This window comes from Apteryx mantelli, chromosome 4, assembly GCF_036417845.1.
Source record: "Apteryx mantelli isolate bAptMan1 chromosome 4, bAptMan1.hap1, whole genome shotgun sequence".
Classification (NCBI taxonomy): Eukaryota; Metazoa; Chordata; class Aves; order Apterygiformes; family Apterygidae; genus Apteryx; species Apteryx mantelli.
In genome coordinates, this window is record NC_089981.1 from 63,304,646 (window position 1) to 63,375,432 (window position 70,787).

Genomic DNA, 70,787 nt, shown 5'->3' on the forward strand with positions numbered 1-70,787 from the left:
CAATTTTAGCTTCAAGTCTGTGATAAAATCCTCATTATTTAAAGGAAAAAATATACATTCTGCTAAGCTCTGCATCTGCTTAGCTCTCTAGTTTTCTGCTGTTACAGGAACAAAAAGTCCCATTATTTTGTTTGGTGCCATCATTTAAAGAGTGTCATCTTCCTTTTCCTCCACCTTCTGCAGGGGAGCAGGAGCAAGTCTGAAATGAGAGTTTATGTCCTCTCATGTTGTAGTATTGCTCAAGGCACAGTGCTAGAGCTAATATCTGGGCTATTTTTCTCTCAGTGCAGTGCATAAATATTTAGAATGAGAGGACATAATATGGAAATTCATATGCGAGGGTCACATTTTGATCTGAAGTAGACTGGCAGCATTGCTTGAAATCATAAGGTCTGCAGCAATTAATAGTCCCATTTGACCCTGTGGCCGCCAGTGGGGGTGGCTGTTGCTGCCTCTCCTTACAGCCTTCCTTCTATATCCACTTTCCTCCTGGACAAACACAACCTGGGCTTAGCAGCTGGGCTGCCGCACAGACAGTAACTGTGGTAACAACAAAAGGGATCTGCGAGTCATTCACTACCCTTTTAGCTGCTTGCATAGCATACCAAAAAGATGCAGAAAGTAATATTTTGACCACCTATCAACTTGTCATCTGTTTTCGCGAAAGAATTCAATGCAAATCCTTCTAAAGAGCAGTGCTAACAAAAAAACACTTGCTCCAGAATGAATAAAGATCGACAGTGCTACAAACCACTTATACACTACTTCATTAGCCATGTGTGACATGTCTACAGATTAGAATTGTTCTATAAAACCCTCCACATGCTTCAATTAGTATTTCAAGCTGTCCTGCAATACTGACATAGCTAGCAGAAGAAAAGTCACTCTTCCATGGCAGTGCTGTTAGGATATCTTAGGATAGGGTCTTGCAAGGCTCATATCAAATCAGAGTTCAAACTTGTCAGTGCTAATACAGAAAACAGTGAAGAGGGTACCAGTCACCAATATGCAGAAGAGCCAGCCAAAAAGCAGCTCATAGCTGAATCCTAGAAAGATGATCTCTTGTTTGGTACTGACTTAATTTAATGGGTTACTTCATACCAATTCAGTGTCGCACAACCTTTTTTTGGTCTCTGCCTAGCTTCAGTTTTTTCATACATGGCTATGTGCTCCTCTTAAATTTTTATTTACCAATACAGTTCCATGTGCTATTTGTCAACTATGAACTGTGGTCCTTGAGTAACTCTGTGAGTTACTGAGTTTCTCTCTCAAGGTTGAAGATGAATGAGGTCTAATCTAGAGGGAAGAGTATATGTTCAGGGACCTCAGAATGTATCCCCATGTCATTTCCACCCCATCTGAACAAATATTATGGTTCCAAGGTACCCTGATAGCATGTTTACACACATTTTGCAAGCGGCCGAGTAGCCCTGAGTGGTTTTCTGTTCCCAGCATTAAGGAAAAGAGGAGAGAATTACACAGCTGCCATGCCTGTGCTTCCTCAGATATGTGAGGAATAAGTTATACAGGACTTTCTAATAACTTATATAGGACTTTGGCCATTGCCTAGTCAGAGAAATATCCCCAGAATGAGCACAGCCTCAGTGCATTAGGCTGATGGCACACACATGACACATGCAGATATTTCTCTCTAGGAAAGCCCTACTGCTCCCTCCACATGCATTAGCTTCCAAACAAACTCTTACCCCACTTCATGGCAAGTGTGCCAGGAACCGGACACCTCCAGAAAGCCATGGAACAGGATGGAAAGACATATGGGATGGACAACCTGCAGGTGGTGGTGACAGCCTCCATTGTTTAAAGTATGCAGTGATTATTTTGCTTCATTCTTGCCAAAATCAATTTATGTACATCAATTTCATTGTTTATCTGTTAGTATCACAGTCCTTTCTTTGGACAAGAGCTTGCACTATTAGGCACAATCTGCTATTTTAAATAAGCTTTTACATTAAATTCAGAGCAGAGCAACAGCTTCATTAATTTTTCCATCTGTTCCGTTCAGCCTCATTGGCTTTCATGTAACATTTAACTTTTGTATGAACCCAAAATGCCAAAAGTTAAACTGAGCTCAGCTCTATTGCGTTTCACAACCTGACAAGGGATAATGAAATTGTCTTCCTCAGATTTTGTAGAAGAACAGGATAGGATCCTGGTCACTGTTTATTTACCATTATTTTTAACCGTAGAAAAGAGGAAATATTGGGACATATGATTTTCCAAACATGCTAATGTGTGTTGGAAGCACCCACGGGACCACTCACCAATGTCAGTCTCACAGACCAAGCCTTGAGGCTCTAGGAATCCATCTTGACAGTGTTTCTAATTCCACTCAAACACACATGCCTTTAAGCAATTTAACTTCAGCTTTTGGGTTGAGCTTGTTAAATCTGTGTCTGTTATCCCATCCAAGCAGGAGATGACAGTCTAAGGTTAACAATCCACTACCTTTTCCCCTTGTACAGCAAGGGGAAAACAAATCATTGACAGGTGGCATTAAAAGATAGGAAAGATCAAACACAGAGAGTAGCTAAAAAAACCCTCCAACTCTTCAAAAAACACTATGAGGCAGTGTAATGTAACATGGATTCAACTAGTGTAAAGTACTTCCAAAGGACCTTAATATACCAGCTGTGCCAGTCTCAGTCCTGCAAACTGGAGGGGAGAGGAGAGGCCAAGTCTAGGCATTTACCAGCAGCAACTCACAGAGAGCAAGAAACAAAGTGGCAGAGGCTTGCTGCCTGCCTGACCCAGGAAAGAGCAGAGCATCATCAGGACCTGTTCCTGCCTTTTTTCCAGGATCCTTAGATGGTGGGCAAGGAGTCTGGTCCTCATGATCAGTCAGAAACACCTCAAGCTTTGAGGCTTTTATGCATAGGCCTTCAAATGCCTTCAATTAAAGACCTTTCATGGAGTTCAAGGACTGGCTACAGCACCCAACAGATATATGCTCTCCCTTTGCTCGTGAGGTGGCCCCTACATGCTGCCGGGTTTTACCAACCTTTGTCTTTTCCCCTGGTTAGGGGTGGGTATTCCCCATAGCAATCTCTTAACCACTCACCACTCACAGGACAGATATTTTCAGTTCCCCTCTCTTGTGACTGCCTACCTCCTACAGCTTGCAAACCAAAACAGTATGGTTGAGTGAGCCACCTTTGCATCAAGACAACAGCATTTCCCTGCTCACTGGCCCCAGGCAGCCTTTGGCTTGGCCTCTCCATACAGAACTCCCAAGCTGATTAGATGCTTTGAATCTTTTTCTGCCTAGCATCGGTTAGGAGTGTGTCTTTGCCTTCCTCCTTCTAACACAGGAGAAGAGATGATTTGACAAGAGGACGATGCGGTCTATATTTGGAATAATGCAGGGGTCTTTAAAAAAAAAAAAAAAAAAAAGAATTACTCTCCTGTGTCCTATGCAGAAAGGATGCATACTACACGGTAATGTTCCCAGCACTTGTTCTTTCTGAAACCATTGGTGTGACCACATTTTCAGCATGCACCATATCCTACACTATAATGACAGAAATAAAAAAAAACCATTTCTGTCATTGTTGATTAAAAGAAATTTTACTTTCAATTTCTGAAGCATTTTAGACAAAACTTTCCTTCTATTTTCAAGTCAGAGACTACCCTTTAACTACAGAAAAGCTACAAGTAGCAAGTAGAAGGAGACAGTTTTTCCCATCTTGGATGTACTTTAGTGCTTTTAAAGGATCAGTTAGGCAATATTTGGGGTCTCGTAGGGTTTTTTTTCTAAAAGGCAACATTGACACTGAAATTCCTTGTACAGTCCTGTTCATTATAAAGAATAAAGATACCATTCTGTTTTCTTGATAATAGCAGGAATCAGAGAGAAGGTAAATTCTTTGCTCAGTTCCAAGCTTCTTGTATTGCATTTCTGGGTCACAGTAAATACTGGACCAACATTGTTCATTCCAAAAAGCTTTCTCTTCTCTGTTTTTCTTGGATTACATTTCCAAGTTCAGGCAGTTTCTTGCTCTCTGCTTGGCCTTCTGACAATTTTGTTTTGCCTATTCCTTTCCACTTCAAGCCAGTACCCAGAAAGAACACTTTGCCAATACAGCTGTTTCTGCCCAGTCCTTTAAATGGCCCATGTTTTAGGTGATGGCTCCTAATGCTCTAAATGGCTTACTCCAAATAGAGCTTAAATCCTATTACTTTTCCTGAATGAAGGGCAGCTCTCAGAAACTTTTACCTAATCTTCAACATACTAGTAGTAAGAGACCAACTATGCCTTTGAGGACATAATCCAATAAAGAGGCTTAAAAACAAATACATATGTAAATATAGAGAGGGAACTTAGATTACACATATTTTCACTATGCTTTAAAAAAAAAAAGACTTATGAAAAATAACTTGTTTTTAACGGCAAAAAAAGCAGAAATCCTGTACAGTTAAAAAAGTATATTTCCTATTAGCACCTATGAGAAAGGTAGCCATGCAAAGGTACAACCACCCAACAGTAACCCAACAATAACTGCACTGTAGCAGGAAGGAAAATGAAAAAGAGGTCACGGATGATGGCATTAGGGGACAGCATATGAGTGCAGAAGGACTGTGCCAAAGCAATGCTTGTCATGGCTCCCTAGGTGACCCTACAAGAAGCTTTTGCACCCAAGATAGGCTTTATTCATTTGCCCATGCTGCAGAAAGTGAGGAAAGCCATCAGGACCACTGCAGGACAGTTACAACCGAGTCTACCAGGAATGTACGACTAGACAAACATCAGGCACCATTTTATAACTCAGGATGATCCAAACTATACCACCCCAAAGCTTTGGGATTTTCTTCCTGTTCACATAAGAAGAGCTGACATAGTGATAGCAGCTCTGTGTTGCAGGCTGGTCCAAATATATGGAGAGCTTGTGGAGATATTAAATAGACTGTAAGAATGGGACTTAAGTCAATCGGTAGAGAAGAAAAATTCAGGTGCTTGAGCAGCACATATGGCCTGAAAAGTTGTCCTGTCTTCTTGAGATAAAGGCAGCAGGCTAGAAGTGTGTGCTTCATAGATCAGACACTGTGCAAGGACTGCCAATCCCACTGTGCTTTTCTATAGGATGTAGTGACAGAAATAAAGTTTCCCCATTGAATATGAATGGCTGTTACATTGCTGTGAGCCTCAGTCTGATGTCATGAGCCTGGCAAAAACATTAGTTTCAGATTCACCCCTGTTGCCCTCTGAGACAAATATACTCCCCAGACAGCAATGCTTCAGGCACACATGTCCAGCGAGGAGGTTTATATCACAAACAGATTTTGTACTGTTCTAAAAATCACAGCCTGCCTAACAAAGCAGAGAAGAGAGCACCTGGTTCCTCGCTCCCCTGCCTCTCATTGCCCACTGATAGTTTTCAGTCTTCAACTTTCCTGTCCTTAACAGAGCAGCCAGTCAGCAAACCAGTTCTATCTCTTTTCCTGCAGAAGGCTACTTCTTAGTCCAAGGCAGAGGGTTAAAAATCTCTAGGTTTTTTTCACAAGGAGATTTGACCAACTTTCCCTCTGATTTCCAATCTGTGTCCAACCAAAACCAAACATTTAAAGAAATCATTGCAAGGCTTCCAATCATAGTTAAATAGGTCAACCCTTATGATAAGACAGCAGTGTCATGGATATTGCATCTTAGTAATACCTCTTCACCAAGAAACCTAGGTAACACAGATGCTAGCAAGGACAACAAACAGCCAGCAATTTATCATTTTTAAACCATTTTCTCCTGTAGCACAAACCTAGAACATACTATTGATTTAAATATCAACAATTCTCAATCATAATAAACAGCCTACTTCCCAAGAAACTGGAAAAGACATTTTAAGTTCCTGTGGAAAATGCAATCAATTGCACCAAATCTGGACAACCTCTAAACAAGAAATTTTCACTGTGAAATCCAACACAAGTGTTGTAGAGAGAGTGCAAATATTTAAAAAAGCAAGATAATCTATTTAGGCCATTCATGGTTCTGCCCATCAGTCCCAGCATCAATTTTAGGATGCATCTGTCTTAATTGTCTGCCATGAAACTTCAGCAATCATATATAAGATCTATTGTAAATAAGACATCCTCATGTTTAATTTACCCATTACTGTTTTTTAAATTTCATGCACAAGAGTTCAGCAGTATTTACAACATCACACTGAGCTGTAGAAGAAAATCACAGTTCACATCAATGTTGCCAAAACTGTATTTGAAACAAAATACATCATTTTTCCTTAGTGCTATAGCAAAACTCTTTTAGTCCTGATTGCAACAAACATAACAGGACTCTCTCATCCAGCAAACAACTGGGGGTTGCCATCATGTCCTACAGACATGAGCCCTGAAATAGCTGCATCTCCTATACATTCTCATCAAATGTTAAAAGGAAATTAAGGGAGCTAAAACTGAAAAGTACCTTACATAAGATGTTCAACCTAATAGTCAAAAAATCTTTAAACATGATCAGAAGAAGGAAAGCTGCTAGGGAATCAGTGGGACTGCTTGATGGCAAAAGAATAAAAGGGGCACTCAGGAATGATGAAGCCACAGAGAAGTTCAGTGAAGTCCTTACTACTGAAGGCATGGGGGAGGTTACCACTTCCAATGCACTCTTTGCAGCAGATAGGTCAGATGAGCTATATCAATTATATGTAAATGTACAAGCAGTATTAAACCAAACAGATAAATGAGATATTAGTAAGTCACCAGGACTGGATGGCATTCATCCAAGAGTTCTGGAGGAACTAAAACATGGAAAAGCAGAATTGCTAGCTGAGGGGTGTAACTATCATTACACAACACATGCTCACTGCTGCCAATGTCCCTCTCCTGCACAAAAGGGGCTGCTGGGGGAATCCTGCAAATGACAGTCTGCTGAGTCTGATCTCCATCCCTGGTTAGATGGCAGAGTCTATAATAAAGAACAAGACTTCTGAGCTCACAGATAGTCATGGGCTTTTGCGAAAGAGTCAGCATGCTTTCTGTGAAGAGAAATCCTGCCTCACTAACTAGCCAGTGCCCTTGGAAGGGGTCAATAAGCAGGAAGATAAAGGTAATACATATTTGGATTTTCAAAAAGCCTTTGACAATGTTAAACACCTAAAATTCCAGAGAATGAAAAAGCTAAATTTGCCAAAGGACTGGATGAAAGAACCCATTACAGACTGAAAGTTGGTTAAAGGGTAGGAAGGAAAGCATAGGATTTAATGGACAAATTATAAATGCCAAAAAAAAAAAAAAATCCATTAACATGATTTGGTGACAAGAGACTGATTCATTAGTCAAACTGATTCATTAGTCAAAAGGTATTTAACTGCCAAGCAGATCAGACATATTTAGTGTTATGAGAATTTTTTTTTTAAAAGCTGTTTATTAGCTAAAATGAAACAAAGGCAAGAGGGTTCTGAATTTTTATTTCCTAAATTGCCATTAATGTAAGCAGTGCAGTATCTCTCTGGAAGTTAAACAAGTTTGATGCCAATCACTACATGAATAAAAGATGTGAAGTTATTCTGAATTATATCATTACCAGCTTTATTTCCACATTTCATTTCAAGCACTGACAGAAAATCAGCACAATAAATACAAAAAATGAGAGAAAAACATATATTTTATTTGTATTGAGGCAAATGGAGTTCAATCTCATTTAGATAAAAGAAACGGAGAGCTATTGATTTAATCAAGTTTCCCAGAATTTATAGACAAACAGAGAAAAAAAAAACCCTCATGCTTATCACATCAATATATGATTGAATTTCCTATGTCCAAACATTCTCTCCCTTCCTCGCTTCAGGCTTGGCACAATTTTGTATTATCCGATACCACATTTCACATCTTTACTTGTCAAAATGTCATATTACCTATGTAAACATCTGTTGCACGTGTAAACTTCAAAAAGTAAATGGGAAAGCCTATTAATTTACCCCAAAAAATCAGGTATGAACTAAGTATCAAATTAATTACAGCATATTCTATATAATACTGTTTCAATAAGAACGGCAGCCTGTTGAATTCATAACAAAAAGGAAGCAGAAACAAAAAGTGTATGTGTAGTGTCATGCATTAGTGTAATGACATTGTAAGGCATTATCAAAAAAGGTAAATATATTTTTTTAAAAGTATACTCATAGACAAAAATCAAAAGCTGTACTTCTAGTCAGTTCATTTTGGTAGTGTATGGTTTCTCTTAGCTCAAGCTAAAAATATTAATTTTTGAACATATTCATCTGTTACTGTTTTTCTGATAATAGATGCTTCTGTCAAAAATACAGCATATGGATTCTGAACTTTGCACAATAACAGGGTTTTTTTTACTTTTTTCTATTCAAATTCTTTACATAGAGAGTAAGAAAAACTCTGCTCCCAAAGAATCAAGTAGGGTGAAAGGGAAGAGGAAATACTTGAAATTAAATAGTCCTAAAACAACCAGCACATGAACAATAACGGATCATTGCAGAAAAAAAATTCTGGCAGACTAAGTCAGAGGAGAGAGTTAATATTACAGTTATATGTTTTTTGTTGCTTCTTTGTCCACTTCTTGCTCAAACTGAGTAAACAAAAGTAGTCATATGGCAGTCTGGAAAACCTGGTGTCACCAAAGATTTTCTTTATTGTTCAATGTGCCTCTGTAGTGCAAAGCAGAATCAGCCTCAACCATTTAAAAAGGAAGGAGAAATCACATTTCAAAGTTGTTATAAAAGTTTTCAATGTAATTATAGTATTATGGTAACCAAAATGACTGTTCTTTTTCCTCTAATTTTAATCTAATTTAATCTACTACCTGTCTTTTTTACACACTGCAGTTTACATTAAGACATTTGCTGATAACAAAAGCTTTTCTTTGAAAACAACACTGTTTTACATTTAGTCAGGCAGCTTGTGCATATCAGAGCATTCTGTCAAGAGAGACATGGAAAAGGGTGAAGGAGAAAAAGATGAAATATGGCTCCAGCTTATCCGTGCCTTTAATTCACAGCAGAATCTCAGGCAGCACTAGAGACAGCAAGTTTCTTCAGATGATCCATAAATACTTGCAAGCTGACATCATCTGTAAGAATGGGTGCTCCAGACTCCTACAGAAGTAAAGGAAACAAGGAGAATGTATTATACTTACTGTGAAGAAAAAGCATTTTTAATGTGCAGTATATTCCATTAAATCAACACTCTATAAGTTTAAAAAGATCTTAGAAACACATCATTGCTGACATCCTCTGACAAAAAACAGGCTATTGTAAATTTACACACATTTTCACATACTTACATAAATTCAAGCATAAACCACAACCACATTCTTTCCCGTTATTGCATGTCGCAACAAGTCCCAGTGTGGTGAGATAATCATACAAACCCAGAGCTTTTGATAGTTGCCAAATGCTGACTTAAAAAGTGAATAAAACTTCCATGCAACGACTCCCATATCATCCCTATCACAGTGGAGCAAGACAAAGATGAGAGAAACAGAAATATGCAAGTGATACAACCAGTAAATCCTTATCTATCACTGAAGCCCAGACTTATCAAAATGGCAAATGGAAGAAAAATCCATTGCGAGTCTGATCTGACACTGAGTGAAGGTCAATTTGTTTTTTCAAGGGAAGCTGGGCCAGTCTTTTCCTACAGCTCTGTGCCACCTCAGAGAACCACAAAAACAACTCCTGAAGGTCATACACTGCAAAATCAGATCATAAAAGATGAAAACCCTTTTTGGAGAGATTTTTGCAATTTACTTTTTGACCTCAGAAGGTTCTTTTTTACTATTATTTTTAAGCAAACTCCCAGCCTAAATAAAACAGTGGAGTTGGTGATTCTGCAAATGTTAGATAGTGAATCTCTCAAGACCTCTGAAGTAAATGTGCAATTACTTCCATTTACAGATATATGAGGAATTCTTATAAATCTCAACAAATCAATCATTTCAAAGGTACTAAGCACCCACAATTCCAAATGAATTCAGAGCTGTCTGAGCCTTTACAAAACCTTTCAAAATGGAGACAGGAAATTCTTAATGAGGAGGCTCTAAACTGGTGCTCCTTTTTGAGAGCCAGCGAAAACCAGATAGTGATCAAGGAACAAACCCAGGAGCTCTCAGAGTTCTTGCTTCACTGCACTACACTTGACACACTACACAGCCTATGTCAGGGAAGACCCATAAAACTGGGTCTGTCTATCAGCTGTTGGTGGCAGGGTGAGAATAAAGCACCTTCTCCTTCCAAGCCTGCCAAATGCCAAGTCTGAACTCTCCTTACTTAAGAAGCTGCAAGGGAATTACAAGTAGTTTAGTTTTGGCGCCGGATATAACTCACCACCTTGTGTCTTACACATGGAAGGGGAGCACATCATCCTCTAGTTAATACATCGCCATTGCGGCTGTTAAACCTCTAGGAAAGGAGTCCCCTCACATTTACCGTTAGCATGGTACCCCAGGGTATCTAAAGCCAATACATAAGCTCTGCCCTCGAGGCTGAACACCACCTTCACACAGGCAGCTGCTGTCACCAACAGCAGTAGGTTTACTCTGAAGATTGGGAACGCCTCATTACAGTAGGCAAGACAGCAGAGTTATTTTATTTGCTGGGGAATAAAGTGAAAAACCAGCAGGGTCTTGCTGCACAATGTACAATTGCACAGACCTCCTAAAGTTTTATTTTCTGTTCAAAAATAGCTTACTATAATATCTCAAAATCTTGAGCTAAGACATACAGTTAAGATTTAAATTTAATTAACAGTGGTTCAGTGATAGCTAGTTGGGCACCTGATAAGATTTGTGCCATTGACCTTCTCTTTCATTTTAAATTGCAAATTTCCCATAGTCCCCAAGACAAAAAGAAAAAAAATAAAGGCTGAAAATAATGGCATGCTCAAATAAATATCTTCAAAGACTCCCAATACACACTTCCAAAGTAAACAGAATGAAACTGTATGAGAAAAGGTTACCACTATTTTCTGAAAACATTTTAAATACAATATAAGGCACTTACCTGCTGAAATTTAGAAAAAATTTTACTTATAATATTAAAAAAAAACTAGTCAGCTCATCACCTCCTGAAACATCGTTTCAGTGGTGTGCCAGTGCCCTCTTCTGGTCAGTGTGGACTAACAATATTTTCTGGAAACTCAGCTTACACAAAAGTCACACAAAGTGACATGAAACAATCCAGGAAGCTCATGAGAAAAACCATGAGCAAAACCAGTTCAGTTTAAAATTTTCTCCCAACAGTCATACTCCTGATTTCATAATTTTTACTTGGTTCAACTTTATTCACACAAAATGAATGCTATTATGTTGAGAACAAACATAGCAATGCCACTGGGAAGGTTAACACAGCTTTTCCTACAACTGAATTCTTTACGACAGTAAAAGGAGAGCTGTCTTTTCCTAGGTACATCAGAAAAAAAAAACTCACTTTAACTTATTCAGCATGAACAGTTTTCTTTCAGATCAGTTCAAAGACTTTTTTGTATTTGCATTTACATTTGGAATACTATTTCATCTGCTTACTAATTAAGTAAGCAGGAAACACACCATGAGAAATTTCAAAACTTCAAAAATTTCTGTGTAATGCTTGGATAAAAACAAGATCTTTCAAACTATGGGGTTTATTTGTGTGTGTGTTGTGAACTTAACAGGACAAAGACAGAGAGACCAACAGACCACTGGTTAGGATATTGACTTTGGAGGAAGGAGAGCCAGGTTCAAATCCTGCTGACCTGACTCAGTATAAGGTGATCAAGTACTTCCACTCTGGAACTCAGCACTCTTTCCTGATGAAAGTTTCACTGCATCCGATACTTCTCTACAAAAATGTACCCTGATAAATCTTATCTGACAAAAATTACTGTCATAAAATTCCTGCAAAGCTCTATTTATTAATGACTTGAATACTGTAGGCCCTTTAGCAAAATACTTGAAAAGTACAGTTGACGCATAGGTCCCAGCAACTGCTGCATTTGTGTGTCAGATGCAATCACACTTCCACGACAACTTCCACACTTGCACTAGCGTTCACCCACAGCAGTGCTTCTCTTTCCACTATAAAAGCTGAACTTGGAAGCAGAGCATGGAACCGAGATGCAATAGTCAAAAACGTAAGCTGCTGCAGAGTTTATTTTTTGAACTCATATATAACTTTCCTACTAGAGATAACATTTGAAAAGCTGAATCCTCACCACGAGGAACAAAAAAAATTCCAGGAAACACCAGTATATCAGTACTGGTGTACTCTTCAGTTCTTGCTTAAAGTTAATCTCAACATTTATTTGCTGTAGTCAAAAAAGCTGCACTGGTCTTTATTTGTGGTAAGTACCCTCATTCCAAAGAATTTGAAGGTATCTGACTAAGACAGATGGCTAGACATGAAAGTAGACTACGCCAGAGGGCTGTGCTGCCATTCAAAGAGACTTGGACAGGCTGGAGAGGTGGGCGGAGAGGAACCTCATGAAATTCAACAAAGGGAAGTGCAGGGTCCTGCACCTGGGGAGGAATAACCCCATGCAGCAGGACAGGTTGGGGGTTGACCTGCTGGAAAGCAGCTCTGCTGAGAAGGACCTGGGAGTGCTGGTGGACACCAAGTTAAGTATGAGGCAGCAATGTGCCCTTGTGGCCAAGAAGGCCAATGGTATCCTGGGGTGCATCAGGAAGAGTGTTGCCAGCAGGTCGAGGGAGGTGATTCTCCCCCTCTACTCAGCCCTGGTGAGGCCACATCTGGAGTACTGCGTCCAGTTCTGGGCTCCCCAGTACAAGAGGGATGTGGCACTACTGGAGCAAGTCCAGCGAAGGGCCACAAAGATGATTAGGGGACTGGAGCATCTCTCTTATGAGGAAAGGCTGAGAGAGCTTGGCCTGTTTAGTTTGGAGAAGAGAAGGCTGAGAGGAGATCTTATCAATGTGTACAAGTATCTGAAGGGAGGGTGTCGAGAGGATGGGGCCAGACTCTTTTCAGTGGTGCCGAGCGACAGGACGCGAGGCAATGGGCACAAACTGAAACACAGACACTTCCATCTTAACATGAGGAAAAACTTCTTCACTGTGAGGGTGACAGAGCACTGGAACAGGTTGCCCCGTGAGGTGGTGGAGTCTCCTTCTCTGGAGATATTCAAAATGCGCCTGGATGCAATCCTGTGCAATGTGCTCTAGGCGACCCTGCTTGAGCAGGGGGGTTGGACTAGATGATCTCCAGAGGTCCCTTCCAACCTCAGTGATTCTGTGATTCTGTGATTCTGAAGCTTAAAGCAGTAAACTATATCAATTTTTTTTGAAGAAAAAATGAAACCCATTCTTTTAACCTTAGTAATTCTGATGGCATCAGGCCAATACTGCATTTCTTTTCCAGTTTCAACATTTGACATTATTACTTATATGTACACAATGTCTCACTTGATTTCTGAAATAGAGAAATGGAAAACAAAAGTATTTCATGCATACAAGCTTCATCAGCAGAATCATACTTACCTGTCCCCATGCATACATATTGTTATGAGTCTGTGAAGGATTTACTTTGGAAAGCAGGAAACGAGCCTAAAAAATTAATAAATAAATAAATAAATAAGGCAATAAATTAATCTTCTAAAATAATAGTTCTTTTATGCTCAGAAAAAAATACCTGTGTACGCAAAATATAATATACTATTTCTACTATTTTCAGATAAAAATGTGCACAGTTGCCTATTTAGAAGAGCAAGCAGAGTAGCCTCTCCAGAACAGTAACTTCCTGGATTCTACAGCTCTAATGCATAAATGCTAACAATTTTGAAAAGTAACAGGAAGTAAGCTTTTCCTTTTTTTTAAGCACCAGCAAAACAAATGTATGTGAGTATCAATAAAATATTAGTAAAAAAGGTTTTGAAAAAATAACATGAAAAGTAATTCTACTGTTGAGCCAGAGACTCTGACAAGGCTTACCTTTTTCTTCTGCACACTACATACAAGGAATCTGAGAGTCCAAGTCAGTATAATTAAATTAGTAATAAACAACAGGATTCGTGAATTAGGTAAAAAGGTACTGTTAAATATCTGGCTCTGTCAAAGCTTTAAACTTCCAGATGTTAACTTGCAATTTACATATATTTTAGCAGGGAAATGCAAGTTTAGTATATAAAGTCTCTTGGTATTACTAAATATCGCTTCCTAGATTATATAATACATATTTTACCATACCTGGCTTCCTCCATGTTCTGTGTCAATGTATCTGGGCATTGGGAATCTGGAATGGAGAATTTCTTGGGCATCATCTATCGGAGCTTGTAGCAAGTGATGAAAGTTCTCATATTCTGGCATGTCTTGGTAACCTGATTTACGCCACTGAGCTATGGTCTGGGGATTGAAAGAGGAAGGAAGTACAGAACCGATTCATCAGTCATTCTTAGTGAATAAAAAGGCTTTTCAGAGAAGAATGTGCCATTGCTGACCTCTTCTCTACCTTTCATTCCTTTCTACCCTATAGTATGTAGGTTAACTTTTTAAAAGCCTCTGTAATTATAGGCTCTAACAGGATATGAAAATAACAAACCACTAGATTTTTTTAAAACAATGTTTTACATAAATATTTCCTTTTTTTGTCACCCTTTGTATGATAAACATTTAATCCACGAGGTCTGACCATGAGGTCAGAGGGTATTATTTACAGTTCTCTAATGTGCACTTTTATGACACATCAGAAATAAATATGAATTGCAATGTAGCTGTCAGGGCCTGCAGCACAGCCTCCCGCCACCTTCTAGGAGTGAAGCTGGCTGCTCAAGACCAGTTCACTGATACGAGCTGTTGGGAGGAAAGACCTGGAGGGAGCCTCAGCAGGGGTTCCCCGTTTCGCTTGTGAGCTGCTCTTAAGCTGCGGCTCACATGCTCGGCCCCTGCCTGAGCTACTCTGCAGCAGCATTGCAGCCACACCTGCGCCTGGCCATGTACCCCACTGATCTGGACCCTGGCCTGCAGACTTGACTTCTGAGTCTGAACTCAGACCTGCCTCATCACTACGGGCCAGCCTGGCTATCACTGGGCTGTGGCCAACCCTGGTGGCTCCCTCCACACCTGATCCTGACCTTGACTTGTTGACTTGAGTCCCTGGCTTGACCTCAATCCTGCCTCATCAGCATGGACTTGTCTGATGATCTGTACTGGTGGCTGCACTATCTTCCTCAGGCCTGCCCTGCTCACCTCGCTCAGGCCAGCGCTGCGGGGCAGGCCCTCACTGCAGGGGCCATTGCCTCTGCCTGCCTCGTTATCGTGCTCAGCTCCCAGCTCCTCTTACCTTGGGGAGCAGCCTGCCCCTGCTGCTTCCTGACAGCATCTTACAAAAATACAGAGAACATTTTAAAAAGTGCTAAAGGTTGGTAACTATTTAAAAAAGTGCAGCTAGGAGGACATGATCCAGAACAATATTTCTCAGACTCTTAGCTGGGAACCCTTTGTGGCTGTAAAGCAGTAAAAAGGAACAGCTCAGTTCCTCCAGGGCAGCAGAGCAAGAGCAAGTCATAAGCATTTATATTACTGGGGAATGTCAATCTACTCAACTGCCAGAAGCAGCTTAGTTCCTTTAGGATGGTGCAGATGAAGGGTGACTGTAATACATGGCGTTCTCACTCTCCTATCCCCAAAGAACTAATCTGCTGCCAATTCAGAGGCCTAAAATAAGTGCATGAAAAAGGCAACGTGAGGGGGGAGAGTCGTAAAAGAGCAAATAACGCTTTTAAAAAGTTGGAAAAATACTGGTCTAAAACAAATAATTTCATACTGAAGCTAATTCATCTTAAATTTATAAAAAACAGAACCAAAATAGCAAGTAATGCCAGGTGCCTGTGTATGGCGCATGTTAGACTACAAATGTGAATTAGGAATCCTTTCAAGTTGAATGGTACCAGCTATGCAGATGAGGTCAAGCACTGGAGTGCTTTTTAAGACCAGGGCTTTACTTTCATAATGAAATATTATTACAGAAAATGGAACATTTATATAAGAAATAATTTAATCTTACCTCTCCATGATAAATAAGGATCTGGAAAAAGGTGTCCATAAGAAGAATGCGATCTGGTAAAATGCTGCTGCTATCCAGAAGAACAGGCTAAAATAAAAAAAAATACACAAATAAAAAGAGAACAACATACCAACTGATGCAGAACTGATACAGCCTCTTCTCAATCAGTCACTGACTCTTAGGAACTTTTAAAATCACTTACTAAAGCTCCATATTTGTTCGTTTTCAAGTTATACATCTGCAACCCACAAAATCTCGTTCTGAAGTTATCCAGCTTGATTCTGAATAATAATTTCATGAAAGTGATAAAAATGGGATCCATGAGCTGAGAGCTATTTCATTATTATGCACTTTTCCAGTCTTTCAAGTACTTCCATTTTTACCCATACAAAGATATTAGCTTAATGATACTTCAATGTCTAAAGATTCAGTACTTATTCAAACATGGGATTTGGGTGTTTGGGTTTTTTTCAGTCTTGTTCTTGCAGCTATTATTACTCTGTATATATACACGTATATATGTATATATATGCACAGACAACACACACACACACATATATACATGTGTGTATATATATATATACACACACACACAGACACACACATATAAATATATATAGTAATACTTATGATTTATGAGTTCTAACGTAGTATTTAAATCTTCAGTGTTGTAGTTCATCTTTTCATGGGTGCTGACATTACGTTGGTGATTTAATTGGATCAGTACCATATGATTTATTTTGATCAATCATATTAGGGATACCAAAAATAATCATTCTTACAAGAACTGGGAAAACAAAACATTGAATTATTACTCATTCTATACTAAGGTATCAGCTCCCCCTTTGATCAGGTGGAGCTTGATCATGTTTCCATCACTCATGTAACTAATTGTTATTTATACATGGATGAATGCTCTCACACTTGTGAGTAGCTCTCCACAAACTACCTCATTACTTTAATTAAAATTCCACTTTAAAATCCCTTTCCTTCTGTCATGACATAGCCTAAAGATTTTTGTCAAAAAAACTTGACAAAAGTTAGGCTCCCAGTGCGCCAAGACCCTGCCTACTATGTTAATTTTCACTGTCTCACAGTTTCCTCATTCTCTTCTATCTATCAAATTAATTTTGCAGTCTCCTGTGTTACACTTCTATTATACACTTCTTAGGAGATGATCTTTTTATTCTGGGTTTGTACAGGATGTACCATGATAAGGTCAAATGCAAGGTTCTGTAACAAACCTATACATTATGGTAACCATGCCAAAATCAGAAGCAATCCTTTCTGGATAAGGTGGAGAGAGAGTTTTGTACATTTCCAAAAACATTTCTTTCAAAACCTACTGAAAAAGTACGTTTTGAAATAAAAACATTTTCTGTCGTGGTTTACATCCTGGTGCCACAAAAACAAAAGCAAAACTCCTATTGATTTCAACAAAGTAAATAAAAAACAGATTATTTTAACCTACAGTTATGTTACATAGAATAATACCTCTGGAGGTCCATTGAAGGAGTAGGCATAGAGAATTGGCTGAACCATGATAAGTGACTGGGTTAGATCTTGACGCATAAAATGATGACGATAGTATGAGCTCTCATCTGGACTGTTGTTAAAAACTTGTAAGAAAGGAGATCTTCTCAAGTGAAACATGAACTGCAAAAAAAAGGAAAACAGCTGATTTGAACTTTCACAGATAAAAAGGAGGATTGAACATGGAGAGAAAATGTTTTTCGCAAAAGCCAGATGAGACTAATGCCACTGCAAAACTGAATTTCAAGTCCTTTAACATTTCTAACTTGTATAGGCACCTTCCCCAGATACACAGATATAGAGAGAGAGAGAGAGAGAGAGAGAAGGAGACCTCAGAATGGCCAAAAGTTTAACAATTCTTTTTCTCCAGTACTAACTGATAAAGAGTACATCTGAATATTGCTAAAACCATACTGCAAGTTGTACAGTTCCTATGAGAGAGGCTGCTTCACTTGAACACAAAGAGTTATAGCAAAAAAAAAAAAAAAAATTAACCACAGCTGAACCAAAGCTGAACTTTGTAAGGCAAAATGGAAGAAGCAAATCCTTTCACTGATGAATCAACCTCTCCATAGCAGTTAACAACTGCAGGTAAGTAAGCAGGTAACCTCTACAGACATATGGAAGTCTACGAAGAGTCCAAAAGCAACATAGTTTATCCAAATGGAGGAGTTTATCAGAATGGATTATTAACAAAGAAACAATTTATTTAAAGTGTAATTTAGTCAAGCTGAAGTTCGTCATATATCATGTTCATCATTATAAACCATATAGGAAAGAAACTACAAAGCAAAAACGTATCTTTTCTCATGTTTTCTGAATTTCTTTATCAAAACTACTCAAAACACTTACAGTGTTACTATCTGAGTTACAAACTCAGTTAAGATGAGGAATCCATCATAATAGAACCAAACAGTATAGACAGTCAGAGAGAATCTAGCTGTAAGGACAGAAGGCAAGAGGGAAAACAGAAGCACAGACAACGGAGTGATCGTCTAATGTCACATGCCAGAGAGTAGCTAAAGTGGGGTCTTTTCACTCTGATATCCAGCGTAAAGCCTTATTTTACTTTATGCTACAATACCTCTTAATTCACTAAGCATTTATTCTTTCTGTTGTAGAACTTTTCTTCTACTCACCTGTGGATAAAGTGAAAATGTTTCTGAAAATCTGAAAGAACTTGGATCATCCTTATGATATTCTCCAAATTTCTGACACTGAAGCAAAAGAAAAATATGTCTGAATTAAGAAGTGGGTTGGTTGCACTGTTACTCTAAGTTTGTTTGGTTTTAACAATAAATATATGATATGCTTACACCTTTGTAATAAAACAGAAACCTAAGAAAAAAGACCTGAAATAAGTGCTTTTCTTAACAAGTAGCGATTTCCTCGCATATCAGGCTTTATTGGCTAGTTTTTCTTTAAAATCACCATGAAAAAGTTACATGATTAAACATCCCCAGACACATTTAAATCTAATTGTTAATAACTAGCTACTTACACATGAGAAATAAATATAATACAAAACTGACTTTTTAAAAATAAGGAAATTCCATATGATTTTTTATTTTGCTTAAAAGAGTAATTTACAGTATCATTATAGACAGCAGAAAGTAAAGAAAGGTTTAACTTCTACAAGCCTCATGCTAGATTTTTCTCTCAGAAGCTGGCAATGTCCAAATGATGAGAACTGAGACATTAATTAACAAAAACCACAGCTGCTCTTTCACCCTTTTAAACAGAAATTCTCAGGTCATTCTGCCTACCCGCTTGTGGAAATGAAGCATTCAATTACTCTACTTGTTTAGAAACAACCACTGAACACAAGTCATTCAAGAACGATATGTATGGAGACAAGAAACCAGTTCAACTCTTAATATAGCCGTGTTTACCAGTCGTATAAGTTGTCTGTCCAACCACCTAAGCACATCAGGTCCTTCTTCTGTTTCTGCCCTATACACTGCCAATCTAGCCATCAGAATTGCAGCAGCTTCCTGGTCAAAAGATGCAGCAATGTTCTGGATCTGGGTCTGCGCATCTGCCCAGCTGCAAAAGAAAAATACTAGTATTTGCATCATAGTGAAAGGAAAGGTGTCCAACTTAAAAATATCCCTCAAGAAGAAGGCAGAGAAAACAACATTCACAGTTTAACAGACAAACCCATGCTGGAATTTCAAAAAATGTGCTGGGAATAGATCAGCAGCCTCTCAGTTACCATTCTTTTGTATGATGTCCCTTATTCTTGAGATGTCCCTTATTTGTACACAGATGCCATGAAACCAGTGAAATAAAATATAATGCCACTTACAAAAAAATTATTACATAAAAAATTGATAAATTATGAAAGCAAGTTACAGAAAACACTGTCCAGGAAGCTAATCACACAGTACGCCTTCCAGACTAACAGTCTTCTTGTGCACCTGTTTTGGGATCTAATTGCTTGTTCTTTTCATGTGTAAGGTGACTATTACTCTATCCTTTCATCAGTCATCAAGAAGATTTTACTAATATAATGAATGCAAGTTAACAAGATACTCATATCAACAGTAAGGGCAATATGCTTTAGATAAATGGAATTTTCCATCAAATTAAACCACTTAGTCTCCTTGAACTCAAAGGAAACATAATTGAAAAATGCCTCCCTAATACTAAACATCACTTACTAAAATTGTGAAATAAATTGAATCAAGGAAGCTTCAGGTAAGGGTTATACATGGATGAACAGGTATATACAACACCTGAACTGCAGCTAACACTCACAGGTTAAGATATGAAGTAATTTTTATTATTCCCTAAGTCTGACCATCTCCTCAGTTTAGACCATAGAATTCCATACAGTGTTTTCTCTTCATCTAAAATCACTTGGGTTACTTCAGACCATTCCCATAGCATTACTATACAGCCATTGCGACCTCTTGGAGAGGAAACAAGCCACGAAACAATAAGGGCAACAGTGTCACAGGTATGATCCTGCTTTCCCCACCTGTGGCATTGTGTATCTGAGAACACAGAACGTCTGTGTTAGAATCTGAAGATTAAATAGCAAATATGTACAACATTCATTTTCAAAAATGATTCATCACAAATAAAACATACTTTCTGGCAACTGTGGTCACTCTGATACGTCTCTGTCCACTAGAATGCTGGTACTGAGTCACAAATTGGATTGCACCACGTCCTCCCTGAGGAATTGGAGCATTGTGCTAAATGTGGGAGGAAAAAAAATAAACTGAGTGGGAATCTCAAGATTTTATAGTCTAATTAGAAAATGTATAAAAGAAGGATTAGAAAATGATAAATCTCTTAGCAGTAGGCAGTTCAAATTCTATAAATACATTGTCCAACATTTTATTACGTTGAGTATGTTTGCTAAACGTGGTTAATAAACTTGGAGACATTTCTTTCAAAGGGACTATGTTACAATTGCTGATTTCATTAGATTCTATTGAACGTCATGTGATTTACTACAGTTACAGGGTAACAAAACCAATACTACTCTGAAATGTTGATTATTATATCACATAAAGTGCCACAAAAACTTAAAGATTAGAATCCAAATGCAAACTGAAATTTTAAAACTCTGGACTGTAGAAATACAGGTTTATATACTGCCAGCAGGGTAAGTAATTTCAAAAGAGAAGGAAGGTTGAAATCAGCCACGAGACACCATCATTAGCCCAGTTTTAGACAGAGTAATAAAATGAGACTTAAATAAATACTTTAATAAATTTTTATTTCACTTTTTGTGTAAGCCACAAGTTAAAACCTAAGGCTTTGCAACAAAATATACAACACAGCATATTAAATATAAAGAAACTACATCCAGCTCACAAAGTTCCTGAGCTGCAAATGCTTGGAGGAAGGGAAAGTATTAGCACAAAGTAGCACATTTGTTTGTCATGTTTTTATCCTCTTCCCTGGCATCCCCTGAGGGAGACAGGACACTAGGCTATCCATTTTTGATGTGTTTCAATGCAGCCAATGTTTGTTTACAAATACTGACCCATAAGAGCAAAAATTAAAATGTAACATTATGGAATGATTACCTTGCTAAGTAAAATGTCAGAGAAATACTGAAAAAATGTCATTAAATATACAGTATTACAGATTACAGTATTTTCAGATATTGCAACTGAATTACATTTTCATAAGGAATAAACTGAAAAGAAAGATTTGGACTTAGATTATGAACCTTATCTAAAGTTGGCAGAATGTTTTGGTTCTCATTATCATATTCCTTAAGAAGGAGATCAACCCATCATTAAACTGTTAGAGTCCATCTCCTAAACTCTGACATATGAGACTCTAAACTCTCTGACATGAGAATGGCAACATCGTCTGTATCCCTACTAATGTGCTTCAGGGAACAACAAAATTTAAATATAGGCTTCAGCAGTCACATAAAATTATTACTGCATTTAGAATTTGCTACAAGTTGACAAATATTTATTACCTGATTGACCACTTCAAAGTACAGTGCAAGCGTGGTAGTGGGATTAAGTCCACAAATCTTCCACTGACAAGTACCTCCTGTTCCAATTTCCTGTAAACAGATTTTATAGAATACCTTTAGAAAACAGAAGTATTATCTTTTGTATGAAGTACAACACCTGGCCATTATAGATAATTCTTTTTGACAACTACTGTGTCACAGCTTTTCTCCCTGCTCACTCTTCCAGCTTCCCCAGAAAAAGATAAGGCTCTCAAAATACAACTGCAGCGCTGGATGCAAGAATAGTTTAAAAAAAAAAAAAAAAAAAAAAAGAGATGGTTGGGAGAAAAGCATTAAAACATTAGAAAGGCAAGAAAATGGCAGTAGAAAGACAGAGAAAGCAAACAGTCAGAAACAGGAAAAAATGAAAGAGAAAATTACTTTGCTTAAACTATCCCAAGAGAAGAGGGAGGAAATAGGTAAGATGGAAAAAGACGGACAGTGATTGGTACAGGGGCCTGGTGAAAACCTTCACTGTTACCCAGAGGTGGTATGTAAGCTCCTGACCTCTGGAGCTGTCCCTACCATTTTGTTCTGCACGTTCACTAAGATAGCAATGAGGCAGAGCGCGTGCATTTCTCGTACTGAAGGAGCACTGAGTATCGATGAAATGTCACAAAAGAAGCAACGAATCATCAAATGTAAAGCTTCCTAGAGTCTGAAGAAGTGGAGAACACAACGAAAGAGATGCATCTCAATTTTTAGCTTAGCAGAAATAAAAGTAGAGGAAATTTAGACTGATAAAAGTCTGATACAAACAAATGAACTAGGGGTAGACATACGGTTTTTCCACTACTACAGTTGCTCTTACTGGCTTCCCTATTACTGCTCTTCTGCCAGCTTCCCCAGGCAAGAAGATACAGTCATGGCAAGACTTGCAGTACTGTATACAAGAAGACTTTCTTTAGTTTCTGATAGGTAAATATGCAAATTCCCTACCACAATTTCAGAGCAACTATTCAGTATGACAAATAATCAGTGTTTGTTTAAGCTCTGTATAACCTGAATACGATCTGACTGATAACATCTGACAAGTCAGCCAAGAGAACTGAAGGGTTCTGAGAAGTGGAAGCAAAGAGGTAGCTCACAACACATTTTTCCTTCTTATTTCAGATTGTTTGATTTTGCCTCTTTTATTAAGATGAAAAAGTGTACATTCAAAGCATGACTGTACCATAAATGTATTAGATTTTAGTTAACCATCAGTTACTAAAGGTTTCCCTGTATTAAAAAAATGAGAATTGCCAGAAGCAAGAAAACTGTGGGGCATGTACACTGGGAATTCAGGATTAAACAAGCTGAAGATATCTGTGCTAGAAGGAATTTTGAGAGTATATCTTATAAAAATCCTAAAACAAGAAGGAATATTTATACTTCAAAGCTCTCCTGAAAGTATGTGACCACCCTGTAACAAAGACTATTCAGATATCCAAGACATCTCAGATGAGAACATGACTACTTGTTAAAATTCTACTGCTCCATTAAACTCAGCTTTATAGATTAGGAAAAATTAAATGATTGGAAGAACACTTCAGAATATACATTTTAAGCAGTGTTAACAGAGACTTTGGTTTGTAGGAATCCTTACAGAACCTGGCTAACCAAATCTATTTAAGATTAGAGTGCGTATGCTTTAGAACATGCAATTAAAAGGGACTATGCTGTGCATGTACATATAGCATTGGCCGCAAAAAAACAGTTTATGATTTGATACATGTGAGACAACCTACCTGGTTAATAGCAAACATTTAAGCTAATTATAAATACATAGGGAAAGAAAGAATGTACATGACAGACATGGCTACCTAAATTCTTTTTTTTTTAATTATGAGGAAAAGATCTCAATTTTAAAAATCAACAATTTTTACATATTTCTATTCTATACTTTTAAAAAAAACTAAAAAGAAAGAACATGCACAAGCCCACCAACATTTGACAAGAGAGGGAAGAAGGTTGTTTGCTTTTCTACAAAGCAATATGTATTTTAGGAATTCTTATTATCCAACACAGTTTTAATTTTTGTTATATGAGGGACTAGAGAGACTATGCATCTCATTCACAGTGATTTTTCTAGTACTTGCCTGAAACACAAATATTTTTTTTATAAAACTGTCAGCTTTTCATTCAGTGAATCACTTCTAAATACAGTATTTACAGACAAATGTGCCAAAGTGGAGTGCCTCCTCTAATGCATACCAGGAAAAAGCCTGCAGCAGTTAGTTTACATAGTTAATAGTATGTAGTTACATAGTCTCTAGTAATTAACAAAGTATCCATTTACAGATCGTGATGCATTTGAAGTGAAAATACCTTTTTGTCATCAAAATGATAGAAGCCCTCAAATAAATCAGTTAAAGTAAGCCTAGACAGTCATCCATAATGAACCCGGTGCAACCAAACAAAACAAACACTCAAAGAATTATACCAGCAATGGTTGGCACTGTGTTCACATTCACTGTTAAAAGTGTTATGGCTAGACTAATTGTCCAGTTACCACTTTAAACTAGCTGTGTGCATCTGAATTTTATTCATACATTTCACCTCAGAATTAAGATGATTTCAGCAAAACAGTTTTGGTTACTTTCTGGAATTGTTTTAGATTAGTAATCAACTGCAAAATTTAACCGTTAAAAAAAAAAAACACTTGATAAGAAAATAGGTGATAATTGAAATCTGATGTAAATTTAATGAAGATACTTCAGGAGTTAGTAACAGTTGGATATTCTGATCAATTAACTGTGTTTGGTAAAGTAGCTATACAACTGGGTACAGGGAGTCAGGATAAAGGGGTGTTTCCATGGACTTGTCTCCTCCTGTTCTCTCAGTCCCTCTAAACAAAACATATTCAGGACTCTGGACAAAAAAGACATAGTTTTGATTTTAATAATAAAACAATGCAACTCACTTCCTAATTGGTTTCTCCCATGCCAACATGTAATTTTTCTGTAAAAAGGTTAAGTAACCATTCTGCGAACAAACCTTAACCAAGTAACAAGGGACCTACAAGGTCTAATCTAATCTGAAACTAATCTAGCAGTGACAGGAGTTTATTTAAAGAACAGCCCTTGAGTGTATTTATTTTTAAATTGAAGAGAAGTGAACAGGCTTTGTTCCATTTATGGAAAAGTTTCAACCTCTATCTCTTCAAATCTAGAAATTCCAAATCCTATTTTCCCATAATAGAAGATTACCTTCATTTTCAGCAAAGTTAACTTACATTTTCTGATACACAAGGTCCTTTAGAGTTGAGAGAGACACAGGGTCCAATAGCTCCAGAAATCTTTACTTCTCTTGAAGTCTTTACGTTTAAAAGAAAAACATAGATTAATATGCTACTCCTAGTCATCTTATTCCAGTGCTTCACTACCACACTGCATTTTTTATCCTTACCTTTATTTCTAATGTGCCACCAAATCCCATTTTAAATTGTCCTTGCATATCTTTTGTGAATACTCTCTGAAAGGTTTGTTTGAATAAAGATGTATTGAAAGAATCTCCCATTACCATGTAGCCTCTAGCCAAAAAAAAAAAAAAACAGAAACAAAAAACTCAAGTTAAAAAAATATATTTATTATACAGTAATTTAGCAGACAGGATTTATGTAGCTTATTTCCATTAAAGAGTTAAAACTAAAAACAGTTCAGAGAGGCAGATTTCTGTCTTCTTAGAAGTGACTACTCTTTATTTCCTCATTAAATCAATATTTTGCTAAAATGTTAGGGATTAATTTTATAAGTAAGCTTATAAAAGCTCACCAGATTCTGCCCAATAAACATTTTAAGGTCATCCTGATTTTAATATATAACAAAATCTTACACTGGGAAAATAATATATTGGATTTCTGCTCTACAAATGTCTCATAATCTTGCAAAGTCAGTTAACTACTTCTAATATTCAATATTCCAATCTTATTTCCACACAATTTTATTTTGTTCAGTCCAGCATTTATTTCAGGCTTAAATCTACACTAAAAAAAGCATAATTTCTTTTTATGCTTAGTAATCCTTTGTGGATGTAAAACTGCAGTGGTTGCCACTCATTCTGAAATAGCATATACTGTGCTTAAGAAATAATAATGGGATATACTATTGTTATTTGTCTCTAAAATACCTGATATTAATAAAATAAGTTATTAGCAAACAAAGATTTGGCCATCAACTTTGTAAGTGCAAAACACCTGAAAAGTTATAGAAGTCTTCAGGTGGATACTCGAAGTTAGAAGACAACAGACATGTGGACAGAATCAGAAATCCCTCCCTGTATGTAGGATGCAACCAAGTAGGAAATACAAACAGCTGTGGGAGAAACAGACAAACTGTGCTTTAAGGTCAGCTTTGCTGCAAGAACAGAACCAAAGGTGAGTCAGAAGAGGAGAGAGGAAAAAAAATTACACAGGATTGTAGTACAAAGAAAAACACAGCTTGAATTTGATGCAGAAAATGAATACAAGTCCCACATACAGGTAAAGTCAACATACAGCTCCTGAACAGTGGAAACTCCCATGCTAAGACTAAACAGACAGCTCTGAAAAGAAGTAACCCAGCAGTGACTAGGACGGCAAAGCTGGCCTGAAACTCAGTGTCACATGTTTATCGCAGCCTGCAGCAGCATCTCCCACTCTTCCTGGTATACCTAGATATGTAGCATGTGCTTAGGATCCTCTGTCATATGAAGATATTGACGGGCAACTAAGAAGGCCTATAACCTACAGATATACCAGTTATTAAACTGATAAGCAAAGATGCTGCATTTAATTAGCCATAGCTGGTATTGACATGGTCAACAATGACAGTCATGAAAAATGAGCTTGGAAAAAGAATACATACTGAATATAGAAGTCTAACATAAGAATCAAATGGTATATAAAGCAGGTTGCTATAGTAGTAAAGACGAAATTTTACGAGAGTGTAGGAAAGACTTTGGGGAAGAGAAAGAAAAGACAGTCTTTGAAAAAACATGGAGGAAGAACTGGCAAGATTTAGAAACGAGTGAAGTACTTAACATACAAGGAAGAGTCAAAAGCTATCTCAGATTACAGGTCTGCATAACAGGACAGGCGAGGGCCTCATCAACACTGACAGAAAATAGGGACCTGGTTTCATTAAAAAAGATTAGAACTTGCTTTGATCATATTAAATGAATTGATGGAAAGACAAGCTGGAGGACATACAAGAGACTACATGAAATGTAGGAAGTGGATACCTGAGACAGTAGCTGAACCTATAAACAACAGTATCTAGAAGAAGGCATAAACAAGATAGAAGGAATAACTGAGGGTTTTGTGCCATCTGAACAGTAAGAAAAATTGGACACAGGCTCACATTCCCCTTCTCTTTACCAAAACCAGAAGCTTATATATACACACACATTGAAGAAAAACAGCATTAAATCATGTTATTTAAGCCTCAAATAGTTTAAAGAAAAACAGTAAAAAGCCTATATGAGTAAGCCCACAATTATGGTAATGAATTTGCCAGAGGCTGAGGAATTCTCATAACAACACAAGCTGCCCACTATCACAGTAAACCACAGGAAGATTAAAAACAAAAAACAAGAAAACCCTGCACCTTCACATATGACTTAAAAATGAATAGGCACGTACCCAGTGTAGTTGGGACAACACTTCATCTCCAGAAGACCAGTCTGATCCAATGCACATGCATATATGTCAATAACATGACCATTTGTTGCAGCCCGATTAGCCAGGGCTTCAAAATGCTAAATCCAAGATGAAAATACAGTTCATAGCAGTTTATGACGTGAACTCTCTTCATCTCCATATTAAATCCTAAACTCCCAAAATTTTTCTGAGACAATATTGTCAATCTTAATTCAGATCATATTATAATACAAGACAAAAGCATTTTTTTTCATGAAGTTAAAACTAGGACTGGAATTTTCAACACCTGTGTTTTATTTTCTGAACAGCTGAGAACCTGACACACTAGACAGACCAATGAGTGCTATTTAAACCAGCAAATGATACTGACTTTTTTCTTTTTAAACTGTGCATTAAGGACTAAATCCAACTCATAGGATTGAATTTACCTCCCTAACCTCAAGTGTCTATAATAACAGGTTTCTGCAACTAAGCTAATCATTTAAGTTCCCATCACAATCAATTAAGATGAAGTCAACAGATTTAGGATGCCCAAATGTAGATTATTTAGGATGAAATGAACTGTGCCTAAACTCTAGTGATTAATCCTCCCCCATCTACACAGAGTCTTGAGTAACTGCCTTAGTAGTAAATATCCTTACTCTAGATATACCATTTAGTCAGATGAATCCTCTCCTAGTAAAATGAGGGAAACATTCCAATGAACACTAGTGAGAGCTAGACAAAGTCCTAACCCAACATACTGAAATTCCTGAAGACGTGCAGCTATTCAAAGGCAGATAAACAAAAACGCACAGTTCCCACCTCTTTATACATTCACTACTACTAACAGTATTTTACAGTGCCAGGCAGGATGTGTAAACATTCACTAATTGGTAAGGTGCCTAAAATACCATCTGTTTTCATATCTTACCTTAGTACCCTTTTTAACATATTTAGCATTGTCTTTTTCAATGTCATGCCATGATCTTATAGGTAATTTCAAATCATCCCCTACAACCATTCCAGGTCCTTGTGTAGCTGGTCCTCCAATGAACATCATTATACGAGCACCAGTATTAGGAAAAGTGCACTGCAGGTAAAAAGATAAATGAGACTACTAGTTTTTGCTATAAATGGAATAGAAGAAATAGGTATCCTGCTTTTTATCACATTGATAGGATTGTAATAACAACTGTACTTTTTCCTCCCAAAACCCAAATTTTCTATTTATTCAAAGACTCAATCTTGCCTCATTAAAATGAATATTTTAACACCTACAAATATTCTATATATATATGTATGTGAAGAGATTCATTAGAATCACCATACAAATCTAATATGCATGATTTAAGGGGTTTACATATTGCTTGTGACAGATTTTATGTAACAAGATGATCTATTTACATATTTATACAACTATAGTTAAAACTTTTACCTCAAGGAGCCCTACAGCTATAGAAAGAGCCACTCCAGAGGAACGCAAGGGCCTTTTCCCTTGTGGAACAGGCCAAGGATCCCGCTGCAGTTCACCCAGAAGATCAGTAAGATTCATATCAATTTTCTGCACTGGTTGCAAAAATCTGGAAACAAATAGATGGAATTAATTTAGACTGGAATTTTTAAATAAACATTATACTGATTGCTCACTAGCAACAGGCTGGACTGCAGTATTGAAGATTCTAGTCTGGATTCAGAGCAGTGTCTCTGACTCACCAAGACAATGAAGTTTTCTGGTACCCTATACACAGTATACTTGGCTTAAGAAGCTCAGCATAGAGGTTGTAAAACAAAATTTGCTGACTTAGAAATACAGCCACTACCCAGAAAGAACTGTATCCAGTCAAAAAACCAGAGCAGATGACGACCTATGAATCTCAAAAAGAAAGCGGCACTACTTCAGTGAAAATCAAAAATCAGAAGAGACATTAACATATAAAGACTTCTGTGCCTTCTGCTACAAGTAAACCAATAGTAGAAAACCAACAGCAGAAAACCAATACTAGAAAAGCAGCTATTTAACAAGTGGAAGGCAGAGATTGCGAAGCCCTCTTCTTGCCTTTTTTTTTGCCTGCCTTATCATTTCATCAGTTTCTTCTGTGTAACAGTGGGATACAGAGGAGAATCAAACACCCCCCACCATTTCCAAATGAGAGACAGAGGAGAGGGGAAGGGAGCTACTTCAGAGGTAGACAGAGGGAAGGCAAAACGGGGCATTGACATAAGAAAGAGGAACCAAAGTAGCCATTAACATTTTGCAGCATACCAACAGAAGCATCATTACTTACGTATCTGTAGCATAGCTACATAGCATTCTCTTAGAACATTTCCAAAGCATCATCCAAATGATTTCACTGTCACCTAGTAAGTCCTCCCCCCACTCCCCAGTACAAACTGGCAGGAATAAGACCCACTAGATTCCTAGTAAACCTGTTCCTGACCAGAAGGCTCAACTCTGGTGATTAATGAAAAAATCAACTGAATGTAAGATAATTTTTTCAGTAAAGCACTGTAGTCAAGATGCGTTTTTAAATGTTTTAAGCACATTACCTGTTAGAAGGTGGTGGCTGCTGCACTTGGGGACCCCTACCAACTTGTGAAACAGCTACTTTCGTAAGTCCTAACATTTCCTGTCATCAAATAAATAAGATTTTAGTATAAAATTTGTTTATATACTATTTGAAAGTTCATCATCATCTTGATTTCTTTTTGTTTACTTTTGTGTATTACCTGAAGCTGTTTTGCAGATAGATCCTTTGTTCCCCTGAAGACATAACTTTTAGAAATTCCTTCACAGCCAAGTTCATGAACTTGCACCATTCGGCCAAAGGTAATAAGACCCACTAATGCAGTTGGTGGCAAAAGACTCAGCGACATTTGCATGGATTCCTTCAGAGCTTGCAAATCTTCATCTTCCATGCATGTGTCCACAACATAAAGAAATATTAAAGGCATCTGAGGACCACGCTTTAAGAAATATAAATATCGTTACATGAAAAACAAATCTTTTGGGGATCAAAAATGAACAAATAAAAGTACATTTTGTAAAAGTGTTGTTAATTTTAGTTATATCAATAAGGTCAGTGTTTCATCTAACATGCCTCTTTCCTCCATCTCAAGTAGTAATCAGTACATAAGGCTAAAGCAGAGCAAAATCCATATCATAATGAACTCCACACACAAATTAAATGTCGACTACAGAAGAAAAAGTTCCTTTCAGGATGTCAAGATAGTTCTGAACCATATGCCAATTTTATTAAGTTTTAAACAAATAGGAAGTCTGTATTGCTCCAAGTGAAGGTAGTAGTGATAGATATATCCAAAATCACACAACATTTCAACCTGATGACATTATATGGCATTTCACCTCATAATTTTACTCTAGAGATCATCAGTTCTTTTTACTCCTTCTATAGTAATTTCATTGCAACATGAGCAGTATTCCCTTTATTTTGTTTTACAAGAATAGGCAAAAAGTAGAGATTCTGTTCAGTTTTATCTCTTCTTTTCATGATTTGAATACCTCACCGAAGTCTTACAAATTTTAATCCTCAAGATGAGAAGTAAGAGGTTGCAAATTTGCAATTACAAATGTTTGCGCTTTCAGATTGTAGGTCTGTTTTTCATTTACTCTTCCTTCTATGTCATTCCTATCCTAACAGAAAGGATGAACTACTAAAATTCAAACACTTTAACTGAATATGCATTAACCTTTTCTTCTAAAACAGCTAGTCCCAAAATTAACTCATGATTAATCAATGACAAACTTAAATTGAAAGGATTAATCAGATATGGATCAACAGTCAGCCAAATTTGAGCTAACATCATTTGGGCAAGCAGCAGCAGTAAGCAGATTCCTAGCACAAACATAAATTAAACTGTTGTTAAGAAACAGAGTTAATAGAAATCTTGCCTTTTAAAGTGATCTCCCTTTTTTTTTTAACATGAGTTTTATTAACCATCCTTGTGTTCTTATAAAAAGCTATGCTTTCCACTTCTAACTGATGACATAATCTTTCTATTAATGAGCAAATATTCACAGTGATTAAAATGCAGTGAAGAAATAAAATTGAAATTAGTTCACTGCATACACAGTTAGCTTACAGATAATGTTAAAGATCTTATTAAATGATTTTACCTGCACTACATATTCGATGCTAGAGAACTGAGGTAAAAGTTCAGCCGGCTGATTCATTTCAGATATGCCAGCATAAGTAGGAGGAAACTGCAAATAAAAATAAGAAAATTAAGCATAAACAAAAGATTACAGGTTCTAAAAAAGCAAAAACTTATGTATGTACTACTTTCCTCTTTAACAGATGTTCACTATTGCTGTTGTGAAAAAAATCTCAATGCACTCTGAAGATACAGCTGCACATTTACGTTCTTGCTGTCAATTTCAATTCACAAACATTATTTGAAAAATGGGTTTTATTTTTATCTTATAAAAAGAGATTTTCTGTATTTTGAATGTTTCATTTTCTTACCTGATTTCTTTGATAACAAAAGTTGCAAGCCCAGAGTTTTGCTCGATAATCCACTTGGCTATAAAAATACAATTAGAAAAGTTAATATAGCAGGAACAATTCATTTTACTTCACTGACCCTAGAATATGTTTCTCCTAATTTTCTAAAATGTATTGCTTTTGAAAAAGCTTCCTCCTAATATACCTTCTCCTAAATAACCATATTATAAATTCAAAATAAAGTGTAGCTTTATAAGTTGCTCATAAAAGACAGATGTATCACACAAAGAACGGTCTTTATGAGCAAGGAACAGTCTTGAAGGAAAGGAAGCAAATGAGAAATTAGAGTCCAGACTCAGCACCTTTATTAGAGACTTTCTGCATGGTTTTAAGGCACGTAATTTTAACACTCCCTGCCTTTTCTTTTTCTCCCTTTTCTCAGTGTATGTCTATTAACTGCCAGAGTCTGGGATTATCCTGAATATACATTACACCCCAATAAAACAGGTTCCAACTAACAGCCATTTCTCTGTTGAAATAGCATTTTTCAATGGGTGAGCCTATCCTCTTTTATCTACACTATTATTGGTATTCAAGTAGTAAAATAATTAATGTGACTTGTATCCTCATGCCATAGAGATGCCTTAAAGTCCTACTCACAGCCTACGGGAAAGTAAACATTACATGTTTTCAGCATACACTTCTTGCCATCACATCTTCTCCTGTCTGCAAGGGCAAAAGTTGTTAAAAATACCATTAAAACTTTGGATAAATCCCAAGATGGTCTACTGAAATCAAACGAACTATGACAATTTTAAGGGCTGCAGATCATCTGGTCTGATAGACTGTGCACACAGGCTTCAAAAGGCCACCACCCAACCTCAGTCCAACTAATCACACATTGCATACATGAGACATGAAGAATGTATGTGATTCACTGTCAGTGACCTGACTGATCTTTTACAGTTTCGTCTTTCCATTATTTTTCTTTCAGCCCTTAATAAAAGAAAATGCTTCTGAAAATGATATGCTTCCACTAAGTCTGACTTCCAGTATATGCAGACACTGTGTCTGCTTAATACTGAAAGGCAATTTTACACCTGTTTTGAATACTTCTTTTCTCCCAAACAGGAACAAATCAATCATAAAATTGAGTTAAGTGGTTCTACAGAATCTTTCACACAAAGTCTAATCTACCACTATTCCTCATAATCCCTTTCACACACTTAGCAAACGCCACCTTAAAAATTGTTCAGTTTCCTGCCCATACTTCTGTGATTGGGATGACGTTTACAATGCTTCCTCTGTTTTCAACCTAACTTATCCATGACTAGTTTACAATCATTTGTACTTGTGCCAATATTACCCTTTAGCTTAAATAGCTTTTCATCCTCCCTCTTGCCTACTTCTGCTGCATTTATCTACCTATTTTGTTTTGCTAAACTAAACCAGCTAACATGCTTTGGTCTACAACTGAACTAAGGCAAGTAAGAATTTATAGTTTATTTTACTCAGAAATTAAAACATATCAGGGCCAAACTGTTACAAAGACACAGCATAACAAATTTTTATATGAACAATCTTCAAAGGTGAAATACAGAACTATACTAACCCACAAGATGTGGGGTTCCAGAAAAGTAACATACCTAATCGCTAATTAAATGAAGTATGTTGAAAAGATTAGTTAAAGGTAAATGTACTATAAAGCCATGTTTCAACTGCATATTTTGCAAGTGAAAATTTATGTGCATTATGAAACTTAGAAAAGCTGCAAGTTTGGGCTGTATAGTCATGTGAGGAGTACGTGAACTCCTATGCAAACACACTGCATCTTTTGTGTAGTTTAACTGACACTATTCTGAAGATTGTTTGTAAGTAAATGTATTGAGCTTACCATAAGGGATTCAGAACAGCTCGACATGTGGTCCTACTGCACAGAACTGGCTCGTATTGAATAGGAGGCAAGTCTGGCCGTTCCTTCAGTGGTGTGAAGAGAGCAGCCACTGGGACAACCATTCTCGTGGCTTCAAGACGACTTGAAGGCCAAACATTCCAGCTGAATCTAACTCCATCTCTGTCTTCATTCTGCTGGATAAATTCCAGGAAGGTTGTCATGGTCAACTTCTCTATTTATCACTAAAATAAAAAATGTAACTGTTAGCTGCATGTTGAAATGCAAACTTTAAGTACTTTCAGTATTTATTGGCTAAAAATGACAGTCATACATTGAAATACTATAACTGAGTTACAACCGATGCACAGCGAGTAAAGCTTCTGAAATCCAAAATTCAAAGCAAAGAATTCCAAAGTGAAACAAAAAAAGTTAACACTCTCAGGATGGAGCAACCTCTTCAAAATAACAAATATTTGGCACATTGCAAAATAAATACATAATGTTAAAATAGTTCTGACCTCTTCTTGATTTAAGTAACTAACTCAGGCAACAAATGGTATACCTAAATCAATAACTCTCGGGTAGGTCAGAGAAGAAAATATATAGCATTTCAACACACTATAAAAAAGACCTGTTTACCAACAAAAAAAGGGGGGAGGGCATTTAATTATTCACTCTGCTCATTATTCAAGAATCATGCATTCCTGCAAGTTACTTAATCCTTTAATTTCTTTTTAAGAATCAAACAGCAAGAAGTATTTCTCCCGGGTCTGATTGTTTTTCTTCTACTGTACCAAATTTTACAGGAATTTTGTAACCATAACCATAACTAACCATTTTTAATAACTCATCACATGGCCTGCATACAAATATAAAGGAAGACACAAGAAAACATTTCTAAAGCAATGCTAGGAAATAGCTTTGCAAGAAGTACGTGTCATATTCCACTACTTTGTATAATCAAGATGCACCTTCAACAACTGTTTGAACTCAAATTTACCATTTCAGACACCAACCTAAAGCTTTTTTAAGATTTTTCAGCTGGAGATTTCCAGAAGCTGGAGCACCAGGGAACACAGAGACATCTGAATAGCTCAAGAGAAACCTGTGAACATCTGGCAAGGCCAGCAAGAAACCACAAACCAAAAAACCCCAGCTATATGCACACTATCTCCTAAAACCTTTAGTATGCTTCCTAGTACATTTGATAGTACATAAGTTTTTCCACCAAGTAGGTTATCTAAAGTCCTGCTGGCTAATAATTAAGAATTTACTGTAAAGTCTACACAAACCACCTTACAGGCTCTCTGGGAAAATACTCAGGTCTCAATTTAAATTACAAATTAATGAACAGCTCTAAGCATGCAAGCATCCTCCTGAATCAGGATTCAAATCAGCAAATCTCACAAGCAGACTGACTTTCTTTACCTAGCAACTATATACACCATTGTGGGAAACTCCTGGAAAACTTTTGACTTCCAAAGATCTAGCTGTCTTTGCTAAAATTATAATGGCATTGTTCCATTAGTTTATGCAATACTTAAACTGCAATTTAAAAACCTGAAATGCTTTTAACTTGATAATTTGGTTATAATGATGGCTATTAATAAAACAGAATAACAATATCCATAAACAAAGATAAACCCTGTATTTCACAGTTATTATTATTAGGAAATAATCAACTGTCAGCATATGATGACAGCTACAAAAAGAAATCCCAATATTGCTTCTGTAAGACAGGGACTGCCAGATAAACTTAAATAAACAGAGTAACCTTCTCTTAATGTTTCCCATAGGTGCTATCACTATCATTTATCTCCAAGCTGTAGTAGAAATACTATGATAATAGAGGCTGCCAACATTTTAGCAGGTATGTCATCTTACCGATACTAGGAGCAGATCTACTTGACGTGGTAATTGCAACAAAGGGAGCCGAATGGAGCTTTGTGACATTGTGTGCAGGAGCACAAAGTCGCAAAGCTCCACCTTATCGCTTTTACTAGTAGAGCTGCAAGGCCATCAGGCTGGACAAGACCATTGGTCAAGAAATAAAAGTGAACAGAATGGAGAGGAGAAAAATACCCAGAAGGCAGTATATAGGGATTGCAGACAGAAAATAAGTCAGTTAAAAAAGGAAAGGACAGCCCAGTATCTAAAAAAGATGTAAAATTTAAAAAGTTTATCTCCTAACACATCAAAATCTATCACTATACTGTGCAAAAGGTAAAGGAATGTTATCCATGAAAAATGGGTTATTCATACAATGACTTGTACGAGGAAATAAAGTTATTAGTTATAAGCACAGATACAAACTGAATAACTAGATCTCTCCTTTTAAAATTATCTCCTGAGAACAGACAGAAATCTGAGCTTAAAGGCCATTTCAGCCATTCCACTGGAATCTGCTATGAAGTCCATCAACTCCATCTCTTTAAAAGATTTAAGTAAGACTATGAAACTAAAGCAAAACATTGCCAAGTGAACACTCACTTTCTGTACCTAAACTTTAAAGTCTTTTCTTCTCATTTTACCCCAGCTATGTTTGAAATGGTTTGATGTGGACCTTACTTTTATTACTTGGTTACTACTCCACAGAGGGCAATGTACAAACTCCAATATGCAGTGACTAATAAAAGTAATAAAGTACACACATATACATAAAAGATTTGTTGGATTTAATGAATTAAATATTGTTACTTTCTAGTACGGCATGTATTTCCGACTCAGAAGACAGAGCCTGCTAATAATCAAATTGTCCTCTCTTTTTTTCCATTCTTTTCTTCCTTTCCAATAGCCAATGATGTCCACAGATTTCATCTTACATCAGATGTGAAACTCATGGTCTGACAAGCCATATCCAGCTTTGACAGTATTATTGTAGCTGTCCAGGCACGTTTTCTGGGGTGGTCGTGGGGATTACATTACACCAGAATCGCAAACCTTCCTGATCTACAGGCTACATGCCAAAATATTCATACACCTGTGAGCCACAAAATACACACTGCTTACCTCAGAAAACCACAGAGAGGTGATGTTCAGAACAGTTAGTAGCACTGGCTCATGGGGGTGGGGTGGGGGGTCACTGCTTTGGCTCGGCTGCGGCTAGGACAACCTGGTGATGAGGGTGACCTCAGCAGTCCCTCCTGTCCGGCTGCCTCCCACTGCCAAGGGCTGAGTTTACCTCCCCTCTCTGTACCCTGACAGTCTCGCTGTACGTCACACTCATGGAACGGGGGCCACAGCTGCACGGCATAGAAAGACACAGGTTGACTATGCCCAACTGTACAGGCTTGATTCTCAGGTAAATAATAATATTCATGTAATTACTCTAAGTGGATGAAAGAGTACAGTTAGGACTTTCTAACCATGATACATATCAAAGATGTTTGATATACCATGTCTACAATGCAGAAAGCTATCTCATAGCTGAACGGTTTTGAAATATATCACTTTGAAATTACATTCCTTTGAATAGCTATTCTAGAAGCAACTGCAAACAGTAATGACACCTTTTCTTCAAAATAGATTTATTATTCTAAAAGGTCCTCCTTTATCTCAACACAAAAATTAAACGCACCAGGGTCTGCCTAAACACAAGTTTTGTGCAGCTTTGCCTGTACGGTAGGGCATCACTGCTAAATCCCCAGACCGTGGCACAGCGCTGCAAGTACAAAAGGCGCAGCCCGCTTGCGAGAGGTGGGAACCAAAATGAACTTGAGGCCGGCAGAGCTGTCCGAGCTGGCGGCGCCCGGCGCTCCGAGGGGGCCGAGGCAGGCCCGCCCCGACCCCCACAGCCCCAGCAGCCCAGCGGGGCCTCGCTGCGCGCCGCCCGGCCCCGCGCACCCCCCGGGCCGGGCCGCGCGGAGCGACCCGCCGCCCGCGGAGCGCCCGGCCGCCGCAGGCCGCCCGCGGCTCCCCGCCGCCGCTCCGCCGCCGAGGGCGCCCCAAAGCCCCGGGGGCGGCGGCGCAGCCTGCCGGCCGCCCCGGCTCGCAGGGCGGGAGGGTCCGCAGGCCCCGAGGGCGGCGGGTGCCTCCCGCACGGGCGCGCCGCGGCGGGGGAGGGGGCAGCCCGCGCCGAGCCGGCCGAAGGGCTCCTCTCCCCTCCCCTCCCCGCAGCGCAGCTCCAGTCCGGGTGCCGGCCGGCCGGCCGGCGCCGGCTCCCCACAGCCCCCCGGCGCTGCCCGCTCACCCCGCGTGCCCGCCGCCGCCTGCCGCCGCCGAGCCGCCGCCCGCCTCGCGCTCCCCCTCGCTGAACCCAGCCGCCCCGGCGCTGCCGACGCAGCCAACATGGCTGATGGGAGAACCCGCGCCACGTCAAGGGGCAGAGAGCGGCGGGCCGGGGGCGGGCTGAGCTCCGCCGCCTCCCCCTGCCCGGCCGCCGCGGCGCGGGGGGAGCGCGCCTCGCCTCGCCTGCCCCGGCGACCCGGCCGAGCCCCGGCCCCGGCCCCGAGCGAGCCGGCGGGTGTCGCCGCGGCCCGCCCCGGGCCACGGGCTGCCCCGGCCGCGACGGGAGGGGGCCGCAGGGGCCGCCGCCATTTGTCCTCCCGCACAGCTGCTTTTACTGCTTGCTTCAGCTTTCCGAGGGCTTCTTTTTCTTTTCTTTTTTTCCCCCGTGTCCTGTTACAAATTCAGATTTCTCCTAGTTTGTTTTAATCTCGCTCTTTAAAACTGTTTGGAAAATAATGTATTCCAAGCACTAGAGGGAGCTGTGCCTTCTCTGCCTTTGAAATGCATTTAGTTCTTCCATGCTGTCCCAATATTCCTGAGAGGGAACTGCATCGTATTTCCTAGATTATTGTACATCCATAGTCACCTGACAACTACCTTTACACTTGCATATGGATGTACTTCTCTGTTATTTATTTCTTCTTTTTTTGCTAGGGTCTATTTTGCGTAAATCCCCAGGATCAAGAGAGCTGAACCAGTGTTTTGAGAGTCCTCGAATTTGCCCAGCATGTCTATCTTCCAGCATGTGTATTTATGCCAACTTCTTATTCTGGAAGACTGTTTAGACTTGCTGAGAGAAATCTATTGAATGTATACTCTTGGTGGTTTTCAACGTGATGCAACACTTTTTCTCACATTTAGAAATATTTAGAAATGTAATGCATGTTTATTTACTATCTGCACAGTAATTTCCACATATCTCTAACTGTAGTTTTGTTCAGCCTTTGAGCAGTGTGGTATCTGTTCTTTGCCTTTTTTTTTTTCCTCCTTCAAGTCAAGTTATAGTGATACTTAGGTTTCATGGCACTTCAGAATTACTTTAAACAAGCCTGACATAAAAGGCTAAAATAGTCTAAATAAAACATTAATTTCTGTCTTTTGTGATAAGTATTACTGCAACTGATCTGGGCAAGGGGGAGGAGTGAGAAACATTCTACTCTCTATCATGTCCTTCACTGCAACTCTGAAAATATGCAGTGACCACTAGCCAAATATAAATGACCAAATTATCTTTATCCCCATTTGTTAAACGTCAAATGTGATTATGACTGAATTTCTATGCCATTACTATCTCCAGTATTGTTTGCCCCTCCTCTTTAAGGGCTAAGAATATGAGCATATAAACAAAAGCGAGTTTAAAGGAAGGGATTTAAAATGTCTCTGTTCTCTAATCTCACTGCCAGTTGTGGGAGTATTGAGCTGGAGATTGTCAAGGACATGCAACCTCCTGAGTTTGTGAAAAAGGGTGGACTTCAAACAGATGCACAGCAAGCAGTTCAGTGTTATAATTTCAAAAGCGTTCAAATACTCTGGTGAACATTTTCAGAAAGTATACAAGTTCCAAAGTCAGAATTGCAAGATGACCTCTATAGACACCAGGAGAAAAAAAGATACCTGAAACATTTAAAGAAGCTTAAAAGAGAAGAAGGAAAACCTGGAAAGTTTAATATTCTGAAAGTTCAGTGAAAATAAAAGGCATACAGTATTTTTTTTAATCAGTCATTAGCACAATTAAATTTCATTACATAATGACTCAGTCCAGTGCTCTAAGCTTCCTTTAAGAAATGTCATGGAGCTGTTATGTTGCTCCATACCACAGAGAAAAGCAGCGGGAGGCGGAAAAATAGAACAGGAAATTGGGTCCTAACAAAGTATGTACTAATTATAAGAAAATATTCTTTCTGTTAACTCCCAAAATTAGAACGTACAGTAATAGAATTTTATTTTTCTTACTAAAGAATTTTTAGTTTGTATTACTTTTTTTTAAGTCAGCAATGCATATCTGCTGATGGCAGCTCACCTTTCATTTGGAAAAGTACTCTTCCATAATGGCAAGGCAGCTGAGAAGGAGGAAGAATATTCAGTTCCAGTTTCTTTTTCTTCTTCTTCCACTGAGTCCACTTTAACAGACACCACATCAACATTTTTGGTAGAACTTGTTAGGAACGGTTTTGTTGTCCTAGGAAGACCACCTGTAATAATTCAGAATACTCAGTTTAAAAAGTGCAGTAGGACTGTACCAGAAAATGTCATCTAAATATAGAGAATATTTTATATTTAAAATGTATTTATATCTGTGGAATGTCTTTCTGTTCATAGTTCTTGACTTCATGACAAATAGAAGAAAAGTTCTGAATATTATAAAAGTTCTAGAAGAAAATTTTTTACAGTTTGACTCACCAAAATTTTTGTCTACACCATTGGTCAACGTTTCCAGAAATATCATTGCAGTTTTAGCTAAGCAAGTCTTATTTCAAGTGATGACTGCACTTGTTGCATGCTCAACTAGGAAGTTAGATCCGGGTTGCAGAGTTAAAACACCTTACACGTAAGTGGTTTTGGAAACACCTTAAAACAAACAAAAGTCAGTGGAGAGGAGGAGTTAGAGTTGGTGTTTGTTCAGAACTGCTAAAATACAGCCTTGTAGAAAAAAGGCATTTACTTTTCAAAACTTATGTCAGAACAGTTTAGAGCTGCTCTGCTCTACTATATGGACTGCAAGTAGCACTAAGCAGATTCAGCACGCTGCAGAACTATTAGGGAAAAAGAATATATAGATTGAAATTTTTCATAACAGGAATTTGATAACACCATTTAAATGCATTATCCTTCTGCTTTTTATTACTTTTGCACTTAGAAGCAATGTGTTAATGCTACTTTGATTTTGATCTGGCATATAGATATATCTGTAATAACAGATACTATATATATATAAACCCATACAGCAACTACAAAAACTCATGCATTGACTCTTCCAGAATGAGAACTATGCTTACTATCAGCAGTTAACTGTTATGTACCTGATTTCAACCATAGATTTCCAAACATTTCAAGGAGAGAGTAACTAGTAGTATTATCACTGCCTTGCACTGGTGGAATAGAAAATATTGAGTTTTATTTTTGAAGAACACCTTGCAAATATTAAGGTACATCAGAATGATGCATAGAGGCTAAAAACGGTTATTGAAGGTTTACAGGAATTCAGCACAGAAAGAGGCCCAGCTGTCTCCTGCAGGACCCCTTGTGTTTCCCTGGCTGCTCCCAGCTGGGCTGCTGCCGAGCCCAGCGCTCGCGCAGCCTTCAGCATCTTCACCTGCGGTGTTCTTTTAGCCTGAGAGCAACATCAAAACGCCCCTTATCAGTGCAAAACAACCGAGCCAAGAGGAGCCCTCGTGACATTGCGGCGTCTCTGCCATAACACGCCGCCTGTGCTACTACAGGTCTCCGCGCTCCGCCCCGCGACGGAAGGCAGCGAGGGGCCACGGCGGCCCCGCCCCGCAGTCAGGCGCGGACTCCCCGAGTCTCGCGAGAGCCGCCGCCGGGCCGCGCGCATGCGTGCCGGCCCGGCGGCGCGAGGCGGGGCGGCCGCCGCCGCCGGGAGCGGGGAGGAGCCGGCGTGGCGCGGCGCGGCCATGGAGCCCGCGGTGGAGGAGCTGATGCCGCGGCTGCTGCCCGTGGGCGACTGCGACCTGGCCGAGGACTTCGACCCCACGGTGCCTCCCAGGACGCCCCAGGAGTACCTGCGGCGCGTCCAGTGAGTGGCGGTGCGGGCGGGCCGAGCGGCGGCCGCGAGCTGCCGCGGCGGGGGCGGGCCTGGGTCCCGCCGGGGGTCTCGGCCGCGGCCCGCGGCGGCGGTCGGAGCTGCCCGGCGGCGAGGAGCGAGCCCCGCGCTGCTGTGCCTTGCGGGGCGCTGCCAGGAACGCTCCCTCCGCGGTAGGGTCTCATCCTACGCGAGATGTAACAAGGCGCCTTCTCTGCTGCGAGGCTCATGCTGTAAGGCTTCCCGACGCTTCGCTGCAGGCTGCCGCTACGCGTTAGACAGGCTCCTCAGGATTCACAGCGCTCCGTGCTTCCCGCAGGACGGAGGAGGCGTCTTCTAGCCGCGTACCTCAGGGACAGCGGCCTCCCGCAGTCTCGGGGCGGGAAGCATCATCTGTCTCACTTCACGCAATATAGACTAATTGTCTGTACACTGAGAGTACTTAACCTGTGATATATTAAAAAATTCTCAAGTCCTACCTTCCCTAAGAATTGCTGACAGTGAGTGTTTAAAAAAAAAAAAAAATTGAGAGTTTGTGCAGGTGCCGTATTTTAGACATTCAGCATATATAACCACCTGTCACAATACAGGAACAAATGTAACCATTTGTTTTTGCTTTGTAGGATCGAAGCAGCTCGATGCCCAGATGTGGTTGTGGCACAAATAGACCCCAAAAAATTGAGAAAGAAACAGACAGTAAACATTTCAGTAAGTTTGAGAGGTGTTGCACCTATTGTTTTGAGGAAAAAAAAATAGCAGTAAAGATGTTAAAATTTCTGTATTAATTTTTTGGGATAGTTGGCCTAAATAAAACAAATAGAGTTGCAGGATATTAAAAGCATCCACAAAATTCAATGAAACTTCTGGGTTTGAAGAGACAATTGTTGAATTGCTGGATAACAGCAGTCTTTATAACTGTTTTAAACTTATGTTATTCATACTATTTCATATACAGCAGTATTTTACTGCCTGGGGAAATTAAATATTGCATTAAGTTTTATAAATACTTTCTCATAAAACCTGTATAAGCTTTGGAAGAAAGATACTCATACTTTTATTTTTATATATATATAGTGATAAAAGATAGCAAGTATAATAAATACAGCTAAGCTTTACTAATGTTAGATGAAATTCTAGCACCACTTCTTCAATTTTTGGTAGGATATTTTATTGGAATTTTTTCATATTGGTCAAGCAAGTTTTTCTGTTATCACATGCCCTGATGTTTGTTTGTTTTTAATTTCTCTACTTCTAAGTAGTTCAAGCGAGTTTGTCTTTCTCTATCAGAAACTGTGTGATCTGATATTTTATTATTGGACTGCTCAAGAGAAGTTTCTAAAACTTTTTTTTTAAATGTGCTCTGACATATGACCATGTCACTCTTGTGACCATTCTCTTCATTTGTCTCATCTCTTTGTAGTGGCATTCTTAAATATTTGTAGAAAGAGTCTTTTCTTAAAATAACTCTTTAATGCTAATCCCTAAAAAGGTTATATCTACTTAATTTTCGGAGTTAATTTCCAAAAATATATTTCTGCAGTCTTCTCTCTGTCTTCCTCACCTTTTTATCTGAGCACATAGAACTCCCAAGATTCATAGCATCTGACCAAAGTAAGGAAATAACATCCTCCTTTTTATAAATAGGAAAATTAAGGCAGAAAAATTGCTAGAAAAAAAGCTTAAATATAAAAATCTTATTTCAACAGCATATTTTGAATACTTGGTTTTCTTTCTTATTTGCATATCAGAAGAGTCAAACAGGAAAAACTTTGCCTAAACCAATTGTTAAATCATAGTCTTGTATGTGGTCATGAAATCACCTTTTTCTAAGGAGTATTTAAATGACATTTTTACCTGATAGTAAATATTTGCTGATTCTCTTGCTCTTAAGGATTCTTTTTATAAAGCTTTCTTTACATTATAATTATTGCCAGTGTTTCCTTAGATTTCTGGATGTCAGCCTGCTCCTGAAGGATACTCTCCAACTCTCAAGTGGCAACAGCAGCAAGTGGCCAATTTCTCGGCCGTTCGTCAGGTACAAAACGGTGTGGGGGGATGTTTTTAAATTGCACCGTCTAGATAGAACACATCTTTGCTTTATGGAAGCCAACCTTATATCCTTCCTACCATAAAGTTTTAATATTGTGTAGTAGATATTGGTAGGTAACTCTTAACTACTGAAAAAATTTGAGTATATCTGTTTGGCTTTAAACTTTTGATGAAACTGTCTCAAGAAAGTTGTGTTAAGAAAGATATGTTAAATTTAAAAAAATTTTCATTCAACTGTAGCAAAAATATCTGGCTATATTTAGATTAAATGATGTAGAGTAGTTGAGGGTTTGACAAATCCTGATGTTATGCAGTTATATTAAAACCTAGAACTCAGCAATAACTGAAAAAAGGTGGATTCTAACCCATTATGGGATTTGTACATGTAGAATACACTGCCCATTTAGGATACTTGTGACACTTGTGGGACCAGTTATAGAAAGAAATACTGATTTGGTAAAATGCATTTGTAGGGTTGTGACTTTTGCACAGACTTAAATCTTTCCTATCATATTTATACATTGCTCTTAAATAAGAGAACTAAAATGGAGAATTGAAGTCTCTCTCTATTCACAGTTCAAACACCATAAAATGCAAAAGATAAAGACCTAAGTAAAGATCATTTACAACTCCAATACTACTGAAGACATGTTTACAGTGCATCGGTATCGCATTTCAGAGATACCCGAATTAACTCTATCATAATCAGTTGCACTGAAGCTGCTGTAGCAGAACTTTGCATGAGTTAATTTACCCTGTTTTTCAGGGAGGTAAATCAGTGAAGGTGGAGCTCTGTACTACTGCATCTATACTGCAAACAGTAACTGAGCTAGCTCCTATTTCTACAAAGTATCACATACATATTGTCTATTATAAGACATAATCTAAGATTTTAGTAGGAGTAAAGAAACTTATTTCTATCATTGTACAGATATTTTTTATACACGTTAATTCCATCCTCTCATCTGTGCCAGAGTTAACATGGAGTGGTATGAAAATATCCTAAAAAAATATTTAGGAGAGAAAAAGAGCATCAAAAGTCACTTGTTCAAACATGATGCTAGAGAAGCATATCAGCTACTGTTATTTACAGCATTATGGGCTAATTGTATTTTCAGTGGTCATTTTTACTGATAAAGTAACTGGAATGGGGGGGGGGAAAAAAATACTTCCCTTACCAAAGGTTTACACCTCAATACAGGAAATTGTCAATTAAGGCCCTTTGTGCCTTATATGGGATCTCTGGCAGGTAAAAGAAATACACCAGGAAAGTGGGCTTGCCTTCTTCCTAGCAATTCTGTAGGTATCTGATGTAGGCCAGTGTTGGAAACAGTACTGGCCTTACATGTGCTTTTGGACTAACTCAATTATTTTGTTCTTAAGCTTATTATACCAAGAAAAGTCTTGAGTTGAATTAATCAGCTTTAATAGTCTTACAAAGCTTTAAGTAGTAGACTTTAAAATTCCTTCAGTTTAACATTACTTCCAACAAACCAGCATAAGCAAGTTAGACTTACATTTATACTAAAAGGTAGGGAAATTATTTAGCTACTCAGGCCTCCACTGACTTACAGAACATCATAAAAGGTACTTTTAGAGACTTGCATCGTTTTTATAAGGGATGTCATCTTAATAGCTATGAAACACAAGTAAAGCAAATAGATTAAGAATGATTTTGGCTAGGATAAAATAACTACAAAGCTAAACTATGATTAGGCACTGTTTTAATTCCTCAGAGTCTAAACAAGCACAGAAATCACTGGAGGTCACAACATTTGGACAGCAATGTTACTATGGTAAGTAGAACTCGACGCTTCTGCATTTTTTCCAGTGGTAAAATTTATGTGGTTAATCTTGCTTTACAGTTTAATGCAACAACTTGTGAATAATATCATATCTGTTTGTGTGTGTCTTTAAGACAGCAATATTTCACAACTTTCACTTCTTTTTATTTACTTCAGCCAAAATCAGAGGATGAAGAAGGCTGGAAAAAGTTTTGCCTGGGTGAAAGATTATACTCAGAAATAGATACACTATCTGATAATGAAAATCTAGGAATTGATTACATAAAGGTGGGTATAGGACTTCTATCTAATTTTCAGCTGCTGTTTTTCATGAGTAACTCCTACTAGCTGTTACCACTTTTTGCTAAATTGAAAGTAGGCTCTCTGGTGAGCACTAAGTCCCTTTCTTTTTTTCCCCCTTTTAAGTGGAAACCAAGTGAAGCAGAGAATAAGTCTATATTTCTTCTCTCAGAAAGTTGAAGAGTTCCCTAATCTGTTATCAGCAAAAGCATAATATTGAGTTGTTAACTGAACAGAAGGCTTTTTGCATAGTCTGCTGTAGAATTTTGTTGAATGGTAGTAATGTGGTTTTTGCCTTTGTACACGCTATTCTAAAACTCGCCCTTCGCTCAATTCTTTTTTTAAAGAGTGCTTTTACTGTTACTTGTAAAACAAAGTTCTTTGATATCAAACTTGACTCGACCTTATCTTAAACTTTGAAGATTTTTAAATGAACATCAAAACTCAGAACAGAATTCAGTCACTATAAATGCCTGAACATTCCATTAAAATATTAGCAAATTCTAAATCAGAACAAAAGTATGTTGGTGATGGTCTCTGCATTTTCCAACTTGACTTTTTTCAGATGGGTTTTCCTCCTTTGCTAAGTATTGTAAGCAGAATGAATCAGGTAAGCCTACTTCTTACAATAGCATAGCATTTTTGCATAAATTATTACTTCTCATGTTTCATCTGTTGCAGAAATCTTATCTTTTGTTCTGTGTTAGAGGAGGTAATTGTTTGTTATAACTGCTATTTAGTTCATGCTTACAAGGAAAATACTTACCCATTATCTCACATTTAAGTATAAATCTCTTTACCGATTAACACTTACCATGACTAGTTATAAGAATATTTACTTCTTGTAATTTCTCTGTAAAACACTTATTTTAATCTTTTAGTTCCTGCTGAATGCCCAGTTACGCGCTTGGCAATGTTTAAGATTTCTCCTGTGGTGTTTTAAGTGCAGGCCTTCAGTTTGACCATGAACTTTTACATACACTGCAAGAATAGAAGAATCAGATTTCCCTATTCTTCACTATTATGTTTCCCACTAGTTACCTTTATACATAAACAAACAGTCAATCTGATAAACCTCTTTCCTAATCTGTAGCTATCTAGCTATAAGTTTTTGTTAACACAGAAAATTACTTTGTTTATATAAAGTTCTTCCCAGGAACTGCTGCTTTGACACTTAATTTGCCCTTATATGCAACTTCAACCTGGAATAAATACCTTATAGAATCACAGTGGATTGGAAATATATAACGTGTATGTTTAAAAATCTCATTTGCTTTTTATATAATAAAATCATTTATATAGAAGGACAACAAAGCAAGTTTTTGCAGGTGTTGCATAGTCTCTTTCTGTTCCTCTTTTGAAGGCAACAGTAACCAGTGTCTTGGAATACCTGATAAACTGGTTTGGAGAGAAAAAATTTACTCCAGAACTGGTAATGCTCAATTTATTCTATTTGCACATGAACACATTAAGCAAGGATAAATTGTGTATCATATTCTGTGAAATTATTTTAGATTCTAAAGAGTTTTCCAAATGCATGTACTGTAATTCAGTCACTTTCAAAACTTGATTAGATACTAGAAAGAGTATTCATAGAACTTTTTGGAAGGTTAATTACAAATGCAAAAGATACAGATCTACTGGCTACTGTTGAAAATCCTCCTTTCTGTTGTTTCCCACACTAACTTAATCTGCAAGGTTAGATGAACATCAATGCTCAGGAGGAAAGAGTATCAGACTGGTGAAGCTTTGGTTCAGACCAGTTTAAGCTGTCAGGGTGCTGCAATTATGTATGCTGACATCTCCCTCTCAGTTTGGAGACGCATGGTAATTTGCAGGCAAAGACAAGTTCAATCTTTCCATGTGCAGCACTGACCAGAGACCTTAGCTGTGTTAATGTGGTAACAGGTCTGGTCTAATAAGAAATCCTGATTGATGGGACACATTAGCATGGAATTTTGCCATAACTACCCTAACTAGCTATGTAATGGTGTCTATCTACAAAAGACCATGGTAGTTGCATTTTTATTCAGTACCACAAAGTAAGAAGTAATCTTGTATTACTCTTTATAATACTAAACAAAGTTGCACTATTTTTGAGTCATTTAAAGACCTTTCATATTTTGTCCTTTTCTATAGGACAGATTCCTTAGTGACTGTAGAGCATGTGCATATTGAATCTTAGTTTATTCCTACAACAGAACCCAGTACAAGCATTAGACATTGTAACTAATTTAGTAAGTTATGCTGTAGCAAAAGTTAGGTTTATAAAGCCATAGACTTCAGTGAAGTAGAAAGCAAAAAGACATGTTTTCACAGTGGTACAGAACTAACTTAAAGCTGGTCTGACAGTGTGAACTGCACAAAGATCTGGCTTAATACATTCTGTCTTTAAGAATGGCTTTCCATAGTTTGTGAAGTTAAAAATTAATAGCTAAGTAACAGTCTTTTAGATATTGGTAAGTAATTCTTTGTGCTGACTTTAATAGTGGAATTATTATTAATTATTAATTTGTAGCTTGGCCAGTATTCCAAACAATAATATCAGGAAATCCAAAAGTGCTTCTCACAAAAAGCTCATCTAGAGACACAAAATTCAACTAAGCAGTACCTATTTGGCTTTTAAACCTTTCAATTCTGACAGTAGTACTTAAATGCAATTTTGGTTTTGAGATCTACATTGTAGTCTTGCTCTGTATAACAAGAACTGTATGAAATTTCAAGGAAATACCCATAATTAAAAACCTGTTATTTTTATTTAAATACACACAGGGTAGATGGCTTTATGCACTGTTGGCATGCCTTGAAAAACCTTTGCTACCTGAAGCACATTCTCTTATTCGACAACTGGCAAGACGATGCTCTGAGGTCAGGGTGCTAGAGGTAAGGTTTAATTTATCATTGTGCAGAGGATTTGTTCAACTTAGCAAATTATTAGGAGAATGATTTTTTCAGTTAAGTGTTTTAAGTATTTTTTCATGTACTAAATCTGCTAGAGAATGAAGGGTGCTGGTTATACTACAGGCAGTATAACAAGCAGTATAACATGGCTTTTTTTTTTCCTCCTTTGGGACACAAGTAGTGTGAGAACTGTTCTGATACTTATTTCTCTTATAGGAGAACAAGAATGAAGAACAAGTATCAGCTTTGAACTTGATGATCTGCTTAGTTAGCAGGTGATGCAAATTATATCTAAAACAATAAAGTATATTCAGAATAAATTATGATTACCCTTGTCCTAGCCTAGATTCTTTTAGAACTCAAAAAAAGTCAAAAAGTACTCTGAGTTAACATACCAAATATACTAAGCTAAAAGGACTTAAGATAAACTTAAAAAGACTTAAGATAAACTTAAACTTAAGAGTAAACTCATCAGTTTCCTCAAATGAGCCCTCTGAACTATAGAGTTATAAATATGAAAAAAGTCCTCTAAATAAGAGCTTGAAAGCAAGTATACTGACAACTCAAGGGAAAGTAAAGAGAATATTGCATTAAAGGGTTCTTACCGTATTCCACTTCTCTCTGCTAGGTACTTCGATCAGCGTGATTTGGCTGATGAGCCTTCCTAGATTGTTTTGAGAACAACATATGTTTTGTGTTGCCATAGTACAAACAGCATTATCAGGGTTAACAGCAAGATGCTGCACAGTTCAGACCTGAAGTACTACACAACCACTTCAGAACACCCTCACGATAATGCATTTGGGATAGCTATATGAATAAGCTGATTTTAAGCTGATCTTTTGCAAGAGATTACCAGTCTCTCCAACACTGTCATGATCTGAAAAAGATCAAAGTGTCTGTCATCATCTCTCAAATTACAATCTCTGTAGACTACACTCTTTGTTAGAAATTTCTACAGTCTGAGTAATCCCATGGGCACTGCCATCAGGCAAAGACTTCTAGTCTAAGTTTAAAGTGAACTTAAATCACAAAAGATTGTTCTTTATCTAAGACTCAGCTGTTGAGGACTTTTTTAAACAATAAAGTGTCTTTTAAAGAGTGTTCTTAAGCAACTTGATTTTTCTGATTCTTCATAGTATTTTTCAACTGCCTTATTATAGAGAACTACACAACAATGACTTTTCAGCTTCAGTTTCTGAGTTTAAGCACTGTTAAGCAGTTCAGCTGTAGCTACTGAGTTACTGAAACAATTTAGTAAAACATAAAAGAAAGTGGTGTTAAGACTTCCTGGATAATAATTTATTATTTCTTAGTAAACTAATGCAGAAACCCATGAAAGTTAACACAGCTGTATTCAGTGCTCTTTAACAGAAGCTTTTATTAAATGGAAGGAACAAGTTTATTTTCTATATGGTGTCTTGACAAATACCTTACCTCACCTATTTGACTTCATATATTTAACATGGAATGCTTCCACACAACTATCAGCATCTGCTTTGTGTTTCCTGTGGTTCTCATTATATTCAACAACTAAAAAGCTAAAGGAACAATAAATGCTGCTGATACAGCAAGTTGGTATACAGTATTTTCCCAGTAAACAGGTAGTAAGCTTCAATTAAGTCCCTCACTATTGTTTAAAAATTTTTTTTTCTTTAAAGTACAATTAGTTATCAATAAACCTTTAAAGTGTCTTAGTTACTGGCACTTTTACATCTGGAATAGCAGTCCTAACAGTCAAGTACAAAATGAGGGTGAATTATAATACCTACTTGAGTTTTAATTCTAGAGAGATGCAAATGACAATTCAGTCTTGTTGTTATTGAATGTCCACCACATGTTGCAGATGCGTAAGAATGTGCCATCAAAATGTCCATCCATTTGACATACAGTACAAGTTATCATCTCTAGCCTCTTCAGCAGTATTTCCAGCATGTTTAAAAGCAGGATGAAGTGGTAACACAAGAACCCATAAAATGCACTCAGGAAGAGTATTAGTCAATTCCCTAGCTACAATTTCAAACAAGTCTGAATCATGCATATTTTTGATTTAAGAAATTAAATCCATATCTACAGATAAATGAAACATACAGCTTTCCTGTAAGCTTTATACCATTGTAAGACCCAACTGTTTTAATCAGCGTAACAGTTGGATCCTCATTGAGTACCATACCACAGAACTTACTTTTCTCTCTGTACACAGTGGGATAGCATTCTGCTCTTTTTGAGTTCTGTTCTATGTGCTTCCCAAAACTGTTAAGCTAATCAGCTAGAACTAATCTGAACTGTCATTAACAGAACCTGAAAAGATCACAACTTGGTCACATCTTAAGCTCAAGTATAGTAAACCCCTGGTTATCACATTTATAAGCTTTAGCTTGCCAGCTTATAACAGCCATCTAGTAAAGGACCAAGTCATTCCAACCTCCCTAGAGTTTAGGGAATAGTTTCTGCTGTTCTTGCCCACCATGCAACTAAAAAAACATATACTTCTTCCAACAAAGACAACAGCTATAGCAGACAAAGGTGCTACTATAACATGTTAGTTTTTCTATTTAGCCTGTATTTGCTGTTCTTAAAGTAGCACCAAACTGAATTGCTACCACAAGACAAGGCATTCTTACACTTCTGAGTGAGGACAATAAGACTCAGTAATACCATCAGTTTCTATCATGATTCATTTCAAAAATATAAAGCCCGAATTTGTCAACAGAAAAGTCTTAAGCAAAATTCATTAAAAGTAGTTTAAACAAGATGTTCTCATGCTTACCTAGAGCAAGATATGTATTGCTATGCAAATCTTGTAACAAGAAGTATTTAACAAACCCCAATGTCCTCAGAGCTTTGGTCATGCCTTTACAGCTCCTTGCAGGCCTAACCATCTTCCTGCTGATACTCATTACAGAAGTGAGTTGTAGCTAGCAATTAAAAACAATTATGTTAATACTGACATTATGCACCACAAGCTAAAACAAATTTCCTTCTTTGTCCAGTAGCAGATGACCTTAGCTGGAAAATTCTTCTGAAGCAAAAGAAACAGCTATGAATTTTAAGGAGGCAGAAGATATTGTTTAACTATATAGAAAAGTTTTCTCTTTTCTACTGCCCAGTATCATTCCCATAGCCAAGGAACTAAGCCTTCACTGAACACCGTAAGTGAAAGCTGTTGGTTCATGTGATGAAGGCTTCTTCAGAATAATGCAAAGCAATTGCTGCCTTACAGTTTAGAGCCAATAGGGAAAGGTAGCAGTTTGGCATTCATGTTAGGTGTCACAAAAGATATTAGTTTTTTACTCCAATTTAGTCTTGGTCAATCTTTTGCTCAGTTCTTAAAATGTGCCTCTGGTCTTCCATATGTGCTGTTTTGGCAATTCAAATCTTTTGTTGAAATCTTTTTGAGCTGACAGTTTTTACTGTAATGGACATTAATACCTTGGTATAGAATTAATTTCATACCAAGAGGTGAGAATAGTGTTATTCTGATGGACATTTATTATATGTAATGTAGGAATTTTGCTGCAACCTGCTATAACTTACAAGCTACACAAAAAAGCAAAACCAAGATACTGAGTCCACACACACAAAGGATTAAGGTAGATACCCAGATTTGAAAGTGTTCTACATCTTCTGTATCATCACCTGAAATTTACCTGCAAAGAAAAAGCAAAGTCAACTAAAGAATCGGCGATAGAATTCTTTTTCAAAGTAATTATTTCTTTGTAATTGTTTTGTTAAAAAAAAAAAAAAACACACACACACACAAGGAATGTTCCTGTCTTATGGTTTAATAGTGAAAAAGCTAGACATTATATAAATTTAAATGTTAAATTTTAACTCCAACTGAACAGCTTTTTTTAAGTTGATCCATGTCCCACATTTAAATTAAGTTGACAGAACTGTTTTAAATTTGTGCAAAGCCTGTGGAAATTTTTAAATCCATCTTAATCAACTTGGGTAGTTACAATGGACTTCACCTAGTTGCATAACTAGTTGTTTTTAATCTTCACTTGTGCATGTAGCCTTCTACTTCTACATATTTACATATTTGATGCTTTCAAATGTAAATACAACTCTTTAGTTTTGCTTCCCACTTAGTATCATGGAGGTTCCCCTATACAAGTATTTTCTCAGCAGTAAAGCATTTAGTGTCAAGCCATGTCCTGAAGTTCATATAGGGCCCTTTGGACCAAAAGCTTCAAACTCATCCCACTTCGATAAATGCTTATATAGTGATGAAGTAGATGAAGAAAGTTATTAAGTGAGCTAACAACTGAATACTTTGAGGACTACTTACATGCAGGCATTGTTGAAACTTCAGCTGTTACAATGCTCTTTATACCCAAATTGGATAGGCCTCCTCTGATCAGTCCACAGGTAAATGCTAGATACTAAACAAAGTTACACTTAAAATAAATCTCAAGGGTCAAGCTTGTTACAGAATTTTGAGACTAAGTCCTTAAAAGCAATACTTAACACTTATAAAATGTAAACCTTTGGGAGTAACTTCAAATTTGAGAAGCATTAGCTGAACTCCAATTATTTGCTCAAAATTGATGTTACATTCTTCAAAACAAATAGTTATACGACTAGCAGAAATTGTGAAATATGGGGGATTTTTGGTCATGTGTCATGACTGGATACCCCATATCTACTCAGGTGTAAATTCTGATCAAGCTTTCCCAACTTTTAGGGGATTAAAAGCATCTCTCATAGACGGAGGTATTTGATATTTAGTACAGTGGAGTTCACAATGCAGGTTTCCCTTGGTAGAAGCACTATCTTGAGTCTCTTCTATCTTGAGTCTCTTCTATCTATTTTCATTAGACTAGTGGGAATTTAGTATCTTCAAGACAATTATCCCTAAAACTTGACTGAAATTTGCAACAGGTATTAAAGTCACTGAAGGAAACAGTCCAAGACTGTATTACTGCATAGGTCTCATCTCCTTAGAATACAAGAACTAAATATCTGCAGATCTATTTACAATATATGGTGCAAAACAGAAAGAATATCTCACGTCATATCAAAAAAAAAAAAGCCACAAGGATAATGGCCTGCAACTGGGATGACTAAATCTAAGAGAGCAAGAATTAAAAAAAATAATAATAAAACTGAGTGCCCCATTTCTTACATCCACTTCAACCAAAGCCCCTGCTCAGAGGTTCTGCAGAGGCATTGATTTTATTTTACTCAACTATTATGCTAACTCAGCATAACTCATAAATAAAACTATTTTTAATTGATGGAAGATCTCTTTGAATGTTCATACCATCTCAAAAGTTTGTTCTGCATAATTAAGTGCCTTCCAAATTTCTCTCTGAAATTTTGAGAAAGCAATCTGAAAGCAATGTGAAAGCATGAGAAAGAATTTGTGATAGCGGCAGAATTTTCTTCCTTAACTGCACACAAAGTATGAACATCAACTCAGCTATTTTCCACTTGCAGTCAGACCAGCTCTTACCACTGTGTAACTCAAACATGATGCCAGCAAGTTTCAAAGTTACAGTTGTTTCTCGAGTCACACATCAAATCCACTATCGTGAAACAAGCTATAGTTTTAAAAAACGTTGTTGGAGTCTAAGTTTTAGTTGCCTTTTTGGAGAGTTTGTATCCATTCAATTCCAAAATTTAAAGTTAATACCAATAGATCATGATAATGCAAATCAAACTGGTAGTTCACCAGAATAAACATGAAGGGTACCTTTGGTGCATGTTCTAAATACTGCTTTCCTGCAGACATTTGCATCAAGAGTCGAAATTTATTGTCTTGAAGTACATAAATACCCTATTAAAAAAAAAAAAAAACTTTTTAGTAGCATGCCCAGTAACATTTAGTCAACATTCTGTGGGAAGAAATTAGTTTATCTGTAGATACAATATAACTATTTTTGAGTTGGAAAAAGAAATGTTAAATTAAGACATAATGCGATCTAAATTTAAATTGTATTTACTTATATGAAAAACCAAAGAAAGGATACCTAAGTTGCAAATTTACACCAAGAGCTGTAAATAAAAATATGACCTTACATCAGTTAATCCTAAAAACCTTTATTTAGGTTTTTCTTGGAAGAGTCTTCTCAGCGCTCAGAAACAATAGTTCTGTATTAGACAGACTGTCTTTGTTAATATAGAAAGTACATGCTGACCTTTATATTTAGATTTTAATCTTCAGACTGTCTTTGTTAATATATAAAGTACATGCTGACCTTTATATTTAGATTTTAATCTTCATTTGGGTATGCAATTCACTATTCTTATTCTCAAGTTCAGTGAAGCCTATACATTCTTTAATAAAAGATATGGGCAACAACACTCAGAAGACAATCAAATTAAAAAATGTCTAGTGCTTTCAACATTAAAATTTTGTGGTACATTATAATATGTATTTTAATAAATGAAGTACGAAGACAGCATAGCTTAATCTATACCTGAAATTTTAATTTTTTTGACAATGACTGTGCTATTTTAAAACTTCATAATCCTTGAAATGAAATTAAGGCTACATATACAATTTAGATTTAGGTTGTATATTACAGTTTTCTTTTTATTCAAAAAAGATTTCTAACTTAATTATTATTTCTTAAAGTTATTGCTTGATAAACAGTCCAGTGAGAAATCAAATCTAATTATTTGGCACAATCCTTGTAAAAATTCTCTTGTCCTTACTTTGGTACAACAGGAAGACGGCCATAAGAAAATCAAGTTACTTAAAAGGAGAAGGACTTCTGATTCTAGTAAAATAACTCCTTAAATTATTTTGATCTTGCTTTAAGAACTGTGACTGTTGATATGGTAAAGGACATAGATACAATGAAATATCACCAAGATGCAAATCTGAAGGGAAGTTTTTCAGCTGTCTCACATACAAGTATGTTCAACAGAGTGCAACTAAGCATTTCAGCTGCTGAAAACTGTAAGTATTCTTCAAAAACAAAAGTGACTTCAAGGAAGCCATTCTATTTAAATAGGTATTAAGATAGCAACATCACTTTCTCAGTTAGTCTTCTACAAAACTATATTGTGAGATGCACAAAAAAAAGTTCTTATACAAGTGTTGATCGACTGTAATTATTACTATCCCAAGCACTTCAGTTTGTTTAGCTCTACAACAGACAGTGCTTATAAAATTAAAGCATTTAGTCTTTTCAAACAGGGTGACTATAAAACACTATAAATGAACATTAATGAATTGTATTCTGAAACTATATGCTAAAATGAACCTTAAATATCACTACTTTTAAAGAAAAAATATAAACAACATTCTGGGTTTCTTATTAACTTGAGACCAAGACAACCAAAAATGCACTGATACCACAAAACAGTGTTACTAATTTTATAAGTTAAATCTTATCCTACAGCATTAGTACCTGATGATTAGTCCTGAGATTATCTATTTGTTTTTTGAATACAGTTGTCCAAAAGTCTTTGCAAATGAACTTCATAATATCTAATTCATCCTTGAACCTGGCAGTATCTTTTGTAAACCTAAGGGATAAATAAGAAATACATTAATAAAGAAGGCGCACAACAATCCAACTGATTAAGTAGAAAAAGAAAATTCAAAAAATGACATTGTGCAACATTACTTTTGAGGCTGTCATAGAAATTAGTGGTTTGACTATTGTGTAATGTCATTTTAGCATCACCCAGCTTTCATCATGCATTATAACTTAAGAGCAACACAGTGTTATCTAAGTATTTGCAACAGTATATTAGAATAAGTGGCTTTGAATTTTATGATTATTAAAGATGGATGAAATACAGAAAGATGCAAAGCACTCAGTTTTATCCTCAACTAATTTTCTAAATAAAAGAGAAACATAAAGCTAATACATTTACTATAGCTCAGAAGGACTCCTTCAAAAATGAGAAAAAGCACTAATGCATAGTAACAAACACCTGATACTTTCTCCAGTTTCCTAGCAAGGGGTCTCTTTCCCTTGCTTACCTCAGAATTCTCTCCCTTTCTCCTCCTGAATAGTCTTTATCGAGCACTAAAGCGTTGCTTTATTCAATGAAAACAAGACTTCAGAAACTCATGATCCTCTACACGACCCCAAAACGAGGGCGCTGAAGTTGGATGTTCAGCAAGTCACAGCACATCCCCAAAGGGGTCACAGAGACAAGAAGATAACATGCCCAGTCACAAAGCTGCAAGGACTGAGAGTGCTTAGAAAAAGGGAAATCCAGGAATAGCCAATCATATAATTATATTTAAGACATAAATTAGGAAGGTAACTACTAGAGAAAAGAAAATCATGAAACACACCAGAAGTAGGAAACATGAAATAGAGGAACTAGGTCTGCAGAGCGCAATTTAAAAGGACCGTAAGTATTAAGAGCAGCCAGGCACCCTGGTTGACTCAGTTCTTACGACAGAAGACACTGGGAAAATACATATTCCAGCCTGCCCTGTGGCACTCAAACTCGTGCCTCGGCAAGACGGAGGCGCGAGCGGACGCCAGACCCAACCGCAGGAGGCAGGGGCGGCAGCAAAGAGCCTGCCCGGCGGCTCGCCCGGCCGCGGGGACCCACCTCTCTATGAGCCCCTGCCCCACGCGGAAGCCCATGTTCTCCAGTTTGGTGATGCACCGGCCGTTCTCCTGCAAGACACAACAGCAACCGCCGCCTCAGCCCGGGGGGGGGGGGCCGGGCCGGGCCCGCCGCCGCTGGGCGGCCCCGCGGCGGGCCCCACTCACCCCTTCGCCCTGCTCGGCGGCCCGATACAGCCCCGCCACCATCTCGTTGTGCAGCAGGAGAAAAAGCGCCTCGTCCGCCATCTCCGCGCCGCGGCGGGGCGCAGCCGCCCCGCCCTCTCCCGGCCCCGCGGTAACGGCCGCCGCCACCGCCCCTTCCGGCTGCGCAGGGCAGGGGGCGGGGGCTGCCCCCGACGCCCCTCCCGCCGCAGGGGGCCTGACGCCTCTTGCAGCGCGGCTGGCTTTCCCGGGGGGGGCTCATGGCTTGGCGCTGCTGCCCGCCCTCAGCCGGCGGAAGGCCTCGTCTGGCTCGTTTGCACCGGCCAGCGTCGCTGCTGAAACTAGAAAGGCGCCTCCGCGTTAGCGGTGCCTGGGGTCCGCAACCCCGGCGCGCTCCCGAGGCTGGCGCCGACGTAAAGCGCAGACTGTGCGAGCCCGTTTTCTGAAGGGGGCAAAGGCTGGGTAACAGAGCTGGCATGAAAGAAGGCTCCTTGATGGTGGGCTGGGTTCGCACCTGCCCTGTTCCCAGCCTTGATTACTGTGAGGGACAGAAAATGAGACGGAAGAGATCATTCGATTTGTATTGCCTTCAAAATGTTAGCTTTTCATTCATCTTCCATTTCGTCACTGTAAGATGGGTAACTGGCTAAGCTCTTGGATTTAAACCAGTAGCCCCTCAACAAAAGCGATGTCTCTACTGACCGTATAAGAAAGAGAATTTTAATTAGGGGGTAGGAGACAAAAAAAGTCATCGTAGGTATCAGGAGAGCAACAAAAGCAAGTCAGTCCAGACGGAATTGTAAAGCCTTTAAATGGAGAACCGGTTGGTTAAGCTCCAGCTACAAAGATTTGGACCGTGAGATGAAGGCATGAGCACAGGAACGGGCCTGGGAGCGCCTCCGCAGCGCGGGCAGCCCCTGAGGCCGCAGGCGGCGCCGGGCCCGGGCGCCCTTCCGCGAGCCGGGGTCGGCCCCGCCGAGAGCACAGCATGACTTGGCAACGCGCCAGCGCGCGGCAGCCCTCAATAACGCCCCCACCTATTGGCTCCTCTGGCAAGGCAGGGCTCTGTAGCGGAGAGACGATTGGCCCCTGTCCGAGTCCCGCGCGCGCAGCTTTTTCTGCCTCCAGGAAACCTCTCAGAGAGTGGAAAAATAGGGCTAGTCTCGGGTGGGTGAGGACGAGCGCCCTCGAGGTGGCTTTCTGATTGGCCTAGAGGGAAATGACGAAGTGAATGCTTATTAACTAAGAACGACGTCACTCAGGAGTCCGTTCGTTGATTCTAGCGGTGGCAGGCAGAGGCTTTCGGTAGTTGGTTAGTCGGGCTGTCAGTCTGCATATGAGCGCTGTGATTGGTAGGTGCGTCCCGCGAGCTTTAGCTGTGGGGCGGGCCCTTGCGTCTCATTGCCGGATTATTGGTGAGCGGCGGCGGCTGACGAGGGGCTATTGGCTGCGCTGGGCGGCCTTCGGCTCCCGGAGTGGTGGGGGCCGCCGAGCGGGTCGCGCCGCGCCGCGCGTGGGCGGGACGTCTCTGCCCGTTACCCAGCGGTGCTTTGCGCTGGGCCCTGGTTAGGCCGCGCTGCTGGCGGGATGGCGGTGGCGGTGCGCGCGCTGCAGGAGCAGCTGGAGAAAGCCAAGGAGAGCCTCAAGCACGTGGATGAGAATATCCGCAAGCTCACGGGCCGGGACCCCAACGATGTGAGGTGAGGCGAGGCGAGGCGGCGGGAAGGAGGGGGGCGCGCACGGGAACGGCGCGGCCCGGCGGGCGGGGGGGAGCGCGTGGGGGGGAGCGCGTGCCGCGGCCGTTGCCCCCGTGGGATGGGGATGGGGTGGGGAAGGGGCAGGCCTGAGGGGCCGGGTGGCCATCGGCCGCCCACAGGCCGCGGCTCGCTGCCCCCGCGCTCTTCCTCGGGCCATCCCCCTCCCCTGGCGTGGGGGGCCGGCGTGGCCCCGGGCTCCCTGGGTGTGGGGGGGAAGATATTGCCTCCCCGTTCGCCTGTGGCGGGAGGGGCGGCCGGGAAAGGAGGGGCGGCCGCGGGGCGTGTGAGGGAGCGGTCATGGCCGCGGGCGCTGCTGGCAGAGTGAGGCGCTGCGCCCCGGGGGCGCCTCTGCACGGTGGGCTCGGAGGGGCCGGGCGCTAACAGCTCGCGCTGTCTCCTGCAGGCCCCCTCAAAGCAGGCTGTTAGCCCTCGCAGGCCCTGGTGGAGGTAGAGGGCGTGGGAGCTTACTGCTAAGGTAAGGAGCCGCAGACCTGAGCACCGGGTTTCTTTAACCCTTTACTCTGGCGGTTTTTTTGCTGTCTTTACACAGGCATGTTTTTTTGCTCGATCGCTTTGCTCACTGTAAATGACCAAGAGTCGTTGTTCAGTAAGCAGGCACCAGAGTCAGGCTGAGAGGGCTATGGGGCAGTGGGGGTTTTATGTCACAGCCTAAAATTTAAAGTTTCTTTTCATTCTGAGTTGTAACGCTTTGTGTTAAATTGGTAATTTTCCCTAACCCTTTCTGTATCTAGCCTGGAAATTAGGGGGAAAAAGAAATAATTTAAATTAAGAGTGGGGGGAGGGGAGGAAATGGTCTCTGGGATCTTGTTTCTTTGTACTGGTTCGAATTCAATCTTTTGGTAATTAAGAAAGTATTGGTATTCCAGGTGGAACAGAAACAGTGGAAGTTGACAGGAATTTTAAAACAGTAACAACTTTTGGATGTTTATGGTGGAAATTTATGTTAGACTAAACAAGTATAGGTAAAAGCACTAGTGTTTTGTCATGGTCCGTTCCTCCCCCCCCCCCCCCCAGTAGAGTGAAAGGGTTGTTTATTATATTGTGATTCTTTTTTAATTAGCTATTTTTGCTAAATTACAATATTAATCTGTTGGTTAAGACTTAATACATCTTGGCAGTTTTTACAAATATGAACATTTGAACCCAATGGAACAACTTGTTTGAGTGTAACTGCTCATTTGGATAAGGACAGAAATTCAGGTTTAAATTAGTCGACCTGTAGACAGTATGCATAACAACTGTATTGTTATACTAACAGCAAAATGATAATCATTGCCACAAAGACAAAATACAGTTTGATTGTGCAGGCTTAAGGTGGACCTGTGCCAGACCTGGGATTAGTCTGACCTGTTCTGAGATCACAAGTGGTTTCTTTTTAGGCGTGGATTCTCAGATAGTGGAGGAGGACCCCCAGCCAAACAGAGGGATCTTGAAGGTGCAGTCAATAGGTGGGTGCAAAAATTGATGCAGAGAACTTGCTTTATCAGAATAAGAGTTTGTAATAGTAAGTTTAAAATATTTAGATTCAATAACTGTTAATGACTGATGGCTGTGATAACTATCTTCTTTAGAGTTCACACATTCAAGGCCTGCTGTAAATATTTTTGGGTGCTAACATTTGACTGTGATGACCTTTTTTTTTTTTTCTCCATATCTTATAGCAATATAAAGATTCTTGCATGCTGGAGCGGATGAGGTAGAATAAATAGTAAACTTATTTCTGCAGTAGATTTAAGGGCTCGTGCTGTCTTTTGTATCACTCGGAGAGGGAACTGTCTGGGAAATGAAATAACTTTGTATATTTCTGATGGATACGAGAATCATGGGTGCCAAAACCCCTTCCACTCTCTGTAATCATGAGCACATTTCTCTTGCATACTTTGAGTGCAGTGGTTAAAAAATTTTTTTCCTTCCTTGTCAGTCCTGCAGGTAACTCCACTTTGACTTGCTAGATCTTTGTTGCAAACTGTAGTGTATTCAAAAGAGTTATCTGAATATGTTTATGGCATTAGCCACCAAATTCTAAGAATCTGATAAAGATCCTTGCAGTTTTCTGTTTTATTTGGTATATGGCCTGCGGCATTATATCCTGCTTAGTAGTCAGATTTGTTTTACAACGGGCACAAATAGCTAGAAGTATGCCTGAGACCTCCCTTTCAATGAATTGAATGCACATAATGTGACAATAGACTTCGATTTCAAGCTTTCATATTTCAATGCAGATTCATCAGATGTGGCTCTGGTTAGAGTGAACTCCATTCTCTCAGCACTTACGTGCAACTGTGTAGTTTTGGAAGAAAGTGAGGTTTGCTTTTGAATTCTTGAGTTATGCAAAGTGAATGCTGTGAAATGGCATTATTGGTGGTTCAGTGCTATGCCACAAAGCTAAGAGTGAAAGCCGAAAATAAGCTATATTTAACATGCTGCCTAGTTGTTCTTTGTTAAAACCTTGATTCATTCAAGTGCTCTGGACCCTCTCCTAACTTGTTTTGTAGCTACTCAGTGAGGTAATTTAGGTAGCGTTTCCCATTTGAAAATTCGTACTGATTTGCAAATCTTTATGTATTTAATATATCCCAGATTGCTCTTAAAGCTATAACCATTTTAGAGATTCTGAAAAAGTACAGACAAACGTTAAAAACAAGGAACAAAATCCAAAGATGTTCTAGAAAGTCAGATACGGTACTAACACAGGCTATTCTGTTTTACTTTATCATGCAAGTTGTGTTAAACTTTTCTCTCACCTGTCACACTGATTTTTACCAACAGTAGATTCTGTATGTAAAACAATTTGTCATGCACTTACCTTCAGAGTAATGGGGAGATTTTGTTGGAGATGTTGGACCTTCTGACTAGATATGCTGATTAATGTTTTTCTTCTGTTAGAACAGATGCTGTCTTTAATATCTGTTTTCCAGTGACCATTAATGCTGCTTTTGCTTTTTCAGGCTGGGTGGAGAACGTCGGACAAGACGAGAATCACGCCATGAAAGCGACGCAGAGGATGATGATGTTAAAAAGGTAGTACATGGCAAAGAGGAGCTACACAAAAAGAGGCATACTTAACTAGAACGTGAAAAAAAGTAGTTTGTTTTTCTTTGTAGCCAGCATTGCCATCCTCTGTTGTTGCTACCTCCAAAGAGCGAACACGTCGAGACCTTATACAGGATCAAAATATGGATGAGAAAGGAAAACAAAGGTATGCAGAAATGTCTTTTCAGCACTAATGTGATAATTCTGAGCGCTAGCACAGAAAGTTTTAGATTTTAAAAATATAATAGAGATGCTCTTATGCATCAGAGATGTTGCGGAAGAGATACAATAATGGTATGAACTTGGTTTAGATTAATCTTTTCAAAATTTTTAAGTGTTAACACATTATCCATTTTCTGTAAATGATAGGGGTTATACTTCTCAGGCCGTCTACAGGAATTAAGTTTTCTAGTGTAACTGATCATCTCCGAGTATGACAGAAATGTATATAGCTTCATTAGTTACTTAACATTTTGGATTGTTACAAAAAAAAAACAAAAGCAGAATTTGAATCTTGGGACACCTGCTCTGTTGTGTTTTGTACTATAGAAAACTATGCAAAAGGGTCTTGAAGTAATTAGTTCTTCCTCAAATATCTGTACAGTTAGAGAAGATACCAAATATCACCTGTAGCTACTCTGGAAATTGTTCTTTTAAAACAGAAAATGTATGTCATTTATGTTACCAATTAAAGGAGTTTTTTACAGAATAGTCCCATCACGTGTTTTCTCTTGTCTGTTACTGCTTTCATGCTTGCTATCATGTGTACAGTCTGGCCTTCCTTTTGCCTGCATCTCTTTAGTTTTCTCCTACTTATAATCATATCACCATTTTTCCTGTATTCTATTTGTGTTAGAGTAGCTCTTAAAAGTTCTTGCAGAGATCTGGTCTTGCTCTTCAGAAGAGGTGTTAGTTGCAAATTTGCTTTTCTGTATACAACCTCTTAGACCCTACCCACTCCAATCAGCAGGTTGCCTGGTGCTTCTTTTGTTTTATAGCAACACTAACTATGATTCCATCACTAGCTTCTAAATCCTCTCCACACAAAAGCAGTTCCAAAATTCTTAGTGGATTTCACAGAGCTTCTGGTGCAAAGAAGCTTGTCTCTTTGGAACTGAAGCTTTACTGTTTTGCATTTTGGTAGTCTTCTGGGAAGGTAAGAAAAACAGTATTTATTTGTCTGTGACTCATTTTATGGTAGAAAGAGGCTCTTTTAGAGGACAGCACCCACTGGACTCTGATTTAGCTCAGTGTCCTCTGGGACATGCATATGTCATTCATATGCAGATACCCTTGACAGAGAATGCTTAATCCCTAGCTCTTAATTCTTTCCCCCTTCTTGTTCTGCTGTTTCCTGTATGAGCATCTTCGTTTTCCTGCCAGGTGCGTGCCACTGCAGTAGAGTCCTGTGGCACTAAGTGAAAAGAGTAGCCTTTCCTTTCTCTCTAGTTAACTGAATTAATGTTTAAGGTGAGTAAAGGAGGAAGTCTCCTTCTTGGTGTAAAGACTTAATTTGTGATTAACAGGAAGGAAAAAAAAGGTGAAATTCAAGAAGTTAGTTATTCAGAAGAAGGGAATTCATTGAATGATTTTACTTATTTAAGAAATTTTTCTCAAAACACATAATTGGATGAAGGCTCCTTAACCACATCAGTGGATTTTTTTCCCCTCTGTTCTTTATTGTGAATTAAAGTAATTCTTGCTTCATCACACAGTGCAGTATGTCATTGTATAAGATATTGCTAAGCAGTGGCAGATAGTCTTCCACTCTCCTGTGGCTTCATTTCTCCTTAATTCTTTCTGGGAAGAAACTGTTTTTCATGTCCTTCAGAAAATGCCAGGGCCTTCCAAAGCACTGCTTATATTGATATATCACACTGTATTTACTGAGCCCTTTCTTCAGTACTCTTTGCTTTTGGAATGATTTTCTCTGTTTTTAATTTTTCCTTAGTGTCACCTTTTTCCAAACAAAAAAATTGCAGGCTTCCAATTTTCTCAGTGCTAACTCTCCTGTGTTACGGGTAAGAGCTATGTCTCACTCCTAAGCAAAACATGATATGTCACTGCAAATTATATCCTTGAGTGTTGGCACAGTCTGTACTTACTCTGTTGCTAATGGCCTTGAGTGATACTGAGCCTTTAAAAATAAATATCTCTGAGGTGGGAAAGTTTCTCTGATTGTTTATGCAAATAAAAATCTTGGTACTTAAACTGATCCTCAAACTTCTTTTGTTTTTATTCAGGAATCGACGTATATTTGGCTTGTTGATGGGCACTCTTCAAAAATTTAAGCAGGAATCCACAGTTGCTACTGAGAGGGTACATATTTTTAGTTTTATCAGATTCTAAATTGTAAATAATAGAACAATATTGCATGGCACAGGTTGCAGGTATTGCAAGTGTAAGAAAATTGGTAAGAGTACAAGTAGATTTTTGCCTGCTTTAATTTAGTTTAATCAGGGGATGGGGAGGTGGAAAAGAGACTCTAATGATTTCTTGACTTTACAAAAGTGTGACCATGACAGAAGTAATACAGCAATGTTTATACTGCTGGGTTTTGTTTGTTTGCTTTTTAAGTACAGTACTTTTTTATTGAACATGCAAAATAGGAAGTAGATGATCTTTCTTTTTGTTTACGTTATTTGTGGATCACTTCAAAGTAAACAGATAAAAGGAATAAAATTGATAAATGAATTTTTATGGATAAATTGAATTTAATCAGGTAAACTATCTAATCAGTCATAGGTTATTACTGTAGACAATGGTGATCCAGAATTGCTGAAGCAGTGCTGACCCTCGTGTGTTCCAGATGTTTAAATTATAACCAAATATACAAAGAGTGTATGGTTGTATTTCATCATTTGTTTGACCAAAAGCCAGTGGCTTTTTTTTGTATGATGTAGATGATGATAAGCATTCTTGTTTTAGTAAATGAATATGTGATTGTCCTGAAGTGAAAGCTTTACCTAGCTTAATAGTAACTTCAAAAAATCTTTTAACTTCAAAAACACTTTAAAAAGTAAAGAGTATGGTGATGACTTTATGCCTAGTATGCCTATTTAAATTGTGCAGGTTATGGTATTTGTTTACTGCTGCCTAAAATAGATTATGCAAGTAATAATAACCACTTTTAGATTAAAAATGGTATGTGAAAGTTCATGAGAAGTTCTGCTTTGAGGGGTGCATTGGAGGCAGCTATGAAGTCTTTATATTTAAACCTCTTCAGTGAGGTGTTAGCATAGCTGGCTTGCTATTGGTATTGATTTCTTTCACAGCAGTATTTGGATATCCTGCTGTTTTCTCTGTAACTAGTAGTGTAACACACAAGGAGTACCAAAGTTCTCAGTTGTCCGCTTGCTTTTAGAACAGGAAACAGTTGCAGGGGATGGCCTTGAAACACAGGCTCCTCGTATAACTTACAGCAGTATGTGTTTGTATAAAGCGACTTAGAGGAGTTTCTGTTCATTTTAACATGTTTCTGAGAATTTGTATAGGCAATGTTTTCTTCATACATAAGATCTTACTATAAATCAACTTAGAGGTCTGAGGAGTTTCATAAGACACAGCTATTTCTTTTTGTCCAGGCACTAAATTGTATATTTGTGTTAGACAACTGTTGTGTAATCCCATATGGCTGTCCAGGATATGTAAACAGGGATCTCTGGATTACAGTTATATATATATCTGTCACATTGTGAATACTTCTAGTATATTCAGTAGTTTTTTGGCTGCAAACACCAGTCTATAGCCTTTCATTTGTTTCTTGGGGAAGTTGAATTTTTTTCACTCTAAGTGGAGCTCCTGAAATCTATTTGTATTTTCTCCCTTTTGGAAGAAAACATGTTGAATCTTGAAAGTTCAAATGCAAATTGAATGGTAAACCTGAAGCAGATAGAAATCCATAGGGGCATATCATTTTATAGTATGTGTGCGCATGCATGCGCACACACAGATTTGTGCCAGCAAGCGGTGGCACTCTTTTCTTAATTACTTGTAATTCAAAAGCTATCTAAATTTCTTTTGAGGAATACTTTTAACAGTGTAAATACAAAAAATTCTAACTAGACCAAAATGGAATATTTTCTTGATTTAGAAAAAAATTAAAGTACTTCTTTATTTATCTTAGCAAAAGAGGCGACAAGAAATTGAACAAAAGCTTGAAGTACAGGCAGAAGAAGAAAGAAAGCAAGTTGAAAATGAAAGGCGAGAACTGTTTGAAGAAAGGCGTGCTAAACAGACAGAACTGCGGTTACTGGAGCAAAAGGTTGAGCTTGCTCAGTTGGTGAGTTTTAGTTTTGTTCTCTCTTTAGTTTTGTTCTTTCTCTTGTATAAATTATAATCTTGTGGATTTTACATTTTTTTTCTTTCGTTTCTCAGCAAGAAGAATGGAATGAACATAATGCTAAAATAATTAAATATATAAGAACAAAGACAAGACCCCACTTATTCTACATACCTGGCAGAATGTGTCCTGCTACACAGAAGCTGATGGAAGAGTCACAGAAAAAGATGAACGGTAAGCGGTCCATGTAATACATGACTGCTGCTGATCTTGCCTCCCTCTAGTGTTTGCTGAACAAATTTAAGTCTTTCTGCTTAGATACAGTAATTTCATGGTCAGAACAAACTGTAAATTGTTGTATGGGTGTTCATCATAACTGAGCAATGTTACTCCTTTAGTGACTTATTTTTGTTGGGTTCTTTGATTCTTTTACAAGGAGTCAAGAGGTGTATGTGTAATCTCAGAAGTATTTGTTTAAAATTTAGTCCTTTATATTAACTTTAGTACCCAGATGTGTGCCAGTGCAGCAACTTCGTTTTGAAAAGACAAATTCTATGGATTGAAGACCCCAGGAAACACAGGTTTTTACAAGGAGTTGAGAATCTTTCCTTAAGCATAGCACTAGTACTCTCTGATGATTTTCTATGTGGGTTTTTTGTTTATTACCTTAATGTGTGTTCATTTGTCTGTTTCGCAGGATGACTATATTTTCCTTTAGGAAAACAATTTAAAATACTGCGTGGTGATGGTAGTCTTACTGTTCTTTTTATTAAACTGAGAATTTTTCTTCGTTGTGTGGGATGGGGAATAAAAAGCTAGTTCACCTGTCTGAATAGCTTACCTTATTAAAGGGTTTGGGGGTTTTTTTTGTTTGTTCAATACTGATTTGTTTTTTGCTGACTCCTAGTGTCTCTTATTTGCCTTGGGAAGCATAACCTTGTTAATGCCTATTATATATAAATACCAGGAAATGAAGGTGGTATTTTGGTAAACTGTTGATTGGATTGATTTCAATAAAGTCAAACCTCGTTAGATTAGATTAAGGGTTTTGTTGTTCTGACACTCAGCTCAGCTGATTGTCCCCTTTGCTTTGTTTTAGTAAGGTAACCAGCAATCTTTTGCATTATGCATGAATAGCTTGCTACTTCAGAACAAATAGGGATGTAATATTTGTAAGTTAAAACAATTCGATAACTATTAGTGCATAGTTAAGGAGAAAATAGACTTCAGCTTCTGTAGATTATCTGTCTGAAACTTATATTTATGCATTTATTCTCCAGCACTCTTTGAAAGCAGGCGCAATGAATTTGCAGAGCAGATTAACAAAATGGAGGCCAGGCCCAGAAGACAATCTGTGAAGGAAAAAGAACAGCAGGAGGTGCAGACTGAAGAAAAGAAGGAAGAACAGAGCAAGGAGCAGGAAGAGGGTAAGGTGGCTCAGCAGGTGGAAGAGTTGGAGACAGGTAATCAGAACAATGATGTAGAAATGGAGGAGGTAGGGGAGGAAAAAGGAAAAATAGGTTCAGGGCATAGTGATGCAGAGAAAGAACAGGAAGAGGATGAACAGAAACATGAAATGGAGATTAAACTAGAAGAGACTCCTGAGGTGAGGGAGAATGACAAGCAGCAGGATGGTCAGCATGAGGAGGTCACAGCTGTAAAAGAGGAAGGTGAAAGTATTCAGCCAGTGAATAATGAGCAGGATGTGGTAGAAATGAATGAGGCAGATAGTGTAGAACCTATAGAAAATGAAAATGGCAAAGAAGTGGAACCAGAAACTGAGTGTGATGCTCAGCCAGAAAAAGTGTGTAATGTTCCTTCTCCTGAGAAGGAGAAAGGTATCAAACCAGAAATTGAAGCTGAACCTGAAGGAAAACAGGAAAAGGCACCTGAAGCCAAGCCAGAACCTGAGGCTGAGGCCCCATCTCAGCCTGAGTCTGTGCTATTGCCACAGTCACCTCCATTATCTCAGTCCATTCAGGATGCAGAGCCTCAGGCGGACAAAGATGAAAATGCTGTGGTGTCCATAAAGGTAGTTGAGGCACAGACAGAGCAGAGTCAGACACTGAGTGTAGAAATTAAAAGTAAGACTAGGAGTAGAAGCAGGGGTAGGGCAAGGAACAAAAGCAGTAAGAGTCATAGTCGTAGTAGCAGCAGTAGTAGTAGCAGTAGTACTTCAAGCAGTACTAGTAGTGGAAGTAGTTCCACAACTGGCAGCAGTAGTAGTCGGAGTAGTTCCAGCAGCAGCAGCACTACAAGTGGGAGTAGTAGCAGGGACAGTAGCAGCAGTAGCTCTACCAGTAGTGAAAGTAGAAGTCGAAGCAGAGGAAGAGGGCATAACAGAGATAGAAAACGCAGAAGGAGTGTGGATAGGAAGCGAAGGGATGCTTCAGGAGTAGATAGAAGTCACAAGTCCTCAAAAGGTGGTAGAGATGCAAAAAGCTCAAAGGATAAAAGTTCAAGATCTGATAGAAAGAGGTCTATATCAGAAAGTAGTCGGTCAGGCAAGAGAACTTCACGGAGTGAAAGAGACCGTAAATCAGACAGGAAAGACAAAAGGCGTTAACAGAAGAGACCAAGCTTCCTTAGCCTAATCTTTGCAGCAGAAGATGATTTGAGTGAAAGGATTCCTTGTAAGGAGGAGGAGAAGGCTGCCTTAAGAATTGCATGCTGTAAAAAATCTTTTGGAAAAATGCAGACTGTTTACCAGGCATTCTTGTACTTTTTACATAATTTTGTAAAAGGTGATCTATCAAAATTATGTGAAGTTCCTGAAAATGTAAAAATAAAAGATTAACACTCCTTTGCATCTTTTTTTAAATATCCTGTACTCATTAAGATCCTCTGTATATTTTAATAGGTAAATCTTTAAGTTGGTGTGATCACTTCTACTTCTGTATCATACACTTTTTTTTTTTTGTAGAAATAAATGTGCTTTTTAAATAAATTGTTTGAGATGTCCTGTTGACACTTAAATTCTCCTTTTAGATCTACATATGCAGGGAGACAATGTGGCAATAATCTTACTTTTCCCCTCTATTCCTTGCAAGAATGGGAATCTGAAGTCCCATTAAAGGGAGTAATCTCTCTCTAGTGCTGGATAGGAAGGGAAGGTAATCAGCTGGATATATACCTTTTGTTTTCTTCTGTAATCACACATTCTTACTCAATTCTATCTTCTAGTATTATAAACCTTTTTTCCTATAAGTCAATAAGTGCAAATGTTAACACTGACCAAGATGAGCTGCTCAAGTCAAAGTCTGGAATACCACTCTTATCTGCCTTCTGCAGGTACTTGGGTAAGGTTTACATCTATGTTCTGGAGAAATTTAATCTGTTTAATGATGCTCCTTGCTTTGATGGCCAGTGGAGGAAAGACTTCAGCTCACTTCTCAACCAGGATTATTTTTATTTTAGTTGCAAACTAAACTTTGAACCCTTCATACCACTAGGAATAACTACATTGCAGTGTTGGAGTTACCTGGGACTACCTAATGCCAATGTTGTGTGCGTGCAAGAATGCTTTCTGAATGTATTTAATACAACTTAAAGTGGTATGGTGTATCTATGAAGGTGAATACTGTTTTTATATAATTTTGTATGAAGAAACAACATCTGTTGCTCTGTTCTGTACATGTGCAAATAAATGTGGCTTTGTAGACTATTCTCTGGATGCCTGACTGTCTTTTCTGTAGCACAGGTGTATCACCTTAGTCTTCATAGATTTTAAATATTTATTGTAATTACAGGTGACTGCATGTTAGAAGGTGTGTATTCAAAATTGTTCTTAGTTTATAGTTTTGAATTAATGCTTAATAAGTGAATATGAAACACTGCTATAATCTGGTGGTACTTGGCATGAAGAAAATTCATGTCATATGCCAAATCGCAGACCAGGAGTTCTGGAAAGTATTCAGAGGGGAAATGATCTGTAAGCTTATTTTTATTGCACCAAATTCTATATATGCCCTGTTTTTCTGGAACAGAGAGCATATTTTTGCATAATTTCA

At 38.4% G+C, this 70,787-nt stretch overlaps 4 protein-coding genes and 1 long non-coding RNA gene across 11 annotated transcripts; 2 read left to right on the top strand and 3 right to left on the bottom strand.

Annotated features, from left to right (window-relative positions):
* Positions 1-7,531: 7,531 nt before the first annotated feature.
* Positions 7,532-38,266, bottom strand: SEC23A (SEC23 homolog A, COPII coat complex component). Of its 5 annotated transcripts, XM_067296758.1 has the most exons (21): positions 38,157-38,253; positions 36,977-37,209; positions 33,968-34,209; positions 32,095-32,152; positions 31,746-31,832; positions 30,338-30,574; positions 30,158-30,237; positions 29,046-29,190; positions 28,542-28,700; positions 27,611-27,726; positions 25,399-25,522; positions 25,226-25,306; positions 21,970-22,059; positions 20,613-20,719; positions 19,409-19,562; positions 18,656-18,733; positions 17,478-17,639; positions 15,984-16,070; positions 14,168-14,323; positions 13,463-13,528; positions 7,532-9,086 (listed from the first exon to the last, which is right to left on the bottom strand). In XM_067296758.1, the coding sequence occupies exons 3-21, from the start codon at positions 34,186-34,188 to the stop codon at positions 8,997-8,999; spliced, it is 2,298 nt and encodes a 765-aa protein (XP_067152859.1). In that variant the 5' UTR covers positions 34,189-34,209; positions 36,977-37,209; positions 38,157-38,253; the 3' UTR covers positions 7,532-8,996. The 5 variants fall into 5 exon arrangements, 3 of the variants coding, with proteins under 3 accessions (XP_067152859.1, XP_067152860.1, XP_067152861.1); XM_067296759.1 differs by lacking the exon at positions 36,977-37,209; XM_067296760.1 differs by lacking the exons at positions 33,968-34,209; positions 36,977-37,209; positions 38,157-38,253 and adding an exon at positions 32,734-32,800.
* Positions 38,267-39,683: 1,417 nt separating this feature from the next.
* On the bottom strand, positions 39,684-41,696 carry LOC106482854 (uncharacterized). The gene is made up of 2 exons (XR_001292251.2): positions 40,595-41,696; positions 39,684-40,386 (listed from the first exon to the last, which is right to left on the bottom strand). It is a non-coding gene; the product is annotated as an uncharacterized lncRNA (long non-coding RNA).
* Positions 41,697-41,730: 34 nt separating this feature from the next.
* On the top strand, positions 41,731-50,099 carry GEMIN2 (gem nuclear organelle associated protein 2). Its single transcript, XM_067296761.1, has 10 exons — positions 41,731-41,948; positions 42,578-42,662; positions 43,900-43,989; positions 45,740-45,799; positions 45,965-46,075; positions 46,653-46,697; positions 47,451-47,519; positions 48,860-48,970; positions 49,205-49,263; positions 49,617-50,099. The coding sequence occupies exons 1-10, from the start codon at positions 41,746-41,748 to the stop codon at positions 49,654-49,656; spliced, it is 873 nt and encodes a 290-aa protein (XP_067152862.1). The 5' UTR covers positions 41,731-41,745; the 3' UTR covers positions 49,657-50,099.
* A 250-nt stretch (positions 50,100-50,349) lies between these two features.
* TRAPPC6B (trafficking protein particle complex subunit 6B) lies at positions 50,350-57,831 on the bottom strand. Of its 2 annotated transcripts, XM_067296763.1 has the most exons (7): positions 57,688-57,831; positions 57,524-57,591; positions 56,356-56,473; positions 54,690-54,773; positions 53,283-53,376; positions 52,590-52,638; positions 50,350-51,906 (listed from the first exon to the last, which is right to left on the bottom strand). In XM_067296763.1, exons 1-6 carry the CDS (start codon positions 57,766-57,768, stop codon positions 52,607-52,609), a joined length of 477 nt encoding a protein of 158 aa, XP_067152864.1. In that variant the 5' UTR covers positions 57,769-57,831; the 3' UTR covers positions 50,350-51,906; positions 52,590-52,606. The 2 variants fall into 2 exon arrangements, with proteins under 2 accessions (XP_067152864.1, XP_067152863.1); XM_067296762.1 differs by having other exon boundaries at positions 50,350-52,638.
* A 1,308-nt stretch (positions 57,832-59,139) lies between these two features.
* Positions 59,140-69,738, top strand: PNN (pinin, desmosome associated protein). 2 transcript variants are annotated; one of them, XM_067296764.1, is made up of 9 exons: positions 59,140-59,384; positions 59,845-59,916; positions 60,842-60,910; positions 62,411-62,483; positions 62,567-62,661; positions 64,739-64,814; positions 66,622-66,777; positions 66,873-67,011; positions 68,058-69,738. In XM_067296764.1, exons 1-9 carry the CDS (start codon positions 59,272-59,274, stop codon positions 69,341-69,343), a joined length of 2,079 nt encoding a protein of 692 aa, XP_067152865.1. In that variant the 5' UTR covers positions 59,140-59,271; the 3' UTR covers positions 69,344-69,738. The 2 variants fall into 2 exon arrangements, with proteins under 2 accessions (XP_067152865.1, XP_067152866.1); XM_067296765.1 differs by lacking the exon at positions 59,845-59,916.
* Positions 69,739-70,787: the final 1,049 nt, after the last annotated feature.

Coding starts and splice junctions, on each gene's coding strand:
- SEC23A (XM_067296759.1), bottom strand. CDS start 34,188: ATGACAACCTTCCTGGAATTTATCCAGCAGAATGAAGACAGAGATGGA. Junction 32,153..33,967: donor GCTGTTCTGAATCCCTTATG/GTAAGCTCAATA, acceptor GTATTTTTATAG/CCAAGTGGATTATCGAGCAA. Junction 13,529..14,167: donor CAGAACATGGAGGAAGCCAG/GTATGGTAAAAT, acceptor TTAATTTTTTAG/GCTCGTTTCCTGCTTTCCAA.
- GEMIN2 (XM_067296761.1), top strand. CDS start 41,746: ATGCGTGCCGGCCCGGCGGCGCGAGGCGGGGCGGCCGCCGCCGCCGGG. Junction 43,990..45,739: donor ATTTCTCGGCCGTTCGTCAG/GTACAAAACGGT, acceptor TTAATTCCTCAG/AGTCTAAACAAGCACAGAAA. Junction 46,698..47,450: donor TTGTAAGCAGAATGAATCAG/GTAAGCCTACTT, acceptor CCTCTTTTGAAG/GCAACAGTAACCAGTGTCTT.
- TRAPPC6B (XM_067296763.1), bottom strand. CDS start 57,768: ATGGCGGACGAGGCGCTTTTTCTCCTGCTGCACAACGAGATGGTGGCG. Junction 54,774..56,355: donor ATCTCAGGACTAATCATCAG/GTACTAATGCTG, acceptor TTTTTTTAATAG/GGTATTTATGTACTTCAAGA. Junction 52,639..53,282: donor AGTTTCAACAATGCCTGCAT/GTAAGTAGTCCT, acceptor TTTTCTTTGCAG/GTAAATTTCAGGTGATGATA.
- PNN (XM_067296764.1), top strand. CDS start 59,272: ATGGCGGTGGCGGTGCGCGCGCTGCAGGAGCAGCTGGAGAAAGCCAAG. Junction 62,662..64,738: donor GATGAGAAAGGAAAACAAAG/GTATGCAGAAAT, acceptor GTTTTTATTCAG/GAATCGACGTATATTTGGCT. Junction 66,778..66,872: donor AGGTTGAGCTTGCTCAGTTG/GTGAGTTTTAGT, acceptor TTCGTTTCTCAG/CAAGAAGAATGGAATGAACA.